A 72089-nucleotide genomic window follows, 5' to 3' on the forward strand; every position below is an offset into this window, starting at 1 on the left:
CCATAACATTAATGATAAATAATTCCATCGCTGCTCTTTCAGTGAAAATAGCGCAAAGGGACGTTTACGTTGTTTATCGTCGTGCGTGCGATATGGCCAATTCAACTTACCACCAGAAGCACCGCATTTAATATAAGTCTTCTGACTTCCATATTATTATATGGTGTGTTCCAAGTAAATGCAATCAGTATCTAAATCCATACAATACATCACCACCATCACAATAAACAATTGCATAAGGTCATGGTCCAATAAAATGCCATGAAAAAAAAAAAAAAAAACCCAAAAAACAATCCACAATTATATACAGTAATTCATAATTGAAATATTATCATCTTTGTATTTATTATCAACCTTATCAAATATTATTAACTGGACACTCTTTCAATTCTATCTTTAATAACAGCATATGTCAACATTTAATGCCAAATGCTAATAAGCGTCAACCTCATCTTCAGGTATTCATAAAACTAAGTCAAATCATAGCTTTATTTTAAATAATAAAACCAGCACTTAAAAAATGTAAATTTCCTGTTATAATAATTCACTATTTCAGCGAATAGAGTCCAATGAAATCCAAAAGATAAATGCAGGAAATGCGATATTGTGTTGCGATAATTTCTCTGAAAGAATTTGGCGCGGCAGTAATGCACACTGCTTTCTTTAAAGGTCAAAAGTTTAAGTCGGATGCTGGTCACTCCTTCGTGTCTTTGGTGCTCTTTATCCACAATAGGGACACTACGCCACAGGACGGGCAGGCTGTGGACCACGGTATAGAAGAAACTTTTGCTGTTATTATATAAATTGTAATTTGTTAAACGTACAGGAATTGCAAAACTTTTGAAGAGAAGAAACAACCAAGCCGGTATAAAGAACATATATTTGTATTATTACTTCATTAAACACAGTCATTGATTGTAGTAACATTTCCCACTAGCAGGCACTAGTACACCCTGAAATTTACCCTATGGTCCGCCACTGCCTACAGTCAGACAATCAGCGCAGCGTCATCTGGGAATGAACGACCGTTGTACAACGCAATGAGTTTTCAGCTCAATGTAACATTTCAGTTTCAAATCTTTATATGAACAATGTTATTATTATATAATATTTTGAGTCTTTCATGCTCCGGTATTTAAGTTCCGTTCCCTTTTTTCTCGTTCATGTTGTTCTACCTCTCGTTCAATCTGGTTCCTATAATCTTCCGGAAGTTCCCATAATTGTAGCAGGTCATATCGAGTGTGATCCGGCATATGCCATTTTTCCCCTTCCTCCATTCTCTCCTGCGGCACATCGCTGTAATCAATTCCTTGCATCTCCATTCGTTCCCATCGTTTCGTCCAGGGTCTTGGCTTTAATTTCACCTGGAAAACAATAATAATAATTTCATTTCATTTATTTTGTCCTGATAATACACACACACACACACACACACACACACAGACAATATAGGTTTCTTAAAGCGGCCAGACATGATTACCAGAAATATAGACCATTTTCCCAAAATTTGAAATGAAATTTCCGATAACCTGGCAACTACAACTGGGGGGACTTTCAGAGGCCTAGTATATCACTCTACGTATTTACCATTGAATTAAATCAACGATAAAACTAAATTACTAACGAGCACAAATATTTTAAAACGGCAAAAACATGAAATGTTTGTATTAACAACAAGTCTTAAAAAGCTATTTCAATGGTTATATATACAGTAATTGCATTAATTAGCAAGACCGTATCTGCTGCTGCTATAGCAAAAGTCTAGCGGCGCTATATGCTGCGCGGTGCTCTACTTGTACCAGCCAGCTGCTCAGGCTAGGCTGCTGAAGTCCCCCAGTGAGTTGCGAGACGTTGGCGGCGCTGTATCAAAATAAATCCAATAAAATGGTCTATACTGAAATACTTTCCTGTGGCTCTCCAAACATAAAGCAAAAAAAAAATCAAAAAACAAAAATCAAAAAGCATAAAGATAAAACATAAAAAAAAATGGATATAGTTACTCTTACAATTACTATTTAATACATACATTAATTTATATCAAAAGTGTATTAACAGACCAATAAAAAGAAAACATAATCAATACAAATTCACAGATAAGACATTGTCTGTCATTCATTTGTCTGAAGTGTTTCGTTAAGTGGGAAAGAAAAAAATTCACGGTTGTTGAGAAACATTTGTTAATCCTGAAAGGTTAAGAATCCCAAAGTCCAGGAAATAAATTAAAAAACTGTATATTTAACACAGTTAGCTCTTGCAAATTAGTGTTTCAACTTGTCAGTATGGCAAGTATCAATTTTAATAAGAGAGTTAGGGTCAATGTGATTCCAGCCATAAAGACAAAAGAAATAACCAGAAATCTTTTTTTCAAGAGAAACCAATTTTAGTATATCGTATGCTACGCCTCTGGTTATCTCTCTATATCAGAATACCTATCTAAACCTTGATTTCTAGCTACACATACTGTAGTGATTAGCTACATGTCTGTCTCAATATCTACCTACTTTAGAGGGTAACTATTAAACAAGGGTTTTTGGCTACACCTGGATGCCTATCTATACTTGTGTGTCAGGCTATAAAAATCTGAGTCTGCCTAAATCAGGATAACTATCTAAACCTAGATGTCTGGGCTGGGTCACTAGAAGCAGAACTGGGCCCAGTGATGGCTGCTCAGCCAGGGCTTGTTTGAATTGAACTGAATTTACTTACCCTGGGCGTCAGCCAATACCTCAGCTGAAATATCTGCCTACAATTGAACACTTTTCATGTCTGGGTGTTGTCATTACCAAGGTGCCTGTCGAATAATGGACCTCTGTCTACAGCTATGTAACTGCCTACATATTCTCCTAGTTTACAAAACCTTTTACCTTAGTTACTACCTAAAAATAAATGTTACTCCACACCTTGGTGTCTACCTACACCTCTGTGAGGGTTGTTACATTCAATCTTTATCTCATTTACCTTTATATCATTGACTGGAATTGGATGGCCTGGTACGTGCTTTATAGATATCATGTCAGGGTCTACAGTGCTGTATTCGGGTAGTGAATCTCGTAAATATCGCAGGTTAACGTCAGGACGTTTCTCTAGCTTGAGAACTTCAATCCTTCGTATGAGTGGACTGTACAAATCATACATGATTTCAACTCCTAAAAAAAAAATAAATAAACAAAAACAAACAAACAAAAAAAACATTGCAAACAGGAGATTAAAAAAAGAAATGTTTTATTACCATAAAAGTAAAAGGTGTTTTGTTTTGTAAATTGTGCATTCTATTCCTGTAGTTTCTCAGGCAAACAGCCCACAATATTGGTTAATATTATGGTTGACGTGGGCTTATACATGGGAAATCCCTCTACATCAAAAATTGTCCAACTTTATAGAATCAAAAGACAAATTTTCAATGTTATGTCTAATTCAAAGCTAATCTTTGTTACTTCTGAAAATACAGGTTTCCCTCCAATTAAAGACCACCTTTTGGAACGGTGTTTCAGTGGTCTTTAGCTTTGGTCCCTAACTAGAATAATGAAGTAAAAAAAATGTTAACATGGAGTCCCACAGAAAAGCGGTCTTTAATTAGAGGGAGAGCTGCTCCTGTAAAAGTCAGATGAGCTAATTATTCAAATTATTGCCTGGGGGGGGGGGGGGTATGTAAAATCAGATTAAAAGTAGGGATGGATGTGTTTATACCAATGATGGGCTAATAAGCAGGTGGGCAGAGTGTGGCCTGCAGGCCGCATGTGGCTCGACAAGTGATTATTTTGTGGCCCGTGAAAACAAATAAAAAAACCTTTTTGTGGCCCGCCAACTATCTTTGGCTAGAGACGATGTTGCTGACACCGATCATATGTAAAAATTAATATAAAAACTGAGCATAAAGAGGTATAAAAGCAGTGCATAAGGTTGTTGGATGCACACTGGAAATATAAAAGTTTGGGTGTGGCTCTCTGTGTTAAATAAAAAATTCATTTTGGCCCTCCAAACAATTTTTATGCCCACCCATGGGCTCCCGATGAACTCAGGTATTAGTTTATGTATAAATTTGAAAACCTGTTCAGCCTACTGTACAGTATGTGCTTTAATGTTCTTACCTAAACCATCAACCACGTTCCTTAGCATAAATGTATGTCCTAGCCCAAAGCCTTTCCTCTCTAGGCAGATGCCAACAAACCTCTTTTCTTTCCCCTGTGCATATGGATCAGCTGTGGTGACTGCTAAAATACTTCCTGAAAAAAAACCCAATTATTTATTTTCTTTGAATATTTACTTCCTATTTTCATGGTCCTATCCGCAATATTTGGTGTCTCACAAAAAAAAAAGAAAAAAAAGATTAATATCGATAAGGCTGTTGTTAAAAGAACTTTAATGATTTGAAAATTTTAATATAATGATAGCATAATATTTCTTATATGATTGGTTTTCAAATTAAGGCACAAAGATTATTTTGTCACCTTCAAGGGTTAGGTTGCAATGTACAGTTGGAATAGATTAAGAGATACCGGTACAATACAAAAAAAGAAAAAAACATCACTTAGTAAAAATAATTTATAGTATTATAATAATTATTTGCACCATTACCACCAACTTGGAATGTGCTACTTGTTTTGTGGAATTTTAATAACCTTTTTATGTGACTTTATTAACACATGACATATTTTGAAATTGTAATTTAAAAATCTGAGCAGCAATATTAACAAATTAATGATTACTATTATATTACAAAGTTCTAAATCAAGTACCAGTGTTATTAAATTATGATTATGTGCTATTAAGTACATGGGTGCCTTAGCAACAGCATTTCCCCGACAGGTGGTCCATATTTCGCCGATAGATGGGCCAGAGTCCACACCCACCTCAGCCCCACCATGTTTTATTTTTTGCCAACAAAATTTACTGTGGGTCCTTGACAGCTTCGCAGGCCTCCACATGTACTGGGCAGAGGCCCAGACGGCCCACCTGTGGTGCCACCTCTGATTAAGTGATAAAATAACAATCAAACAGGATGGAACTAAAAATATATCGAAGATCTTACCCACGTAGAATTCTGGAATATCAAGGACTAATCGCCTCCTGAAACAATCTTTTCTTTCTAAGAAATCCTGAAGCTTGGATCGTTTTCCAATTGGCGGTAAAAACTCGGGACTGATAAACGTCTCCCTCGCTCCGTACTCGTCCGATTTACGGAGTTTTGAAGCCTCTTCGTCTCCCACGACTTCAACAATTTTACTTTCAAGTGAACTCATGCATCTTACTAGAGAAACACCTAAAACGAAAAGAAAAAAAAAAGTACTGTAATAAAACGTTTATCTTTATTCAGTTTTAAGCCCCAGTAATACACTCCTGAGACGAATGACGGCCCACGACCTACAGCCATAATATCGGAGCTGGTTCCAACAGCACGCTCGTCCTATGGCTCTGGAGGTGAAGCAAGTCTTCTCGGATAAGGACTATTTACTGTAGGCCCAGTGTACATAATAGGCTTATGTGCACTATAAAGAACCCAGTACATCTTTCGAGACGCGTAGGGGGTTACCCTGGTGCGGTGGCGGCTCTAGGATATATTTTCTGGTGGGGGAAGCTAAGATGTCCGACAGGGGGGACTTGAGCTTGTAGGCTCGAGCTGGGAGAAGGGGTTGAGAGGGGGTCCCCCTCCCAAATGAGATTTTTTTTTAAAGAATATCAACCTCTAGATGGCCGAAAATGGCACTCTCAGACTGTGACAGACATGTGTTGGCTTGGTGTGGGCCTATTTTTATATGTTTTATGGTCTGACTGCATGACGAGCTATGTTCACCCCCTGCCACCCCGCTGGCGCTGCCACTGCCCTGGTGTACTGGTCCATCTCACAGCCACTGTGCTCATCCACAACAGTACGAAAATACACCCGGCTGGGCAAACAGGTGGTCTGTACAAGAATGGAAGAAGAACTACTGAGTAATACACCACAAATACCATATCCTTCACAGCAAAACATAATATTAACAGTTATGTCAATGTTAAGTACCACTGTGTAAGGCATATGCAAAAGAACCTGTATTATTCATACATTTCTTAATTTGCAAGGATTTGTTCTTCCTCATTCTGATTTTTAATTGAAATATCTGCGGTACATAAATACAGACAGTGGCATGATCTAGTGGTGCATGGTGGCCTCCCCAAAAAAAGTTGCCCCTCCCCCTACTGGAAATCTTTGAGGCAAACAAATTATTCTCACATACTTAAAGATGACCTTATATACCACTATTATTTTGTTTGGCTGATAGCACCCCACCCCCTATTTAATAATCAAGCCCTCCCACTTCACCTTGGCCACCCCCACCCACCATACTAATTCTATCTCCCATCTCAAGACTTCTCCTAGATGCATCAAATACATCAAATAAGCAGTACTAAATTCTACTACTAGGCCTATATAGCCTAAGTAAGTAACATTTGTTCAAGTTTATACTCATTCAAAGAAAGATACATTCATTCAATAAATTATAGAAAATTATAATTGATATTTTAAAAACCCAAGTAGGCCTATAGACTGTAGGACTAGGCCTAGGCCTATAGGCCTATATACTATAGTCTAGGCCTAAGTATAGTAATAAGGAGTGCAAAAGTCCATCTCAATGTGTTTGGCAAGATGAAATATAGGGGGGGGGGGGGCTGGTTGTTAATCTGTGGTCATACTTGTCGTTCAGGCACTTCTCTGTTGTTCTCAATTAATGGGTCCGGTTCTCCGTCCTCACGAGTACGATCATCTATCTACCACGATGTGTACCTCGCATCGTGAAAGCACTGAGTCTGATGACAGAGCCAGCCTGGGCTTAGCTGCTGCTACAACTGCTATTGTTAAGGAACTTAAGAACAATTGCCTTGGAAAAAAGAAAAAGAAGAAAGGCGTTTTCTTTACAATTAAATGTGTGTGTGTCATATAAGGCATACCTGCTTTATGTCGCCTTAAAGATGGATATAAAGCACGTACAATGCGCTGCATGGGCATCGCCATTTTTTTTTCTTCTTACAATCATGAACCCGTTTGACCTGCTTTTGGACGATTTCATTTTATAAAAGGGGAAATGTCATAATATTTTAATTTTGTGGTTTTTTTTTTAAAACAAATTTATACATATCTAGATTAATAAAACATTCTAATTGATATTTAAAATTTCTATTCGCATTTTGTAAGCTTTATGTACCAGCTATCTTAACCTAATTATAATTCTTAAATGAACAATTTCCTATCACAACTGTGAGATAGCGAAGGGTTGGGGTTGAATCAGGAAAAACATATTAAATAAAACGCTCTTGCCGTGTAATGACATTTCGTTAATTTACATTATTCTTTCAGTTCATCACCACTTATTCAGTAGTTAGTTGTGTTGTCGTTGTTGACAGAGATGTGTATAAGAGACAGTCTCACAGCCACTGTGCTCATCCACAACAGTACGAAAATACACCCGGCTGGGCAAACAGGTGGTCTGTACAAGAATGGAAGAAGAACTACTGAGTAATACACCACAAATACCATATCCTTCACAGCAAAACATAATTTATTAACCGTTATGTCAATGTAAAGTACCACTGTGTAAGGCATATGCAAAAGAACCTGTATTATTCATACGTTTCTTAACTTGCAAGGATTTGTTCTTCCTCATTCTGATTTTTAATTGAAATATCTTGCGGTACATAAATACAGTGCCATGATCTAGTGGTGCATGGTGGCCTCCCCAAAAAAAGTTGCCCCTCCCCCTACTGGAAATCTTTGAGGCAAACAAATTATTCTCACATACTTAAAAATGACCTTATATACCACTATTTGTTTGGCAGATAGCACCCCACCCCGTATTTAATAATCAAGCCCTCCAACTTCACCTTGGCCACCCCCACCCACCATACTAATTCTATCCCCCATTTCAAGACTCCTCCTAGATGCCACTAAATACAGCAAGTAAGCAGTACTAAATAGTACTACTAGGCCTATAGCCTACTACGTAACATTTGTTCAAGTTTATACTCATTCAAAGAAAGATACATTCATTCAATAAATTCTAGAAAATTATAATTGATATTTTAAAAACTCAAGTAGGCCTATAGTAATAAGGAGTGCAATAGTCCATCTCAATGTGTTTAGCAAGATGAAATATAGGGGGGGGGGGTTGTTAATCTGTGGTCATACTTGTCGTTCAGGCACTTCTCTGTTGTTCTCAATTAATGGGTCCGGTTCTCCGTCCTCACGAGTACGATCATCTATCTACCACGATGTGTACCTCGCATCGTGAAAGCACTGAGTCTGATGACAGAGCCAGCCTGGGCTTAGCTGCTGCTACAACTGCTATTGTTAAGGAACTTAAGAACAATTGCCTTGGAAAAAAGAAAAAGAAGAAAGGCGTTTTCTTTACAATTAAATGTGTGTGTGTCATATAAGGCATACCTGCTTTATGTCGCCTTAAAGATGGATATAAAGCACGTACAATGCGCTGCATGGGCATCGCCATTTTTTTTTCTTCTTACAATCATGAACCCGTTTGACCTGCTTTTGGACGATTTCATTTTATAAAAGGGGAAATGTCATAATATTTTAATTTTGTGGTTTTTTTTTTAAAACAAATTTATACATATCTAGATTAATAAAACATTCTAATTGATATTTAAAATTTCTATTCGCATTTTGTAAGCTTTATGTACCAGCTATCTTAACCTAATTATAATTCTTAAATGAACAATTTCCTATCACAACTGTGAGATAGCGAAGGGTTGGGGTTGAATCAGGAAAAACATATTAAATAAAACGCTCTTGCCGTGTAATGACATTTCGTTAATTTACATTATTCTTTCAGTTCATCACCACTTATTCAGTAGTTAGTTGTGTTGTCGTTGTTGACAGCATTAGTGTTTACTTCGATGATGTTCATTTGAAATGTAAGTTGATATTTCATTTATTTTATTTTTTGAAAAACGTTCAAAATCCGTATTGATCGTAAAGCAAAATCAGAAAGGTACCACAACAATTGTTCACACCACGACCGTTGGCATGGTGTTTGGTGGGAGAAGGGAGTGTAACTAACTTGTAACTGAGGCAAGCCGCCTAGGCATTTCGGCGTAATACCTAATGCCCAACAGCCTAGGCCCATATATTTGTATACCATATTAATAATCTACATGTACATAGGCCTAGTAAATGCTGTAACATTTAATTCTTTCTAAAATTTTTATTAAAGTATGATGCTAAGGTGACCTGTCCTTATCTACTTTGCAACATCCCAGAAACATGAAGAGATCAGCCGGAGGGAGTCATCAAGAACCGCTCTCTCGCAGGCGGCGTTCTCAACAATCTGTGACTAACAACAGCGCAGTATCCTACCATCATGATCACGACCATTTACCGCCATTCAGACCAGCGTTGATTCGTGCCTTGTCAAACCCTACAGATTCTTCAGAGACCAACTCACCGATGATCGCACCATCCAATCACCTGCACCAGCATTTTCTGATGAGCCCATGTCATTCCCCATCATCGCCACTACACACACACTTTTTCCCAGGTGGTATACACTACAACCAGACAACAGGACACCATCACAATTCGACTAGCTTTATTCCAGTTCAGAGACAACCACCTCTATCCGTGCCTAATTTAAACCCTTCACCAACCGCAGGAACCATGCTAATCCCAGTGTCGGGCCCAGCTGGAGGGTCACATTCATCCGCTGCATGCAGGAGTAATTCTCACTTAGCTAATTTGCATATACCTCGTCGACTGTCTCACTCGGGTAGACCGCAATCACCTTTATATTCCCCTATTCCTGCCCCGAGTCCTACAATGAGCCCAGCGATTCCTCAGAACGGTATCTTCTTCGGAAGTACAAACCCTGCGATTGCAGTAAACAAGACCATTCCTGTAAGAAGTATGACACCAACGCGTAGAGCATCTTTCTCTGACCTCTCTAGCAAGCCAAGTGCAATGACTGATGAAAACCCTTTCTACCATATTGCAAGAGGTTTACCGGTGGTACATAGATCCACACTTCCAGTGCACTGTCAGAACAAATTCCGATCTATGAACGATGCATCGTTGAACCACAATGAAGTACCATCAACCAGTAGGTCCAGATTACCTCACCAGTTGAGGGAGCAAAGTTCCAGTAGCCACGAAGCTCATTCAGCTGCAAGACCCACTGGTGCAACAGTTCCTGATGTCAATCATCTACATCATCCATCAAGTTCCAGGGCAACACGCAGAACCAGGTCGCATTCCCTTTCGTTAGCTATGCTCTACAATCAAACCAACCTATCTGAGGAAGATACACATAATTTAACCATGTCACAAGGAGCTTCGGCGTTACAAGTATCATTTAGCAAAACGCCAAAGTCTTCCTCAAGTGTTTGTCCACCTTCTGAAAGTGCCTCAACAACACAATGCCCTCTAGAACAATTAGAGGATGACACATCGAATCCTTTCAAAACTGTTCGCAAAGCTGGGCCCTATTTGTTAGGCCCGAGATTGGGGTCATCACCAGTTAAAAGTATTGTTCAGTGCCTGGCCCGAAAGCAAGGATCCAGGGATTTTTATTGCATTAAGGTAAGAAGAATTCTGAATACTTTTCATACGTCCAGTTTTTTTTTTCACCATTCTATAGATAAGATTATAAAGTTTATAACATTTATAAAATTATTATTGTACAGTACTGTATGTACACTCATTCATGTTTGTTATGTTATTAGATACCATCGTAAATAATTTTGTACATAATGCAATGCAGTGGACTTGTGATTTATAAATGTTATTATTATTATTATTATTATTATTATTATTATCATTATTTTCATTATTATTATTATTATTATTATTATTATTACTATTATTATTATACTCATTGTATCATTAATGTTATGTTATTAGATACCATAAATAATTCTGTACATAATGCAGTGCAGTGGACTTGTGATTTATAATTATTATTATTATTAATATTATTATTTAATAATTGTTATTAATATTATTATTATATTAAAGCTAAATCTGATTGAAGATTTTAATGTAAAATGATGTTGATTAAAGTACAGTAAATGTGAACATTTAATGTAATTACATGATGTTATTATTTTAATTTATATTTTTACAGTGTACTTACTGTCCCATATTGCTACAATAATTTATTAATTTACCATTCTAAAGAATAATTGCAGATTTTAATTGTTCAATTCAATTTATTGACACTTCAAAAGACTACAATAATATGCATAAAACGGATACTGCACTCTTACATATATACTGTACAGTACACGCACCAAAAAAAAATAAAAATGATTTGAGATGGCAATTTGAATAAATAAATACAAAATATTCAGGATGGTAAGAATAATTTATGTCATTGATAATGATTCACAGATTTTGACAATATCTAACACCAAAGAAACAAGTGACGATGAGAGACAAGGCAAGATGCTACTCCATACGGAATATTCCCTATTGTCTCTGTTGCACAATCAGGAAGGAGTAGTGCATCACCACGGCCTTTTCCAAGTGAGTATCCGTCTATTTCCAGGCTGATTCATCTTCCCTGTGGGCTCGGAACCAGAGGTGACCTTTCTCTTGACCCCTTTGTGTCTATTTTATGTATACAATATTACAATAGGTACTGTATTTCCTTTCTATACTGTGAAACAAAAATTTGTACTGTACTCACTTGCATATGTATATAAGTATATATAGGTATATTTATATATTATATATCAAGTGATTAATATGGGGTTTTTTTTTTCAATTCTTTATCTAACAGCAATCATATACTGTATAAAGTGATACTTAACATAGTAAAATTTAATAACAATTTTGTTGAAGAAAACCAAACCAACATCAGTATGTTATTCTCCACATTGCAAGCTTTAAAATGATGGGTCACTTACTGAAATCTACTTACTATTGCTAAAGTTGTGTTAATAATAATAATATTTATTTGGCATCAAAAAGACATGTTACAGTATTGCCAGGAAAGAGAATGGGCATAAACCCGAACAAGAAAAACTTGCACTCTTATCCAGCATCTTAACTACAAATTAACAGCTCAAATTAAAAACATCAAATTAACAAAAAAAAAAAAAATTAAAAAATTAAAAAAATTAAAAAAAAATTTAAAAAATTACCTTCAACCAATCAACTGCAAAAACAGTAACAAACAACAGAAATTAACAAAGAAAATGTAAAGAGGGGAAAAACAAAAAGCAACAAAAAAAAGGATATTATTGATCCATAAACAATCAACTAATACATTGAAAGGAAGTGTTTTGTAAGGGCTGATCTGAAACTTCCAATTGATGTTGATTGTTGAATATCCACAGGAATTTCTTCCCATATTCTTGGAAATGCAACAAATGCAGAATTTATGAGTAAAAATAGTGCTACGGCTTATTTGTACTGAAGTATACAATACTGTCACATTTTTATGCTAATTACTCTAATTACTCAGTTTAGTAATTAGCGACGGTACGTTGGTGATGGAATGTCAAGCCTCATATACTGTAGTATATTTTTAATGTGAGCCGCACTTATCTAAATTTTTTTTTTTTTTTTTTTAGGACAAAGCCTTTGTACCAAAGCATGCGGATTCAACTAGGAGTAAGAAGTTAGTAGGAAGTTACAAACAACGCTTATGTCTCGTTCTCGATTGCTTAGTAGCTCACGATTTTAGCACAACAACTTCTCAGTACATCAACCTTCAGCACTATGTTATACGGGAAAAGAAACTCTGCGAGAGAGAAACAATTGCCATATTTTATGATATTGTGCGTATCGTTGAAAGTCTTCATAAGGTATGGGAAAAAACAGTTTTTGTTAATTTTACAATTATATGATAAAAAATGTTAATCCAATCTGGAGTGATACATCGTTGTGAGAGAGCATGAAGGAGGGCGATTTCTTTAAAAACAACTCTAGAATATCTTTTTGCACAAAGTACTGTGATATCATACTTATAGCTTCATGTTTTTTGTCCAGAGTCCAGAGGTTAAAAACAAATGATTAGTACTGAATTGAACTAATAAAAAATAAAATAAAATAATACTAAATGTAAAATACAGTACAACTTTTTTTTATCTATAAACATGGCAATTGGTAATGTAATCTCAAATTAATGCCTATGTAATTTTAATATGAGAAGTCGTTTTAAAACGAAAAAGAAACCTGTATAGAAGTTTGCAGCCGCAGCGGCAGGAACCTACAGTAGCTCATTCATCTTTACGATTAAACGCAGAGTCGGAACCCAATATTACATAACAACATGACTCAGGCGCGTTTGGCAAGCGTTAATTTACTTTTTAGTACAGCAACTTTCCTTTTTGTTCCAGCCTGTTTATCACGGAGACACACCTTGCGCATATCTTAACGGCTTTGTCTAAATTAATGAACGTGTACAGAATGATGAATTTGCATATCTAAACACTTCATTCACGTTTCAGGAAATGCACGCCATCAAACAATATTCCAAAAGTACACCTATAATATGATGTTTGTTTCCTTGTTGCATTTCTGCGTGATATATTTTCAGAGTTATAATCCAATCTGGTCGCACACATGTAAACTTTGTTCTTAATTTGTATGTTTCAAGTAGAAATTCTTTGTACACTGTTTAGCCGAGATATTTTCAGAATTATTGAGTTCAAAAAATAACTTTAATAAACTCACAACATTACAGCAACCACTTTTATCAAATAATAATAATAATAATAATAATAATAATAATATAATAATAATAATAATAGTGACAATAAAAATAATTATTATTTAATATAAAAATGACGCTAAAAAGAAAAGATCGACGTTTTGACTCCTTCATGGTGTCATTTTCAAGATCAAATAATGAAACTTGAATATACAGCAACTATAATCAATAGAAAAAAGCTAATCTACAATGTCAAAGTTTATAACAGTGGGATATTAATAATAATAATAATTAAAATAATACTCTGATGGTCATCCTTTGCTTTGAAATATACTTACCATTCCTTTCCATTTCCTTCCAGTTAGGTTGAGTTTTTTACCTTTCTTGTAACTATTATCCATATATTATCCCTTGAATGTCTATTTTCATTTTTAATATTTGTTTCATTCTGATGGTCATCCTTTCCTTGAAATATACTTACCATTATTCCTTTACTTTTCCTTTCCAGATAAGTTGACTTTTTTACCTTTCTTGTACTTTCTATCTCTTTATTATCCCTTGAATATCTATTTTCTTTTTAATATCTGTTTCATTTCATTTCCTCCTTGTTTCATAATGCCTTTTAGTTTCTTTTCATTTTCCTTTCTACCTTTTCCTTTGTTTTCTTTCTTCTTTTCTGATTTCTCTTCATTTCTTCTTTCTTACATTATAATCCATGGCATGGACATGTTGGCCAATGTTGGGATGCGGAGGAAATGCAAATAAAGTATGGCAGCATGTTTATCTTTAGGGATGCGAGAAAGATTGGGAAATATGTGCAACATTATAATCCATGGGATGGACATTTGGCCATACTACCAAATACTTTGTAGGAAGTGCCATAAAATTGTGGCGGTGTTACTGAACTACCAAGCAAAAAAGTTAATTTCCTGATTTATTTAACAAACCACAGTCCACATTTTATGCAGATATGTTTATTTAATTTTTCATACATTTATTTAAGCACATATAATCCCTTTCTTAGTATAAATTATATATGAATGCTTATTAGACTATGGGAATGTAGAGCTGTGCTTGTTTTTTTATGAGATGAATATTTTATAATGAATACAAATTTATATTTTGTATTTTGTTCACATCATACATCATATTTGATGCTGAATTGCTATCTTATGTCTTAAAATACAATCCAAATGAAATGAAAGTTAAGCTGGAAAGTTTGTATATAATTTCAATCCAGTAAAGTGGTATGCGAGAATATTTCCATGCCCGACATACACACTTCCTTTCGCATAAACATTTGAAGGTGTTTACAACATAAACCAAACATGTTCTGATGTGAGTTCATCGTATGTCACTCAATTTAACAGCCCATGTAGAGATGTCTAAATGAGAAAAGATTGAAGTTCCTTGAATTGAGAATTCGCAGCTTCCTCATGGTCCCTTAGTCATGACTTTTACACATGTGAATACAATTTGTATGTGTACACTGGAAGTGCATATTTATTTTAAGCATGATTTTTCCCGTTTTTTTTTTTTTTTTTTTTTTTTTTTTTTTTATCTACAGTAATAAGAGATATATTACTATTATAATACTCACTCTACATAGAATAATTTGTTTGCTTTCTAGAGCAGACTTTAGATTTTAATTCCAACTTTTTGATGAATTGTTCATTAATGTATAAAAAAAAATAACCCAAAAGATTTGTAGATTGTAATAATTTAGAAGAAATAAATGGTGATGACTGGGATCATAATTATGGTCAGGGGCAACCTATGAGCCTACACCTATGAACTCTCACTAGGCAGTAGCCCGGGGATTTTACAGTAATCCGCATATGTTTGGCTCGACTACAGGCACTCATAACACTTTGAAACCATAGGTTCCAAAATTGAATGAGCTGGCACAATGTATAAAATAAAATACAAGAAAATAAGCCCTTAAAACTTAAAAAACATTAGAACGAATAGCAGTGTTGCTCTTGTAACCCACTAGGGGCCTACGTGTCTCCTAGTCTAGTAGAGCTACAGGAGTACAGTACATCGCAGGGCTCCTGTACCCGTTGTTATGCAATGCATATGGTTTTATGGTGGTTTTATCGTGGATGCTTGTGCTGTAGTGTTGATGCGTCGGTAAAAATATAACAATAATATTAAAATGCTGAAGATGGAGATTGGTGTAATGGGTTAATATGGTAGTAATGGAAAGTGGTAATTAAAGTTGTTGAAGTTAGTAAATTGGTGAATCAATTATTGAATATTTTTTTTTCATATCATATGCAGAAGAACATTGTGCATCGTGACCTCAATACATTTGGAATTTATTGTAGAAGTTTGTGCTGTAGTGTTGATGATACTTCAGTAAAAAATAACAGTAATGTTAAAATGCTGAAGATGGAGATTGGTGTAATGGGTTAATATGGTAGTAACGAAAAGTGGTGGTTGAAGTTAGTAAATTGGTGAATCAATTATTGAATATTTTTTTCCCGCATCATATGCAGAAGAACATTGTGCATCGTGACCTCAAGCTTGGCAATATGGTTCTAAACAAGAAAACCCACCGAATTACGTTAACAAACTTTTGTCTCGGAAAACACCTTGTATCTGAGAAAGACCTGTTAAAGGATCAGCGTGGAAGTCCAGCTTACATCAGCCCAGATGTCCTTAGTGGTGAGTCCCTATAAATAATGATAATTAATAATATTCCAGTATGTATTTTTCATTCACATGTGTTTATGGTGTAAAGCTACTGTATATCCGCACTATCAAGGCTATGTTCACACTTGGAGATAGGCGCGGACTTGAGTTAAGCCTGGCTCAACGTAAAGCCCGGCTTAACTTTGCCGGGCGTTCAGACTAGCGGGATTAGCCAGGCGCGAGAATTTGCATATTAATGAACCGTAACTAGGAAACGTGATTGCATGCTGATTGGTCAGTTTGTTACCCAAGGTCAACGCAAGACCCCACGGAGATTAAAGCCCGGTGGCTCGACAGGCCTAGTTACTATAGGAACACAGCCCGGCTTGAGGTTAAGCCACCTAGTTCAGACTAGTAGGTGGATAAATCCGGTGAGTTAAGCCGGTTTTATCCACCTAGTTTGAACTAGGCCCAAATGTGACAAATAAATGTGATATGCAATGGTATGCATATCATCATGGCCATATGGGGACATCACACACATTTGTCACATAGAATGTTATAGTGTGGATAGGGCATATTGCACAGCTTTGTATTAGCTATTTTACATATTGTTGGGTTTTTGAATAAATTTTAAAAAAATTGATTTAGAGTATAACAGGATACAATATCTGTATTAACACAACAATTGTAAAATGATGCACCCATCAAAACCTTTTCCAGTTGTTGCATACAGATCTGTATACATTTAGAACTTCAAATGCACTACAGATGCTTGTAAAAAACACAAATTAATTCAAAAGTAATATTATAAATATAAAATGTGGTTAAATAATTTTAAAAATAATGGTTTCAGTTTATATTATTAAAGTCTAAACTAACAACCAACAATTCAATGAACAACCAACATGGGCAAAATACCTACAAACAAAGAAAAAACAAAAAACATTCATATGGTGCAAATTCACATTTTTGATTGGTGCCATATATTTCTGCAATTGGGAATTGGCAAATATATTTACTATGTAATTGTTATTAAAAAGATAATAATAAAGTTATAAATAATAGAAATGTTAATTTTATCGAATGCACTAAAAAACTATTATAGTTAATAATTATGTTATGAGAATAAACTTCTTTGAGGTTATAATAATATCATAAGAGAATTATGTTATTTCAATGATGAATGTTATAGGCGTAATAATATTTATGTAATTAACAAAAACGAACAATAACAATATGTGAGATAATGAATCATAAATTAAACTTTTGTGTTATCTTATTGTCCGTACCACTCATAGAAGAAGTCACAAATGATGCAACGTTGTTGAAAGCTGCACTTTTTAATCAATTGTTCATTAATAGAACATTGATCAGAAGCATGAAGCAATGGTTTTGTTTTTGCATGGAAAACAAAAAAAATCTCTCAGTAATTGACGCAATTCTGTAGTAGTTACAAATCTGGATGGTTTCTATTGCATATAAATGCCTTGTAGCCTACTGAACCTAAGTTTTTATTATCTAATTTTCGATCTGAGTTTACTTTCAACAGGCAACCATCTTAATGACAATACACACATTAAAACACAGTTGCTGTGGAGTGCGAGTTTCTCAAAGGCCATGTTCTCACACAGCAGCTAACAGTTAGCAGGATCCAGATCCTGCTAACCGTTAGCTGCCGTGCGTCCATACGAGAAGATTCCGATCCAGATACCAGGAATATGATGATCAAATCACTGGCCAATAAGAAACTAGAAATTGTAAACCCGTACGTGTGATTGGTTGATGATAGAAACACGCTCAACTTGCTAACCGATAGTGCTTGCTAACTGTTAGCGGTAACTGATCAGGCGTACTCACACGGGTGCTAACGGTTAGCGCTAACAGTTAGCTCCAGGCTATACACTTTAATGAGATCCTCAACCAATGTTCGTACTAGGATTAGTGTGGATAAACTGGATATAAGTTACTGTGGAAAAGAGTATAGAAAGAGAAGGGCATAAAATAATCCATTTTGTAAATGCATCACTCCCTTGTTACATCGTTGGCATACAAGTGCGCCCGATGTGCTCTAGTTTACAGGAAGTGCATCCGCTTCAACGACAGTATATAAAAAAAAGTATTATGGAAAACGGATAAACTTAAACTGTGAGTGGCAGGTGTACAGGTAGTACTGGGTACCATACTTGTGCGAATAAGCGCCCCGTTTGAATAAACGCCCCTCTCGAATAAGCATAATATAAACATGTATTACGAAAATAACGTGAAAATTTCCTTAAGCGCCCGGTTTGAATAAGCGCCCCATCTAATTTGAATAAACGCCCCCTCAATAATTCAATCAATTCTGGACTGTGGATGTTGGCATGATTTGAGGTGTGGAGTGGAATCACATTCTCCTTTAGTCAATATCAAAATGAGAATATTTATCTTGGACAGATGAGAGCTCTCATCTCAGCAGTGGGCGTAACATTCATTACACTAACAACGAGCGTACTGTGCTCTCTTCTCTTACTACACTCTACCTGTTTTAAACTGTATAAATGATTTAAATTTTTTTTTTTTGTGTACAGGTAAACCATACCTGGGTAAGCCAAGTGACATGTGGGCCCTGGGTGTCGTTCTATTCACGATGCTATTTGGTCAGTTTCCATTCTACGATATTGTTCCAGATGAGTTATTCCGCAAAATCAAGGCAGCCGAGTTCACAATCCCAAAGTAAGACCAATAATTTTTTGTACGATTAAAGATAACTTATGAGAGTCTAAAGACTATTTGCAATAGGTTGGAAAAGTTTATCTGGTTTGAATATATTGTAAATCAAAATTAGTTTTTTACTAAACCATAACAATATTATACATACTTGCGATGTTTCGAGTGCTTTCAGTTACACTTCATCAGGCAATGAACTGTTGATAGTATCAGTTCCGACCTCTACAATTTCCAATATGGTATTTTTGGTGACTTGGGCAGTTCTGTACCAGAGTGTAAATTTTACTTAACTGACATGTCAGACCAGGGCCAGGAATATGCACATCTGTAACATACAGACACACATGTTGTCCCACTAATGCATGTGATTGAGTATGTTTTAACAATGTCATTTCCACATAGGACCCTGGAGGTATATTTTATACCTCCATGATAGGACCAGCAGCTTAAAAATTTGCACTTCATCCCTACACCTGAAACACAGGGAGACACCTAAATCGCCCTCAATATGTGTGTATACTGTAGTACTACATTCGCTTCAGGATATGTGAATAGGCTTATCTTCTATCTCTCTTTCTCTTTTCAAATTTAAAAGTATCTTAATTTGTGTCTTCCCTTTCTAAATGCTTTCAAGTTGAGAATTCATAGTCTATATTATTTCCCATGAAAATAAAGCTCAAAGTTAAGTAAAACAGGAGGTCTTAAGTACTCTATTAACATTTTAAAGAATTTAGCCATTACCATAAGGAAAGCCTTAATGACCTTCAACTATTTCTTTGCAACTAGTGTATAAGTACAGTATATTATAATAATTAATAATTAATTTTCTTGACTCGCTACTTGAGATATCTCTTATTGGGAAATGTGAAGGACGCAATAGAAAGTACATTTAATCAGAGATTTGAAATTTAGTTTCCTCTAAAAAAAACTGGAAAAGCTGTTTTATGCTGCGCAGTAAAAGTGTAACCTTCCCGCAGTTTGGTTTTTCTCAGAGAATTGATAAATAGTAGCCTAAATTACCTGATTAGTTAAATATTAATTATGCAAATGAGCAATTAGCATATTCACACAAGTACCAAAAACAATAGTCTTCTTATTACCATCTTGCATCTTGTATTCAAGAGCAGCACTTAAATGAAATGGTGCCAGTTAAATACATACCATCAAAGGAAGTTGGGTATGTATTTCAGGGGTCCCAAGTGTCCTGGAAGTCGCGGGAATCTCCTGGAAATTGGGACGGCCTCCTCCCGCACTCCTGCAAGCAAGCAAAACTTCATAATATTTGCATGTTTTTAATACTTTATTATCTATTGTCTCACAAATTCTCATTTAACCAGATCTCCCAGAAAAGACTTCTTTCAACTTGGGACCCTGGTACTCTTACAGTATTATTAGCTGTGCCAATTTTATTCAAAATACTGTACGATAGAATATATCTATAGTACATTTTAAAGTGCTTTAAATTCAAGAGAAGTACCCAAGAGAAAAAAAAAATGTTCGATGTGGCACTTAATTGCTAAATTAGATCAATTAGGATATAATTAAATTTATTATTAAAAGTGAAATTAAATTAAAGCTAATTTTAGCTGAAATTAAGTCATGTATTATAGGACCTGATGATCTGTATGCCTACATTAATTCTCCCCAGGTTATTACCGTTTCTAGTCACTGTCTGTTGATCTTAAAATATGATAGTTCCGGCTAAGTAACCAAATTTATTGAATCACGTAACCATAAGCTGTAATTCATCAATAGGGAATTGATGACCAACCATCCTTTGTTATTATCAGAAAACAAATAGAAAATTTCATCTGATTAGATGACTCACATACAGCCATCCTCAAGCACTCATTATTCCATCAAATGTTGTTACTCCACCTGTTGGTTTCAAATTGCGAAAAATCTGTCTGCATATGTACATGTCCACTTAACACATAATTTATACAATTAAGAAAGACAGTCATTAATAATTTAATCTTTACAACAAAGACGATAGGTGTCTGGCTCAGGTAGAGGATGGTCTAGTGACCCATATTTGACCTAATTAATTATGCATCTATTGTCACCATATTTTTGGTTAACTTTCCGGATGCTTTGAATGCATTGAAGTGAAAAATCATCATTATGTTTTTGTTAACACATGAGCACAGTATCATAACGAATAATTTATACTTACAGTGACGGGCGTGTGTCTGAGAGTAATTGTGCGTTGATCCGTGGTCTGTTGGTTCTTGATCCAGCGAGGAGGCTCACCGCATCACAGGTTCTTGACGCTTTGTCAAACACGCTATCAGTATGGTAAGATAATGCAATCACAGATATTCTTATTTTATTTACAGTAATTATATTTTTTACCATGTGATATATAAAAAATATATCACACCATGTGATATATAAAAAATATATCACACGGTAGTATTTACTGTATATTTAATATTTGTCACATATTAAAATATTTTTTTTTGTATGTCTAAAATGTAATAAACCTCAAATTATACCATTACCAATTATACTATACATGCAGAGTATTATTTTGGACACTTTATGCTTTAACACTAAGTCTTAAGGGGAAATGCACAGACATGCTTCATTTATCTCATGTCCTTTCAATCAAAAGGCAATTTCTCACCACTGCATGCCTAAGCAAATTTTCGAGATCTTCCCGAAAGCATTTGTAAATGACTAGCTCGCCCAGTAATTGTATTCTCCCCTTAAGGGGCTCTTTGTGTCTGAGCTAACTGGTAAACCGGTACCAGCTATCTCTTGTCTGTCCACAGCATGGGCTATATGAACCAGTACACTGGGGTAACCCCCTGCTTATCTCTAAAGATGTACTGGGTTCTTTAGAGTGCACACGAGCCATTGTGTACACTAGGCCTTATCTGAGAAGACCTTTTTTCACCACCAGAATCATAGGCAAGCTTACCGTTCGAACAGCGATGGTATTATCGCTGTAGGTTGTGGCGTCCGTGCCTTAAACGCTCGGCCATCCAACTCGCCAAATCAGACTCTGGTATGTAAAAATGGACATAAAATGTGTGTGGAGAGGGGGTGGGTGGGCTTATATTCAAGGATTTATAGCCCTGGGGAATTTGTGAGAAAATTTTTTAAGGTTTGGACACCAAAGATTTATTTTATTTTGTTTTAGGAACAGCATGAGATCACAGGGAGATGCACTCCAAGTAGTTCCTGATATTGATGACATTGAAGAGTTAGACAAGGAAGAGACGCAAGCCTCCATTAGCGAACTTGAAACCAAACTCAAAGAGTCCGAAAGAACGATGAAAACAGAACAGAAAACCGCCGTTGCTGTGCGGAAGATTGCCTCGCACATCACTATGCCACAGATCAGACGAGTTGAAGAAGATGCTCGACCTCTGACCCAAGCAGAAATGCTTAATCACCGACACATCATTTCTCAGTAAATAAATGGCTCTGAAATAGTTTTACGAAGTATATGTATAAAAAATATAGTATATGAAGGATAATATAATTATGACAACTTCCCATTCACTTCAAAAGCAACATGAACTTCTCTATGAATTATTTAATGTAAGGGATGGTGACTCATTCCTGGCTTTAGTAGGAAGAATTATATGGTAACTTATAAAATAATAATAAACATAATTTAATATAACAATATGATAAATTATCATCAATTTATAAAAAGGCTATTGAAACACCAGAATGACCCATTAACATTTAAATTAAATTTTTTTTTTTATTTTATTACCTAAAGGAAAACTAATTTTAAAATAAAATTTAATAAGGCTTGTGTAAGGCTCTCAAAAAAAGGTAAGAAAGTAAATACGGTAGTTAATAAAAACAATTGCATTTATATATTCCATATATAATAATAATTTTAAAGAATAAAAGTGTTTGATAAATTTCTTTATCAAATGGCATGGATATTATATTAATTTGGCACGTGCATGCACCTCTAATCATGATTTATGCACAGAGAGCTTTACACCTGTGCCAAGCAACTGACATACACCCATCAAAATATTTGAATTTTCTTAGTATTTGTACCAATTTCATTTAAAACCATCATGTGTATGTTGTGGCTGTTCATAAGCACTTCACGTTTATGAAAGTATATTTTTGAAATTATGATCATGTATTTGTTTATTTCTAATTCTTATTCAGTGCTATCCATCATGGTTACTAATATCATCTTTACTTTATTATATATTGTATTCTTTTAAAAATTGTTTCCGAAATAATATCTGAAATATGTTTAATCATAGAATAAAACAATGAAACAATTCTTATATAAACATATCAGCTGATCTGAAAGCATTTAAACTTTTCAACAATTAAAAATAACATTAACTAATATTTTATATTTGTAATTTCATAGATTGGTAGTCGTAGCACATATCGTTGCATGAGACATATCTTCACATATCAGTTAAAAATGTACACAATTTTTTTGATAAGTTTGTCGACTAACATTGAAGTTAGTCGTATTTTTATACATTTTTATACTATTGGCTAGGTAGGTGCACAGATATCTGGCTAGGTATGTAGACAACTTTCTGGCTAGACAAATTAAGGTTAATCTGGCTAGTTATACACTTGTTATGTGAAGAAACTATTAGCTATTTATCTGAACAAACTTCAGTAAGGTATGTGCACAAAATTTGGTTAGGTGTGTGCACAAACTTCTGTCTAGGCATGGGCACAAATTTCTGGACTTCCGGCGAGTTACCAGCACACACGTTCAGCTCGGAGTGTGCGTATACAGATAACGTTATACATGCTTTTAAAAGAAATAGGATGGTGGTTTTGCTCATTGGTTTCAATTGGTAGATATTAAAAGGAAGTTTAGACTTCAAAGCCGGAGGTTTGCGACAACGCTTATCTAGCTCTCGCAGCATCCTTTAGCGATTCTCAAGCGCTGACCACTTCCTACTATCACATCATGATAAGAAGTATTGTGCCTCACTACATAGACAGACCTGGAAATCTGGTCAGGAATTTTTAATTATTCTTCAGTTTAAGATGTTTGGTTGACTGAGTAGCACAGCATATTGTCATTATTGGGACTCAGAGAATCCCAATTAGCCAGATTCTTGGTGGCGGAGAATATGTGACTGGCTCTGGCAAAACTAGCCATTTGTCGGAAAAATCAAAAATTGCTTTTTGGCATTTTCAGATTCTGCAAACAGTGTTTATTTGATGGAAATTGAGTAGTAGTGACGTTATTAAATTTTTGGTTCATTGGATATCAGCCATGTAGGTTTTGAGAAAACTGCTTCCGAAGATTCCAAAATCAATAGTTTATTATTAAGATTTTTTATTTTTAAAATAATTTTAATAGACTATTCATTTAGATTTAGTGATTGATATTTTGCAGAAAATCCTTCAATATATCTTCATATTATATAAAATGCAAAAAATATAAAAATGATCAAAATTCTGATTCTCAAATGTTTTTGGTGCTTGTGGAAAATTCGAAATTATGACAAAAAGCAGGTTTGGCAGAGCCAGTCACATAATACAGTATGTATATTTCTCTACTGTACTTAACTTTTATTTATGAATATAGATTGCTAGTAGTGAGTCTATTACTTTACTACTCATAGGTACAATAACAATCACTTTCATAATACAGAATAGCAACAACGCTTTACATAAAATAAGTCTCATGAAACTTAGGGAGTGGAGCTATATTGGTCGGGTAACTCTGGTGAATTCAACCCAGGGCCCGGGGTTGGGAAGGCAAGCGGCACTAAGGTTTGGTAGCCACCATAACCTTTTGGTACGCCATGCCAAATCCTTAAACTGCTGTTTTTGCCATCCACTCACTGCGAAGGACGGTCGTCCGGCGACGCGATTCTATGAAGAACACAGCCCGACGACGCGCACGCATTAACAGATCGTTTTTAATGACGATCTGTTCAGACTGCTACCGACGTTGCATCGTCTATCATTCGCGAGCAGCGGAGTTGAATTTGTCGTGCGACGGTCGAGCGAAGCAGTGAGTGCCTGGCATCAGGGTGGCGTACCAAAGCACATTAGCGCCAGGCAAGCTTCTTAACCACCGAGCTACAAAGCTCCACTCCAAAATAAAATGTTCAATATGACTTACTGCATTTGACTTTATGGCGGGAGTAGTTTAACTGATGTCTCTATCCTGGCTTCTTTGCTTGGACTATGAATAAGACCTACCCTCTGAACCCTTCTCATGTCAGTCTTGTAATTTGTTGAGCTACAAAGCTCAAGCTGTTGATTTCTTTTTATTCAGATCAATTTCTGATTGATGTTTACTGATTGGATCTGATGAATCCAAAACGAAAAATAATTCATAAATGTTAAACAACTGAAATCCAGATAACAAAAGGAACCAAAGAGGGTGTTTCATTTTATTGATTGTTCAATATAATGAATAACCCCCCTCCCCCTCAACATTTTTACTGTCTGCAGTAGTATTAATTATTATCTTCTCCCTTGCCATAACTTCATTCCATTTAAACCCTCCAATCTACATAATGCTGCCAATTTTGTTTAGTCCACAATTATTTGAATAATGAATCATCTAACATCCACCAGTTATCTCAAGCCACAGGTATTTGATGTTAAAATTGCTAGTAAATCCTTCATGGCAATACAATGTAAACAAATGTGATTGAATGATTGATTGATTGATTGATGTATCTGGATATGGGAATTCAATATTTATTGAATTATCATTATTGACTGATTAAGTAATTGACTGGTTTATACAATTTTTAAATTGATACTTATTTATTGGAGTTATTTTTTGGTTGAATATTAATTAGACACAAATAATTGATAAATGTAATAATTCATTCATTAATGTAAATTGTGGAATAAACTTCCACATTTTATGTGATTAAAATATCTATATGATCCAAGTAAACCACCTTGCACCCTTATTTAATATTATACTAATTGTTTTTATGTTATAACTGAATACGAGTTACTTTTTTACAGGTTAAGTTTTGTTATAGTAAATTTACATTATTATCTAGATAATTTAATATTGTTATTTGTAATCTTCATTAGGCCTATCATTAACCATTAACGTATTACTTTAAAATAATGTTGCTATGTTGATGTGTTTTTAAAAAAAATTATTTTGCCAACATTGTTAATGTTGCAAAAATGGACTACAAATATGTTAGTAGATTATCTATCTACAGTAAATAACAAGCCACTAACTAAAGAGAGCTGGTCTTGGTTTTTAGCTTTGATAAGGAAGGATCCCTAGAGAAACACTTGGCTGATTGATTAATATATCTTTTTTTGTATGGGCGGCCGTTAGGGCCATTATAGTCTACTGCCTTTATTATACTGTCCTCATTAGAGCTTTTCAGATTACGAGAACTTGTTTAAGAAGTAATGCTCGTCTTGAAGGCAATACGATTGTGTTGATAAACTATTCATGATGTATGTACCACAAAATACGGTTATGAAAATGGTACTTAATTATGTGTTCGTTTGTATGCCTTGTAAAATTGTACTTAATCTTAGGGCCTAATTCTAATTACGAGATCGGAATTATAGTAGTTATATATCTGAAATTGACTGAGCCAAATATGAAAGTTTGTTATCAATTAGTAGTTCATGTTTATTAGAAATGTTGTAATTTGCATATCAGGCTGTTGATTGGTTAGCGCCGTCAAGCTACGTTTGTTGGAAGTACGTGCGACACGCATTGTTGATCACGGGTAGTATCTTCACCTAGAAACGTGTGTTACATGCACTATGCTTCCAAACTACGTGTGACCTCGGTAATCAATTCTCTGTTGGATTTTTTTTTTTCCAATTTTTGTCATTTATTTTTTTACTGATGTCATTCCTATTGAATCATGCTTGATGCTAAAAACCATTTAAACAATATAATGGATTTGTGTGTGTGTGTGTATTCGGATTCTGGGTTATTTCCATACTTTGAAAAATCGATAATTATTTCAGGTAATTTAATTATGATGTTTATTAGACGTCTACTTGCATTGCCTCATTCCGAATTGATATACAAGAATAAATAAATAAAAACAAAATATAAATAAGAAAATAAATAAGCGTTCGTTTGGGAGTTAAAGTGACATTAAAATATATTAATGAATTAAAATGTTGTTAGTTTTTATTTGTTTTGAATTGTCCACATTACAAATTGGACAGAACATTACTGATTTATGTAACTATTCCTTAAATAAAAATTGCGAACCTACACACGATTGTGATATGTTGCGTATGACAAGAAAACTAAATAATTCGCATATTAAATACTAAAGCCATGTTTATTACACTTGGGACAAAATTCTGGGATCGAGTCTCACTGTATCTATACCGCCAATAAAGAGGGCGGCAGACAGATTTGTAATATATCAGCTAACCTCATCAGTGAGAGCAGGGAACACGTGAAATTCAACGAGTATTGGCGATGGCACTGGCTAAAAGTGTCTGGTATAAGCCTAGGCAATTTAATTTATATATACAAAATTGAAAAACAAAATATATAATCATCAACGACGCGATAAGTTCAATAATAAAATGCAACATAGGCGTAGATCCTGGGGGATGGAGATATACCCCCCACCCAATATTTGACAAGGGGATGGTCCATTGTATCATCCCCCCAATACTTTGACTATGTATGTGATAAAATGGAGCTTTACACACTTTAAAAGACTGTCACAGAAATAATTTGCAATGTCTTATGCGCTTACAAAGATGAAAATTAGCATAATGTATTAATGTTGATAACAAAATTATTTTATCTGGTACCAATCTAAGCTCTTCTTTCCTTAGATGTTAGATGTACTTGCAAAGCAAGCCACATTTTCACACTGAAGGGTGTGTACGACATCAGTAATTTTATGTCAATTCCAAGAATTTTCAATCATCCCCGCAATGAAAAATACTTTTCTACGCCACTGAAATGCAACAAAAATAAAGTACTGTAGACTAGTCGTCTTCTGGTATCATGTCTGGTTACAGACGTTGATGACTGTATTCTCCCGTTTAGGCTATATGCTGCTTGAATGAAATTGCTGTTAGCTGTGTGTTATAGCAGACTAGAGACTTCATCTTCCTTCTATTTTTCCACATAGTGTCAGCTTGTGTTTCGCTCTAATTGTGTGACCAAGATATTTCTTTTGTCGTCTCCTTTAATATCTCAGTCTTTTAACAGACTCCGTTGATATTTTACATCTGTTGAAAATTTCCACGTTCGACTACCTGTCCCTCCATGTTAACCTTAACTATAATAATAGTAGTAAATAATTAAGAAATGACATTTACTAATTAAAATTTAAAGGTATAATGCTTTTTATTGCTATAATGCAATTTTGAATTCTTTTGAGCAAGGATATGTTAAGACTTTTCGATCGATTTAAATGTCTGCGTTGGTCCAATTAAATCGACTTTCGAAGGAGCTTCACCTGCCCCCTTGGTTTCAAATAAACTAGGGAAGTGCTATGTACTGTATACAAAACACATGATATGAATTTACGCGTGAAGTGGGTCCACCCTGATATTGTCCCGCACTGTTTGAAAATCTTGGCTAGCATTGTTCACGATCGACATTTTAAAATAGCAAATTTGTTTTTACATAGACCTACTGTAATTTTTTATAAGGAGTTGGCCCGGCCCAAATAGAAAGGAAAAGTATTTACTTTCAAACGGCCCAGGAGATAGCCTCTAGCAATAATTAGAGATGGTGAATTAAAAATGTGTAACCATTTATCGTTTAATGCGTCATTTGCGTATTACAAACCGTAGGCCTGTGCAATTTATTTTTTGTTTTTTTAAGAAAAGAAAATCCCTTAATGGAACATTCTTTTTATGTTATTTTTTGTCTGTGGGAAGAGAGAGAGAGAGAGAGTGTTTGCTACACTGCTACCAGACGACAACGGATTAGAAAATGCTAATAACTAGGGAGATGTAACAATATTTTATTTAAATGTTTTTACATCTTTCTGTAATAACGGAGAACTTATTCAATCTCCAGGCATGAAATGAAATGCACACGATCGCTCGTCAAACATGGCTTCAAAATAAAACAAAACAAAATAAAAATTTTAAAAAAAGTGCTCCATAAAAAAGGAGGTCCGGTTACTTCACAATTCATTCGTATGCCCTTTTAAAGAACCATTTTATTTTCGAAAGAGTAGGGGGTAAATTTATTCCTTCAACCCCCTGCCGTTTGTGTATGAGCAGGAGTACGGTAGGCCTACATAAAGCGCCTCTGCATGGCTACATACGTAGTCACCGTACGGCGCCCATACGCAATTCAGCATAACTCAATTCAAAACTTCGTTCCAAATCGAAATGAAATACTGTACTACTAACTGTAAGTCACGTGTAGTACTGTACAATGGACCTTTCCAAAGTGGTACGGTAATATTTCCAGTCAGACTCAGGAGGGAAAACAATTTTGATACGTTATACAACTGATTTTTCTAAGACAAAAGAAACATATTTGACGAAAACATTTTGAATATTAAAAAAAACTGGGGTGCGCGTAACCACCATTTTCCCATATTTTTAAATATTCAAAAATCTGCATATCATTAACCATTGCAAGTTTTTCATCTGACCAATCAGAACAGTATTCAGTACCGTACTTCATATTTCAGTATAAAAAGTACCGTAAATGCTCGAATAAGCGCCGCGGCGCTTATACAATTTTTGGGGGCTTGAGTGCCGTGTGCTTATTTGATGAGAGCGGCGCTTTATTCGAGAGCGGCGCTTATAAAAACAAACTGGCGAGGCGCTTTTTCCATGCCCGTTCCCATGTTATATATTTCACTTATTCCCGGGGTCTCATCATCATAAATACACGTTTATAAAGAAATGCTTGTCTTCATTGTATTATTTGTTCATTTTAACACTGTCATTGTATAAAACCCTGTTTCTCAAAGTATTTCTACACACACAGCGTAATGTAATTATACTCTCGATTAAGCGCCGCGGCGCTTATTCGAGAGCGGCGCTTAACGAAAAAAAAAATTCACGATTGGTGCGGGGATAGGAACTCGACTAGCGGCGCTTATTCGAGAGCGCCGTTTATTCGAGCATTTACGGTATTGTCGAATGTAAAACAATCAGAACAGCGACAGCGGGAATACGTGCGTGTCCAACAAACACACGTGTTGTCCCATACAGTCTACATACATTTACGTTATCATTTTGGTGATGGGACCTTATACAACAGTAAGGGTTGGGCTAAATCGGAGAGATCCATTAATGATACAATACTTTGTTCCAGGGCTGCCATCTTTGGTTTATTTTACTATTTATCAATTAATTATATTCCAAAAATCAATCAGCCAATCAATCAATCTGTCCATCACTCAGTTTCCATAGGTTGACAGGGTCGGATAAGAAATGTCACATACAGAGAGTAAAAGATAGGCCTCCATGTGTGGTTTCATTGATTAGTACGGTACGGTGTACAGTACAGTACAAATTTTAAACAATGTGTCTACAATTCAAAGTTCGTCAAAAAAAATTTCACGGATTCACCCATCCGCGAACATCACAATCTGTTGTATAAACACGGCGGATGAACAGGACACGGGATGTTTTCGAGAGAGCTACCGAAAATGAACAATACAAATATACATAGGGTCAGACACAGACAATAGCGCTGAGCAGCGAAGTGATAAAATCATTCGTAATTGGCTGGCCTACTCAATCGACCACAAATCGATCTGTGTACATAACACCTAAACATAATATACATTGAAGAGATCAACTTTAAAAAGATTCCGAAGCAGACTATCATATGAGTCATCTACTGTGTACTTAATCCGAGAGGACTCGCGGAATTTAGCTCGAAATTAAAAACAACATTGATTAATTTCTTACAGCCGGTTTTGCCACGCGTTATTAGTTAGGAGTGAGGACAAGTTTTTATTTTGTTATACTGTTGTTCACTTTTGGTTTTTAGCCGCTCGCTGGGTGATTTATTGTTCCGATCACGAAAAGTTATCGACCCAAGGCCTTTTGCGCGGGGTAAAGTCAGTTTGTAGGAAGTTTTCCTAGGCCTCTCGAGGCCGTTGGTATTTCCACCATGGCGGCTGACATACAGACGGCAGAGGCTTCGATGATGATGTGTACGTTGACAAATACACAGGAATCAAATAGTGAAATACAAGCTATGATTAACGAGGTATGTGAATATTCAGGTATATAGGCCTACAGAGCATGGGAACGTATATTCTAACAGTAGTAGTAGTACAATACCTTTTATTAATTGATTCGAACAATAATGGATTCGGATTGTGAATCACCAAGGTTTCTGGCGGATCTGCCTTTTGTTGTACCCGACTATTCAGTGTCCTTATTAAAAAAGAAAAAACGTTTTCGTGGCAATACAAAAATATTAATACTGTAATCAAATTTATGACAGGCCTCAACTCAAACAAACATGAACTAGGGCATGAACTGCATCTTTATCTAATAAATCTGCTAAAGAATAGCCATGTAGCACCTCTCTGGTAGGCAGGCCCAAACCAATGAAATCGGTTACTCATATACTGGAATGCACATAGTTTTGAATTATAAAATCAAACTTGATACACGCGGTAGTGCTTTGTTATTGGTCGGATATCTAAACACGTCAGTAGGCCTATAACAGTTCTCTGTACATATTTTGTGAATTATTCCACCTATTGTCTTTTGTCAGTGCGGTTTGAACACGTTTACTGTATTTTCCTTGCTTGAGAAGGTGAGCTCCCTTGTCCAACCTCCATGGTCCAACTATAAATCGCGGCAATGAGAATTCCGGTATTTCTCCTATCAGTGGAATGCTGTTATGTATGAGAGTAGGCCTATCTGTCTCTACGGTGACCGTTTCGGCCGCAGCGATGTGTATGGAACACACTTTGTATCATTGCATGCCCGGGATTGCATGTTTTTAGTCAATTCGAATTGAATTTACTAAACTATAAATACTGATACAGCAATTATAAATAATAAATACGCGTTGACTTTAAAGTACATAAGAATGTGAAAGGCAAGAAACATGTTTTAAGTCGATTCGACCAGGGAAGCCTAGGCCTGATAGAAGAAATCAGCGTAAATTCTGGGTTTAACAAACTTTACATTCTCACTGGTAACTGATTTGATAAGTCTATTTATTTGTGAAGTAGAAACAGTGTATATTTGATTAAAAACACACTTAGATCTCCTGACTTTCTGGATGTGATTAGCTGCAGTTTAGTATTTTTTTATTGGTCCAACCTTTTGCCTGTCTCTTATACACATCTAGATGTGTATAAGAGACAGCCTATATATTGCATCATTATTAATAATATATGACAATTATTTACTTTTGTTAAAAGGTTCGTTCTAAGGCTGAACTCGCTGTAGGAAGAAACTATAGTCACTATGAAGCGACTCAATTCGCAACTCAACTGGTAAACGGTGTCAACTATTTCGTAAAGGTAATTCATCACCGTAATGTAGACCATAACAATCTCTATTAAAACTTCACTCAAACGCGTCACATTTTCTCTATCTTTATCTGAGATCAGAGCATGGATGGAAGTAATTTATGAGTCATTATCACTCAAACTGCACCTGCGCACAGGTGCGTTTTCGAGGTGGCCATGAATATAATTTGCATTTACGCAACGGGAGACTAATATCATGATATGTACGTGTATATTTCCAGCTTTTACTAATTGTCACGTTTTCAGCTCTCTAAACATTAACTTAATTTTTTTTTTATTGAGTTTTCAACTTTATAGCCCCCTGTTTTAAAATTTTGTAAATGTTTTATTGTTCTTGATCGAACTTTTAAAGCTTTTTAGAATTGTAATTATGTGCAATTCAATATCTGTATTTTTGATGTCGGCTTTATTTATATATCATATTTTTTATATCTATTTTTAAATTTTAAATATTAATTATTTTTAATGTAATTTTTTAGTGTGCAATCTTGTACTGTACCCATTTGGAAATGGGATGGACTCCGGCCTAAACTGGGCATTCCTGATGCTCATCAATTTTTACTTTTGACTTTTTCATGGAGGTATAACATGTTATACACCTCCATGCCTCGTTGGTCTGAATAAAACTAATGCAGTGGGCGAATGATTGCAATTGATGGGGTGTACTTTTGTATACAATGCGCCTGTATACCTTGCAGCATTTTAATTTTTAATATTATTACCATTTGTAGGTAAAAACGGAAGAAAATAACTACATCCACATAAAGCTACACAAGGTTTTCGGCGGTGACGTCACGTTTACGTGCCTGGTTGACAACAAAGCGAAAGATGACGAGATACTTTACTTTTGAATAATTTAATTGATGACGTAGACAAACGAAAACAAAACCGTAACCTACCGAACCACCAGTCTCACGTCGGTTGGAGAACTGATTTTTATCGGCCATATATTTGAGAAATTAGGATAATGCTATTAGATGCAGGCTACGCCTACTTGTTCAGCCATCAAGTTACGAAGTTTTAATTTTAGGAGCCGAGGTACGTCAGCCGTTCGAAGGCCTAATAAAATTGCTAAATATTGATGATTTTTATTATTAATAACTCTTGACGGCCTGGGAGTGACACGGATACTAGGATTGGTCAGACTTGTTAAGCTCTGCTACGGTAGGCCTAAACTTGAGGCACGCTTTTTCGAAATGATCCACGAATAATTAAAACTGAAGCTTAATTAGGCGTGATTACGAAATTAATAGTTTACATAAGTATAATTATAATAAGTAATACAAGATTTATTATATTATAGTATAATAATTTAAATATTGTGTGCATTAAGGAAATTTTACGGTACTATAGTATCGTTGCCAATGACGTGGATATAGTTTAAAAGCAGGATTAACGATGCTATGCCTCAATAGTATATTTGACAGGGCCATTGTTCTGTTCAAAGATATTGAGGCTACAAATGCATTGTTAAGCGCTTATTTAAAAGCCATTAAAATTGGCATATTTAATAATTGTATCCATAAAGTACCGTAATTAGTGTACATCTGAAATTAAGTAGATTAACGAATGTGACAGGTCTACGTTAAAGTTTTAGGCCCAGATTTGTATCAAATGATGAAATCCTTTTGCGTGCCAAATCGGAAGAATTTTATGCAATATTATAAAGTGTTGCAACCATACAACCTTTTGCTGCTCATTTTGTAAAGTATTCCAAACAGCAATTACACGAAGTTGTGTTGCGTTTGCCTAATTGGTTAAAACCGCATGAATCTCTCATAAATCACTTAATATATTTAGACATATGGATTTACATAATTACATAATTCAAAATGAGAAAAGATTGTTGGTTTTCACACGGTTTTATCTACACGGATGTTGAGGTTTCACGAAATATGTTGGTAGGATTAGAATCTATATGACAGCTAAATGGTAGTGGTTTGTCTCCAATAATGACAGGCTGTAAGCCAAAGCTTGAAAAAATATAAAATCCTTATGCTGTTCCTTTATTAAAGAATTTATATTTTACCGCAATCTTCTTTCGAGCGTGTCTTTTTTTGAAATGAAAAACGATCACACTTGGTTTTAAAGCCTTTTTATATCTTTACAATGAATGGACTAAAAGGAGAAGTTGAAGAATTTAAACTTTAAAACTAAATATATTTATTGAGTTATAATATCCCATTTCTGAAGTACGAGTCTCGTGCACGCTAGTGACGTAGACGCTCTCAACTAGTCTGTGATGATCGCTTCATCTAAATTTAGGAATTACGGCAATTCCCAGATGAGGTCTTCCTATCATTAGGGCCTACTATCCATATATTCGTATAAAATAATATTGAATACGGTAGCTCAGATAGACATAGCAGGGACGTAGTCAGGATTTTGAAAGGGGGGGAGCCGTTATGCAAATTACGTAGGACCCCGGCGGGGTCAAGGAGGCGAATCCCTCTGTGAATTAGCGCACTCTGAACGTTCTTAGGACTGTTTGAGAAGATAAATTGAAAATTGCAATAGACGCATTATAAATAAACGCAACAATAATTATATAATAAATCAACAGTGGCAGATCCAGGAATTCGAAAGATAGGTGAACCAGGGAGGGACTTTCACAGACCGAGGAACCACCCACTTCAGCCCCACCATGGTTGGGGCTGAGGTAAGAGAATTTATGACTAGGGCATCTCTATATGGCGCGAAATAACACTCTCGCACTTCAATTTGAATATAATTTTCTTCTTTTTTTTCCCTTAAAAATATGAAAGGGGGGAGGGGCGGGCCTTAAATCCACCTCTGCTCAAAACATTCGTTATCCACTGCCAGAATGGTCATAATCACGAAAAATGGACATGAAAAACCACATCACATCCTAAAAACAAACAGCAGTCACTAAGACATACCGGTACATCAGGAGCCGATTCGATGGAGTTTAATGTCATACCCAAGGCACAGACCTGTTTTGAAAGGTGGAGGGGGACCCACCTCAGCCCCACAATGTTTGAAGCTGAGGTGAGAAAATAGTACCTCTAGATGGCCAGAAATGACACTTTTAGTAAAATTCATCATCACATCACCATTAGTCAAAATGAAGTGCCAAAAAAAATTCTCATGATCTTTTATCAGGGATTTTTGACAACCATAGAGATCTTATTAATGTATGTGTGTATACCATAGAAATCAAAGCTTAAAAACATTGTCTTTGAGTATGTACCGTACTTTACATAGGCCAACTTCAAAAATGTGATTTCACAACCACCTCAGCCCCACCATGGCTGGGGCTGAGGTGAGAAAATTTGAGGAAATGGTACCTCTCGAGATGGCCGGAAATGACACTTTTATATAGTAAAATTCATCATCATCACATTACCATTATAGTATAAGAGACAGGTTAACACGAGTCTGGTTTTCCTGAGTTTAGTTGAGCTCACTGTTAGTGGCGTATGAGTATTGACATGAGGAGGGGACTAACGAGGAATAAAGGATTAAGTCAGGAAAGAATTTGTATTGGCTCAAGAATAAGCTTTAAAATTTTAACACTGTGTACAAAGGAGGGAGCCACGGCTTCCACGGCTCCCCCCACCCCCACGGATACGTCCCTGAGACATAGAAGTATTTGTAGACCTAGATGAAGAAGACATTGAATGTCGAATACATTTAATGTCGGAAATAAGAATGAACGGGAAACAGACGTTTACTGCATAAATAATAGATTACTCTCACTGTTGATACCGTACCTCTCACGTGACGAATATTAAATGAGCCAACTATTACAAAAAATCAAATATTGTTTATAAAATTTCGTTTAATCCAAATAAGATGTACTCACTGTTTTTCTATGATCTAAAATGTTAGTGTTAACACACACGTTGACCAACAAACTTACGTGCCTGCGTATGTTTTTACACACTCGTTTTGTAAGACTTTAACATCATTTAAGGGCGGTGCTTAGTAGGAAAGCCCATTCATGCTACGGTTGATGCATGCAAGAACCAGATTATAATTCTCCTGATGCAAAACACCATCAAATATCATTGTAGTACCCACTACTACTTGGAGATGCAACACTAGCCATTAAGCACAAGGTCAGTGGTCTAGTAGTTATGGCGCCAAGCCAGTTTTCTGGAGGTCATTGGTTCAATTCCCACCTGAATCGCTTGTGAGATTTTTTCGCAAGTATTCGGGAACGTACGGAGCATTTAGTATAACACATCAGGCAGGTAAAATATAATAGTTATTCTTTTTTATTAACTAAGCTTTGACAGCATTATCAGTAATTATGTGACAAACATGTTGAATTTACCTATATGGGTGTGATATAACATTATCATGCCCATATATGGCCCATATATGTGTAAATCACAGATTTTGTTTATAAATATAAAACAACTATAGAACGCCGATCTTTTTTTTTCATTCTTTTTTTTGTATTTTTAAAATTTTATTTAACGATTCCAATTCAACATTACGATATAACCAGTACACCTAGTTTTCAACAGAACTAGTGTCTGATCACTCAACACTATCGGAAGTATCTGGATTTAAGTCGTCTTCAGCCACAATGACAGGTTCATCGATAGAGTGGGTCTTCTTCTTTATTCGCTGGTAAAGGTCGAAACCTGAACCTCTGGGCTCACAGGCTGCAGTCCCAGTCTCTCTTTCCTTGGGGTTTGAGCCAGATTGTGCAAGGCTGTGGGGTTTTCTCCACTGCACTGCACTACAGTCTGTTTTACCTTCCCAGCATATATGCTGGCACCCATTTATACTCCTCCTGGGTAGAAAGAAACAAACGTAGATATGGTGTCTTGCCTAAAGGACACTAGCGAATCGCAGAGCAAGTGTTTCAAGCCCCCGACCTCAAGGTTGCAATTCTGAGCCACAACCGTTGAGCCAACCTCTTCTACAAAGCATGTACCCAATGAGGTGACGTCATTTCTACCTGTCCATCGGGATATACCGTCAATTCAATGGCCTTGTTATACGGGTCATCGCTATATTCTCAGTCATTGCAGAGGCAAAGAATTATTAGTCATCATCGCACTGTCCTTGCTGTACCACTCGACTCGCTCAAGTCTACCGGTATGTTGTTTGAGAACAACAACCAACAATACACTGTAAGCATCACATCTTTTGGGATTAAATATTGCATAATTTATGAGTGCATATTGATCTAGAAGAATGTGCAGTGAAAGGAATTTCTTAAGACTTACTTGTTAGCCTAACCTGTTCTACTTTCTCTATTCCTCACTTAGTGTTCTTGTTGTATTTGTAAAACCTGTACTTTCTTTTCTTTGTGGTTTGCTGAGAAATGTTGTGATACCAACCACTTATAAATCAACAGTCTCTATATTTTTATTATGTAATAAAATAGCCAAACAGTGTATTCAAATCTTCAGTATGTTTGTCATAGTTGAAGCCGATCAATAGCTGAAAGTACTGCTTTTTTAAGGAACGTTTTATTTAAGTCCAGAGATTTTTTCAGGGTTGTCACATGATTGGCATTCAACTGCAAATGAAGAAAATTATGAAAACAAAGTATCAATATGAGAAATAAAAATGTATCTATTATTTATAATACTGCATTTATAATGTTAAAAATTTACAAAGCATTTTTCAAAATCAGAAAAAAAAGTACTAGAAGATGTGTTTACAAAATGATTGAATCCATTAATGTAATTTGTCACATTGTTTTATAGATCTTAAATCTTGAATCAACCTCTTTTGACAATACCCCTGGAAAACAACTAATATAAGAAAAAAGATATATCATATCTTACCTGGTTGCCATATTTTTTTACTAAAGCTAAAAGGAGTTTGGCAAACTTTGGACACGAGCTCTGATCATTTCCTTGATGCCCTAACCCTGATGTAATCAAGTTAAAATCGCCCTCATGAAGCGAAAGCTAGGAGTCAATAAATATTTAAAATGTTAATAATAATAAATGTAATATTATTTTAAGTCAATGGAAATTTCAGCTAAGCCCCGCCCCTTGGATACTGTTGTTAAGGTTCCACAAAACCACAGTGTTAAAACATACACAAACACGTGCATATTTGTGGGGACAACACAAGTGCTTGTTAAACATGCGTGCATTCCTGGCAGTGGCACATCCAGGGGATCCATGTGAAAAATGTAACAAAACACTACTGGGTCCTGGCTTACAAAAGTCATGCTGACCTACCAAGGCATAGGTTGGTAGATCAGACAAACTAGGCTTAGCCCAACTAGCCTTCAATTAAATACAATTTACACACTGTATTTACACACAACATTTTTTTAAATATCAATACTTCGTTCTCTTTCCATTTTTCAAATTTGTGCTCCTTATAGTAATTTAGTTAATTATCATTAATTAATCCATAATGGTAACTACATGGAGCGAAATGCTAGGCCTCTGGAATTCCCCCATTGGTAGTTGCCAGGTTCTCGGATATTTCATTTCATATTTGGCAAAAACGGTATACAAAATGAAGCTTTGAATTGCAAATAAAATAATGGCTCTTAAGCATCCTATTTATTTTGAGACACTCAATTACTGGATAAGCAATGATTTTAAACATATATCTACATAACAGTACATACATTTTCCATAACTTACTTTGGAATCGATCAGCAACTGGATGAGGGTAGTCAGATGCACATTCCACAACGTCTTGTTTTGAAATATTTTCCTAAGTAGAGAAAAAAACAAACGTAAATGATTTTACTTCACACACAAAACATACCACTAGTCAAAGGTTATCATATCACTTCCATACTTTTATTGGTTGCACTTTGTAATGGTGTGACAGATATTATTCTTATTTCATTATCAGGTGTGGCACAAAGAGATGTTTCAGTTCTCGGGGAGCGACGTTAAAATTTGTCAAGGGAAAACAAATTAGAATCATTTTCTAAGCCAGAGACATCTGGCTTGAGAGTGTCATTTGTGTGCATTTAGAGGTAATATAACCTAAAATGTTTTCCCCTCAACCCCAACTGAGGGTTGAGGTTGGCTCATCTGTTGGGGAAACGATGAACCACCTGTCTCGAAAATGCTGAAAATATCCTCATCTCTCTATATCCCAATATCCTTCCTATTACTTTATACATATGGTTCTACAAGAAGGAAAACGACAAGATGGAGACTAAAATATGTCTGCCATGCTGTATGTATAACACTATTATTGCTTACTGCGCAATATGTTTAAGCATTGATCTAAAGTGACTGGATCGAGAGATCATGTTGCAGAAAACCTCTCGGTGTGTTGTTGTTCAAGGTGCTGAATAAAGTTAGTTCATGGTTGAGTTGATTCTGGCGTAGTTTTCCCTTTATTTATGTGAACCTACAAACCTAACAGTACTCAAAGTTCTGAATCTGTCCATTGGTATTTTACAAGCTTGTGCTGAAAATATCATATAAATGGAACCAGCTGATAACGTTAGTGTTTTTTTTTTACTCACCTAAGAAGTCCATGTTTGTGTTCAACTTTTAAAGCATCTTTCACTACACTTGTAACAAGGCTGCACTGGGCACTGGCAAATGTGTTACTTTGGATGACTGGTACTAGTACGCTAAGCACTGTAGGCCGTGGGAAAGCCTCAGCAAACACCACTATAGCATTAATCAAATGTCTTGATGGAGGATGAATTAAATCCAAAATCTGAAAATAATATCATTTTAACTTTTGTAAATGTACAGACATTATAAATTTAATTAATCATTAAATTTAATACATTTATACGATTTAAAACACATTAATAAAATAAAAAACATAAACAGTAAATAAATAATAATTACTATATATTTAGTTTTACAATGTCATTAGTATTTTTGTTAAATCCCTTCCAAGAATAAACTATGAGATGTTATATTATAAACAACATATTTTAGGAGTCACTCATCATTCCTATATGATATTTTCCTGATGTAAACCACATCAAAATAGCATTGCAGTACCCGCTGCTGCTTGGGAATCAGATTCAACACAAATCACCAAGCGCAAGCTTGGTGGTCTAGTTGTTATGACACCAGGCTGGTTATCTTGACGTCGTGGGTCCAATTCCCACCAGAATCAGTTGTATTTGGGAACATATCAAGTATTAGGTACCATAACTCGTCAGGTAGGACAAACATCACTCCTATGATATTTTCCTGATGCAAAAACATCGAACACATGTATTTAACTTGGTAATCAAATTCCATTGGTGAAAAGGTGTTCCATCACCTACACAATCTCATCATTATGATGCCCAACAAGTGGCAATTGTTCGTTAAGAAATTTTATAACACACCTAAATAGATCCTTGTCATTTAACTGGTGGATTTCGTATAATGTTACATTGGTTATTAACCCCATCATCATAGAGATTTAGTTCCACCGTGCATTTTTACTTCCATCCATTTTTGTCCATTGTACGGTGTCTTGGAAATGAAAACTTTTTACGGAAGGTTATATACATAAAATGATATCCATTGCATGGCGTCTAGGATACGACATGACTTCAACTTAATACAATCTTTTGATTGGTTAAAAAGATGCCGAGCTGTTCCATTTAGAAAAATGGTAGATTACTTTAAATACCGTAAATGCTTTCCATGTCTGTTCCCATGTAACCTATTTCACACATTCCTGTAGTTCAGTAGCCTATCATCGTAACAAACGTTTATAATGGAATGATTGCGTCTTCACTGTTTTAGTTATTCAATTTAACACTGTAGACATTGCATTTAAAACCCTGTTTCATTACACACAGTGTAATATTATATACTCTCGATTAAGAACCGCTGCGCTTATTCGAGAGCGGTGCTTAATTTAAAAAAAATCACATTCGGTGCGGCGCTTATTCAAGAGCAGCACTTATTCGAGCATTTACGGAAATATCAAATGACAAAAATCTCCATTCAGAAAAAAGGTAGATTTTTTTTTCATAAAATATCAAATGACAAGAATCTATTTTAGGTGTGTTATAAAACACATAATGTTTTTTATGTTGAATAGAACAGTCAATCTTTCAACTAATGAAAATATCCTTCCCATTGCACTCATAAACATTCATTATTTGTATACTAACGTTTACGCCACGATTTGAACCTAGGACACTGGTATTAGTAGGTGAACACATAGAGTCACAAGAGAAGAACAAAACATAGTCTACAATAAATAACTTTTACATTGTTTCCTCTGGGGTTCAATAACTTATGCTGCTGATGTGATAGCTATATTTACATTAAAAATCAAATGTTATTATCAATAACATCATGATATAAAACATTCTATGCATACTTTGTATTTTCCCTTTTGTTGTATGTAAGATTAAACTACTACAAATATCACAAAAGCAAATATAATTGTTTAACTGGACCAATAAATGATAGCTTTATCATATACTCCTTATCTTAAAAAGTTGGTTGGAATTTGTCCATTAATGTGATACTGATTATATGACATTCTTGTATGTAAAGCTATATAATTATATCACAGAGGTCAAAAACCTCCCTAGAAATTTTTAGCATGGTAGGCCCTATATGTGATTGGTCACATTTCTGAATTCTAGGTCAACCTAGGGTCAACCTGGATACCTTGCCTGGGCTGAGCTGTCTGGGTTGAGAGGAATTTCATTCCAGGCACAAGTCATCCCAGGTTGGTTCAGACTACACATTTCTCAATTGTACTGATTGAAGCCAGTCTTGAGGCTGTAGTGTGATCGTCGCCTATGAGTGCACTGGAGTTCAGCCTTGACTGTGGCCTCTACTGCATCTTCACTGGGTACCAAATTTACAAACTTATAACAGTGTTTTAATTCCATTGTACGAAGACGACAGTGAAAAGATTATCTTGGTCTGAGTAACATTTAACACGCCCCTCCCCCTCACCCAGAATATTTTGATTTGTCTGCATTGGTTAAAATTCACTGAGGCTTAGAAAATCATTAGCTTACCCTAGAAAAAAAAAATCATGGGATGGAAGTGGTGTTTGGACTCAGGACCTGGATTCATAAAGAAACCTTTCTGATCACTAAGCTACTTCTCCACCATACTGACAAGCAACTGACTGACTAATTGATTGTTTGATTGATTAATTGACTGTATACCTTCTTCATGAAGCAATGCTTTCCTAGCAAGCTAACACCAGTGACTGGCAACTTGTCTGAGATCTACACAATCTGTTGGCACACTGTCACCAAGTGACTGACTGATCAATTGATTGATTGATTGATTGATTGATTGATTGATTGATTGATTGATTGATGGACTTATACCTTGTTCATGAAGCAATGCTTTCCTATCAAGCTAACACCAGTGACTGACAACTTGTCTGAGATCTACACAATCTGTTGGGACACTGTCACCAAGTGACTGACTGATCGATTGATTGATTGATTGATTGATTGATTGATTGATTGATTGACTGATTGATTGATTGACTTATACCTTGTTCATGAAGCAATGCTTTCCTAGCAGGCTAACACCGGTGACTGACAACTTGTCTGAGATCTTCACAATCTGTTGACACACTGTCACCAAATGCTTTGTATCAACCTCCTCCAACTTTAAAATTCTACATGCTACACTCATCTAAAATAAAATAAAACACATTAATCAGTCTACAGAATTGTAAAATAATTAATTTAAGATAACAACTCTACCAATTGTAATTTTTGCTAGAATATAATAATTAATATTATCATTAAATATACCATCTATAATGAAGTCTAAAAAAAACTCTTTCAAAAATTAAAAAAAAAAAGAGTTGTTCATTAAAAGGACCATCATTTTATTACCACTTATTCATAGATATTTTTAATACACAAAATTGATTACCAGAAGAATATGAGTCCAGTGGCGGATCCAATAATTCGAAATAGAGGGGGCCCCAGGAGGGGCTTTCACAGATAGAGGGTCTACTCACCTCACCCCCACCATGGTTGGTTAGAGGCAAGAACAATATGATTATAGCACCTCTAGAGGGCCAGAAATGGCACTCTCAGACTCAGAATTTGCTTATGATTTTATTTTGGAAACATTTAGGGTGGTGGTTATTATTCTACCTGTGTATCATTGAGGTCACCAAGAACACCAATGTTTTCAGATGATTTTCTAGAATTAAGCCAAGAAGCACAAATATTTTCCAGTTTCACCTAGCACAAAAAATAAAGAGCATTCATGATTATTATTATTATACAAACTATATACGCATTTAGAAATTATATTATCATAATATAATTCATTTAACCTTAATTATTATTCTTTAATAATCATAAATATCATCATCACAATTATCCTCATTGTATTTGTCAGCATTGCCATGATGATGAATATGACGATCATCATTATCATCTGTATCATAGACTGCACAGTATTGTTGGGTCTTGTCTAGCTGTAGTAAAATCCAAAGATAACCAGCGCAAAACAAATAAACACCAACAAATGTTAAACACAGATTACCTTTACATCAGCACCTAGTTGGACTTCCTCTTCTTGTGCCAATAAGGGTTGTCCTAAAATCTCTACTCGTTGCCTCTTAAATTCTATATCAGAATGTTCAGCAAATGATTCTACCACATCAACTGCACAATCATTTCCACTGTTTACCATCTGCCTTTTCATAGCATTACTACAACCTTTAGATAATCTCTTTTCTGAAAGACTCTCTGTAGTTGATGTGGTTACCGCATCATCTGACAACTGTAGATTAGTGTCAAAGACATCAGTGCATCTGTGACTGATTGTCTTAGCGCTAATGAGATTTGTGGTCTCAGGGATAGCAAGACTTGTATTTTCAGTCTTATTGTGTAATGTGTTTGCAGTGTTATTAGTCCTTGTGATCTCAGTAGTAGTGGGCTTTGTGATGTCAGTTCTCTTGTGTCCTGTGATGCCATCTTGTCCACCACAAGTGAATGGATCCACTGGATGGTCACCAGCTATTTTTCTTGTTGACTCAACTCTCTCCAGTTGAGTGGTTAGATTATTCTGACACGAAGAATGTAATGGTAATGGCAGAGTCTTTTCAAAGTCACCAGTTCCTGCTTCCTTAGTGTCATCTCCCAACAATCTCTGGCAAATCTTAGTAATTCTATGTTTAGTTTTTATTGTCACAAAATCATTAGCCTTATACTCAACAGTTTTATCCTTCCTCCAGCATAGTTTGTTTTGGAGATCTTTGAGGTGAAATGCACTCCACTGGTCAGTTAAACCCACACTGGGATTTCCATAGCAGTCCTTTAGCAACACCAAACTATCGGTTGATATTTCCATAGCGTGATGAACGATGAAAGCCAGAAGATTCCTTTGAAGTGACAAAGGAAGAAGCTGAATCCTTGGCACACTAAAAAAAAAACAAAAAAAAACAAATGAATCAATAATTAATTTATGTCAATTTTGAAACTTTCGTTTTCATTTATTCAATTACCTGAGGATTGCCAAAAGTGCAAGCACTATCAAGGCTCCATCTGGAATATTCACCTTTTAGACCAGTGGCAGATCCAGGAATTTGAAGATGAGGGGCCTGGAAGTGGACTTTCACCGATCGAAGATAGAGCAAAAAAAATTATGATTATGGCACCTCTAGATGGTCGGAAATGGTACTCCAAGACTTATTTAAATATAATTTTCTTTTTTCTTCCTCTCTTCTTAGGGAGGGGAGAGGGGACCTGGGCCGGCTGGGCACCACCTCCCCTTTAATCCGCCACTGTAGACACTAGATAGATTGCCTATATTTTTTTATTTATTTAAATTTCATAATTCATAATTAACAAACGTACAATTCTAAGCTGTTGCCGATACAGCATGGTTCTTTCTGACACAGTGCTTTCATGAGGTCAGGCCACAGCGGTTCCATCTTCCAGAATTTTACGTGCCATTTGCTTTCTGCAAACCAGGATTCTGCATGTTGAAGAGCATCTTCAGTGGAAGATAAAGCTTTATATAAGCCTATGAAAAATCGTAAAGCATAATAATATGTTAGATTAGGATGTATTAAATTGTACTGCCTGTATTGCAATTCTTAAACTAGCGGTGACGCTGGTTTCCTCTGTCGTTCCTGTTTTTGTTAGTGTTATCTTCAGGCTCAAAAGGTTGTATGGGTGATTTCCTTATTGTGCATGTTTAAAGTTGACATTGACATAAATCAAATTTATTATTTATTACAATAATTACGGTACGGGCCTAGTAGGAGGCCCTAGCCTATAGGCATGAACAGTAATTTTTTATTATAAAAAAATTTACGCTGTCTGTGGCTGGAGGCCCGGTACTGGATCCGTTATTTTCAAGTCTTAAAGATCCACTGGATTCGTTGTTGGCATTCCGGTACTGGACCCCCAGCCACAGCGAAAAACTTAATCCAATGTTTTTTAATTTCTTTTTATTTATCTATTTTGTACCTCAATAATTTTACATTTTGTCCAGGATCACTTTTAATAGCTTTAAAAATCATTAGTCTGGCTAGGCCTACTTTCATACATGCCAAGATTGAGAGAAGTGCTGGCTTGAGATTTTGCCACAGAAGGAACTCCAACTCCAACTCCAGGGCTCGCCTAGGGGCCAGAAATGTTTTGCCTAGATGGTATCTGGTGTACTCTAGGAGGACACTCTGTGCAGGTAATAGCTCAAATTAAACATCGCAACGATTTTTTCCGATGTTAATGTCAGGAATACTTCGCCTTGCCTACACAACTACTTATAGGAGGATGGTATAAGCCTAAGTGTAGGTGATATGGCTGGAACAAAACAGAGAGAGAGGGAGCCCTAGCAGCTTCATAATCATACATAGGGCCTAGCCCTAGGCCTAGACTAGACCTATAACATTTAAAAAGGCTTTGGATGGTATTTACCTCTCCATTGCTTAGGAAATGTATCATTTTCATCATTGGCTTTGGTCGTCTGTATATGTAATTCCATTACAGCAGTTTGGTTAAAAATTTAATAAGATTAATTAAGAAAGTCGCAATGCAGTCTGCATGCGCCAGGCCCATGTGTCTGATTACCTTAGGGCGACTGCAGGAAGACCAGTGTAAACACAGCTTCATCTCCGACGCGCGATTGGCTAATGCATATCTAATCCACTGCTCTGATCCAATGAAAAAGTCTCTATAATAGCGTTGAAGATTGCTGCACTTGTGTTTACGCGGGACCTTCCGAATTGTCAGTAATAGGACGTTGTTTTTCACGTTATTTTGGTTTTTTAAAGGTATATTTCTTAGTGTATGTTTTCCTTTTAAGTAGTTCCTATTTATTTCAACTATTTACTAGGGAAATGTAGGTTTACCGAAGCATATATAAGTTGATCATTGGCCTAGGCCCAGCAGCCAGGCTCGTTCTTCGTTCACACATCATCAAACATGCATTCTCAGATCACACACGCGACGATCCGATTGTCAATCCCTTCAATTATCTAGGTATATAGGGGCCTAAAGGCGAGACTTTTTTTATTCCTTGTTTCGCGCACTTATTTTTTTAAAGATTATCGGAGGCGGGCGGAATAAATATAGAATTTTGTTTTTTTATTTAGCAAATAGTTTTACCAAAATCATCCAGACGGAGGAGAAAATAAAAATAAAATTTTATTGGTGAATGTAAAATAGGATAAATGCTTCGAATTTATATAATTATGAAGAAATATACATATCTCGTCTTTGGCGATTCCAAGTCAGCAGAGGGCGCAATAAAAATAAAGAAAAAATGTTATTTTTTTCTGAAATTGTTGACTTTTTTGTGTCAGCGGGTGCGCTAATTGGCCAAAAATAAAATTTTATTTTTATTCCAAATCATCAATATTTGCAGTCAGCATAACATTCATTAACTAATAATATTTAATATTAGTTACTGTAACAAATGTTTGGTTAATTGACTACTTGATGGATTGAATTAATTTTTTCAGTAATTGATCGATTAACAGTTTGATTGCTTGGTTTTTATAATTGATTATTGGTTGTGATTCTTCTATGAAGATTGAGACAATTAAGATATCTTTTGATGGCGGTGCTACAACAATGAACTTTGCCGAAGCTGCACTGTTGATTCAAGGCTCTGCATGTATCTACAGTAAAAAAGTTGAATATCTTTACACCCTTGTCTACCAAACCCTTGACTTACTAGCCAACAGACGGTAGGTGATATTTTGGTTAATAAAATAATAAGTATTTTACTTCAATTTTTTATTACTAGTTCAATTCCATAATTTTTAAATTTTCATATCACAAGTAATGTGTATAGTTTTTTTTAAAGGTTTTTTTTTTTATTTATTTTTTTACAAATAATAGTTTTTTAAATAGGTTATGGTTAACTAAGTTCATAAGCTTGATTAATAAGTGTAGATAATAACAAACTAGGTTAATAAGCCTAAGTAAACAGACTTAAGTTAATAAGTTTAATGAAACAAAGTAGAATAAAGATTATTGTTAATTGGAGTAACTTGAAACAAATGAAGTTAAGTTATCAATTTATTGTGTGGTCTGTTTTTTCTCCTCAGAAAACAACAGCTTCCAAGTTCATTAGACAATGAAGGCAATGATGAAGATGTATCGGTTGCTAAGGGAAACATAGATCGAGAGGTAAATAGAAGTTAATTTAGGGCACAGGTGGGCAAATTGCGGCCTGACAGCGACATTTTTGCGGCTGTAAAAATGAATTAAATCCCTATGTGTTCTGCCCCACAAACATTTTCAGCTAGAAAACACTTATTTTTATGGCCAATCATCTGTAAAAGGTAATGTTAAAACTGAGAATAAAGGGGTACGAAAGCAGTGCATGAATATTTTTAGAAGCACACTGACAGCATCAAATTTTGGGTGCGGCCATCGGTGTGAAATCTAAAATTCACTTTGGCCCTCCGACCGATGATTATGCCTACCCCTGATTTAAGGGCATGTAACAGCATCTTCAAGTTATATTCACGATCTTACTCAACCAAAGTTTATTAACATGTTTTACTGTTTGTTTTGTTTATACTACAGTTTCTGTTGCTGGATGACGTTAAAGATTCTAACAATGTGGACATGAAAGATGGCGATCACAATGATAATGTAAGTTATATAAACTATGTTCTTATAATTATAAAAATAAGTCAGATTTATACAGCTTAAAATAATTAGTATAAAAAATTGTTTGTTGAGGGTGGACTTGTACCTGAGAACTAGGAAATGCATGTAATACTGGGTGAAATATACTAGCTAGGCCAAGGACCCAGACTTACCCCATATTTGGGAGGTGGGTTTACCTCTGAAGGTGTGCTTTTATCAACATTAGTATAATAAAGAAGAGAATGCTTACAGTTCGATGTAGCCCAAAAAATAACCAACTGTAATGAGTTTATTTTCATCACTTTTAGGTAATACAGCTGATGGTGCAGACACCTATGTCACTGCAGAAATTAGATGATGTTAATAAAGACACACCTCTACTCAGGTAAGTGTGAATATAACTCAACAGTTTGTATTCCTAGCTTTTTGTGTATACACCATTTTATCGTGTCTATTTTCGAACAGCGCCTCCAACGTCTGGCAACTTTTCACCGCAGGGACATCCAGCAGTTAAATTTCGTTTGTCCAGACACATATCTTCTTTTGATAACTTCGACAACCAAAAACATTGCTTTGGCATTGTTTTCAAAGAGTAGCCTAGGCCTCTACAACAACAAGGTCATGCACCAGTCACAGAGCTTGTGTATACTTGCTTAGATCCATGAAAAATATACCTTGGACGTTTCCTCCTAGAATGTTGAATGATTAGGTATGATATAAATATTCTGCGAAAATTAAAAGCAGTTATTATATAGTTTATATTGTTTTTGCCTAATTTACTTGTAATTGATAATTTCAATATCTATACTTTCTTACGTTTTCATTGACGTGGAGAAACTTGTTTTTGTTTTTTTGGCTTTTGTTTTTTCAATGAAAAATGACAAACATTTTTTTGTTTGAGTAGGAATGATAATACAATAGAAAAATTCTCGTTTATATTTCAGCTTATGTTATGTAAAATTGTAGCATCATTAATTTGGAATAAATTTATCTACTTCTTTGAATTTTTACAATAATTTTTCCACCACAGTCAGAAAGGAGAGATGCTTGGGAACCGAAGTGATTTCCGTTTTAACACGGGAAGTATTCTACCATCCGGTCTTCTGTTAATGGACACAGCTCAACTGTTAAATATAGAAGCCTCGCTTGGTGGCGTACCTCAATCAACACCAGTGGTCCTTGATAATGGTAAACCAAATTGTATATCTTTAAATCCTTGTGGATGGTTTTACTATTAATTTTGCTAGATGGGTTGTGATGATATACTGCCCTCTATAGATTTTACACCTACTGTACCCATAATTAGTTCATGTAGGCCTATTTATAGATTCTCTGCATTAAATATGTAAACAGTGTTTATATATTATTCTGAATCTCTGTCCAGATTATCAAATTTTCTTTGACAAAAATACTTCTGTATGCACATATGTAGTCATGATGTGCCTATATATGGTCATGGTGTGATGTCATGACCATATTTGCATATGTCACATGTTTTTGTCAAATAAAATTTGATAGTTTTGACACCTGGCTCAAAATAAAAAAAGGGTTCTGTAAGCTACATTTTGACATCTCTCTGTTGGGCAATTTTCATGGTATAGCGCCCTCTGTTATATTTTGACGAATTCACAAAGCAGATTTAGAATGTTTTGCAATCCCAGGGTTCTGAGTTTAATTTCTGTTAGGTAGAGCATCTTGTGTGTATGTGGAGGATATCTGGAGGCGGTTTGGTTCGCCAATCTCAAGGTCAGGGTTTCAACCCTTCACTTTGCATTCTGCTTGTGTCCTTGAGCAAGGCACGTTATCTACCTTTCTTCCATCTACCTGGCTGTATCAATGAGTACCAGCAAATTGCAGTGAGTAACATGCGGTTGACCAGCATCCCACCCAGGGGGAGCATAACTGGGGATAGTCCAGCCAGCATGAGCTCTGTGGCTTGGCAAGGATTTACTTGTGTGTATGTTTGTCTTGTGAAGGGATATGCCACTTATAAGAGGGATTAAGTTCGAAGTTTGGACAAATCCTTTGCCCTAGTGCCTAAAGCTGAATAATAAAAAAATGTAATAATGTATGTTAATAAAAATGGTAAATAATCAGAATAAATTATGTTTGTTAGATTTTACAGTCGAGCTGCCGATGCATGATGCTATGCCTAAAGTCCCTGACATTCCTGAAGCAGAAAATGGTATCCCCGAACCACATGATGTCAGTTGTAAGTAGCAATCAAATGTATATGGAAATGGAAATATGTCTCCCTCTGAATAAAGACCACTTTTGGGATGGGGGTTTCCATGTCTTTAGCAGCTTTGGTCTCTAATTAGAATAATAAAAGATAAAAGACATTTGCTAACCTGGGACTACAGAAAAGTGGTCTTTAATTGGAGGTGGTCTTTAATTAGAGGGAGAGCTGTATAATCTTGAACCCTTCTTAATTAAAAAAAAACATTATATTGACTGAATCGTTTTTGTTCTATTAATGCCAGTGGATGATGTAGAGATGGGAGATCCAATGGAGCATTCATTTGAGGAACAGGAACAGCAGGTAAATGATACAATTTAGCACATTGACTGCTAAGCTGTTTCATCCCACACGCCAAGCATAAAAGGCGCCACCGTAATGAAAATCGAAACGAAACACAAATAAATGAAAATTACCTATCTGCTGCAAAATCATAACTTTTTGCATGTTTTTACAACTATATTATCAATAATCTCACAGCAGCCAGTGCTGATAGATATCATCATACACAGCAAAATTAAATTTGATGTGTTAAAAAAACTCATTTAACCAGATCTCCCGGAAGGGACTACTTTCAACTCGGGACCCCTGCATAATTTTTACTTGATTTGAGATATAACAACATTTTTTCGATGCCTGAAAGGATATTTATATTGTGAATGGAATATCCCATTTCAGATATATATTGAACCCATAGTTTTTTTTCTATTTGAAGATTGCTCAATTTTTTCAGGCCTGAAACCATACCCTCATATTGTGAATGTAATGTTGCATTTGTGATATATATTTAACCAAGTGTTTTTTTTTTTCATTTTAAGGTTGCTCATCGAATGGAACTAAGGTCAAGGGAGCGAGAGCCAATCAAAATTACTCCTGCTAAAGTCGTTGACCCATGGCAAGCACAGGACCCTCATGAGGGCGATGCTATGTTACATAAACCTTTCAAAAAAGGTCAATACAAAAAAAATATATATGTGACCGGCTCTGGCAAAACCAGCAGTTTGTTGGAAAACTTCAAAATTGAGCTTCTGGTATTGTTAGATTCTGCATAAACTCTTCTTTAAAGCAGTGTTTATTTGAGAGAAATTGGTTGATTAATAGCAAAGTTATGATTGTTAAATAAATTGGATATCAGCCTTGTAGATTTTGAAAAAAACAGCTTCCAAAGAATCCAAAATCAATAGTTTATTATTAAGATTTGTATTTTTAAAATAATTTTAATATACTTTTCAGTTGGATTTAGCGATTGGTATTTTGCGGAAATGTTTTTCAACATCTTTTTTTAAAAAATGCGAAAACCAGAAAATTTTTTAAATTCTGATTCTTGAATGTTTTGGGTGCTTGTGCGAAATTAGAATTTGCAAAATACGGATGGTTTTGTCAGATCAGGTCACATATACATTCTTAAATTTTATAATCCTAATGATGCTAAAAATATTAATGATAATAATTAAAAATAATAATTACAATTATAAGGCTAATACAGTATGCAAATTAGGCCCTATCTACATTTATTTTTATTATTGTTTATTACAGTTAAATAATATTCTGTCTATTTTGAGCTAATAAACTTAGGCAGTGTCCAGACTCAAATTTTCTTTAACAAAAAAACTGTTCTATGCCCTTATATAGTCATGATGTGCCTATATATGGTCATAATGTGATGTCATCATGACCATATTAAGGCATGTTGCATGTTTTTGTCAAATAAATTTTGATAGTCTGTACAGGCCTTTAAATTTTTTAATCCTAATTCAGTAATGCTTGAAATAGTAATGATGATAATAAATAATAACAATTAAAAGACTAATACAGTAAACAGACAGACTGTACAGAGTACTACAGTGTTACGTCACGATACCGTGTGGTACTACTCCATTGCTGTCGTTGCAAAAAGAATTCAACCGGGTGCCATTTTCATCACTGACAAACCATTGATCCCAATTTCTAACGTAATTATTTAGATGTTGTATCTTACTTTTTCTTTGTAAATTTTAATTGATGATTAAATTTGTGTTCGATAATAATATAATGCAAGCTTTTGTGTTGTTAGTACATTTTGATGGTAAAATATTAGACTAAAATGCCTATTCCAGAATGCCTATGAAGTCATTCAGGTGTAATGATTGGTAACCAACGTCTGTTGACAACAAAGAGCGCCACCTGGCGTCGTGACGACACGACTAGTACTCTATACGTTTTAATATTATTGTTCATATAGTTAGTAACATACTGTCTGTATTGTGCTAATAAAGTATAAAAATGTAATTCAATTTTTGTTATTATATTAAAATTAAAATAATTTTTTTTCTCCTCATTGATCGTATCATTTATAATTACGTGTGTTTCACTTTTGTATGGGAGTTTCAACACTGACTGTTTATAAATCTTTATATCTAACAATCTATTATAGGTAACCCTGCCAAGTTGCCTCCTCCGTTGGAAACAAGTAAAAAACGGAAACGAAGGAACACACAAGATAAAGCGCCATTACAGACTTTGACAGATTTCATCAGTAAAGCTTGTAAGCCAATGAATTATTTGTTTCTTATGTTTGAGTTAACCACTTTTGGAACCAGAATATTTAGTGCTGGTCATACAGGGTGCGCTGGTGATGCCAGATACCAGTATATAGTGAAAAACAGGAGTAATATTCTAAAGTTTATTACTTCATTGTTATAGAACCACAGACTTAATGGCTGGTAGTTCGGGGAAAATAAACGTATGTATGTATGTTTGTTGTGTTACGTAGCCTGCAGTAAAAAGATTGCACATTGTGGAGCGCCCTCTGAACATATACCAACCCTTGCAAAAAGCTTGTACTCGGCAGAGGCTGTTTAAAGTACTGTCCTATTGCCACCGACGAGTTTACTCGTCTCTAATATTTTCACGCCAATTTATTAGACACACCATTTTGATGATATGTGACTTGATAAGATTTTTTAAAAAGTTCTAAAAAAGAGGTCATCGAGTAATGTCTTCTCAATAATAAACAATTTGTTTTATGGTACTGTAGTTTTAAAGGTTTCGTGATGACATGAATTTTTCTTCTTTTTATTCATTTAAGATAACACCTATAGCAACAAGCTGCCAACTAGCGCCCTCAAGAGGCCGGCATTCAGGGAGCTTGAATATTTGTACTGGCAAGAGTTTAGGAGGCAACAGCAAGTGTTCAGAAATGAGAAGAAATCATTGGTGCAGTATTCATTTTTTATAATCATCATCCTGTCTAGCCCTTATTTGACAAACACATGTGGCCTGAATATGGTCACAATGTCATCATATCATGACTATGTATAGGCACATCATGACTATATATGGGCATACAAACTGTATTTTGTCAAAGAAAATTTGATAGTGTGGAAAGAGCTTAGTTTAACTGTAATCACTTCAAATCAATAAGATATTCTTGATTTAATCAATAAAATCAATTCTAAATAGATATATCAATACAAATCAATAATTGAAAGATGTAAGTTCTATGTTATTTTTATTTTAAATCAGGCCAGACAAGGTAGATACCAAGAACTGGTAGAAAGGGAACGAGAAGATGAAGAAAACCAAGCTGAAGGGGAAAGAGAAGAAAATCCACTACCCTTGGCCGATGACAATGGGCCCGATGATTTTGGATTTGCAAACGATGACATTGATGACGACGATGATGATATTGATCAACAGGCTGGGGGTGACCATGTCAAACCTAGTGGTAAGATTACAGTAGCTTAGGATCTTAAAACCATGGAGCTTTATAGCTTTTTTGAATTATTTATTTGAAATCCGTTCTATAGTAATATGCACCAGGTACTCTTTCTGTTGCCAGTCTTCTTTTATTTTATTTGGGAGGGGGAGGGCGGCACCCAAAATACTTTCCCCACCCCCCAAAAAAAAATCATGCTCAAGTAGTTAAAACGACATCAAATCACCTTTTTTTGTGAGCTAGTGCCCTTCACCTAGTCATTGAACCACCACTTTACCTTTGCAGCCCCCCCCCCCTACATCAGCCCCCATGAGTAGATTTCCCGCACGATTAGAAAATCTAACAGTACTGGGTTTGGTCTAAAGGAGTTCAAACATGTCATTCCACTCTTAGAAGAAGCCTTTTAATGGAGAAAGTGTACCTTTTCAGCAAGGTTTGCCTAGGTTGACACTAACTCCGGCTATAATTATGAAATCGATTAGAAGATTGTTATTCTTCTTGTTATTCTTGTCAAAAATATTTGATGCTATTCCAATGCTGACAATATCAAGTGGTGGTTGTTGTAATTGGAATTAATTATTCCTATTTTTAATAATTCTTATTTTTAATATTTTTTCCACCTATAGAAACTGAAGAGCCGCATGTATCTAGTTATGAAGACTTAGTTCGACATCATGTGGTAAGGACATTATTTTTTATTTATTTTAATCACGTAATGATTTAATGAAGTTGACAAATCCAATCAGAAAAGGGGCACTCAATAGGCACTGCGATTTATAAGAAGACCTCCTTGGGGTCCCCTGCATGCTTGTCGTGTCCATGTACAAAGTATTTATATTAAATTATGATTGAAACAACATATTGTACGTACAGTATACTTAAAATTCCAATATTTACATTTGAAACAAGAATTCCCCACCAGAAGCCCCCAGCTATGGTGTCTGCTGAGGGAAATTAATCACTGTAAATGGATCGGTCTATATGGTCACTAGTGAATACTATTGTTGGTTGATATTGAAAATTAATGAGTTATTTTACTTTGTTAGGAATCGTATCTCGATAGTGCCCAAAGGTTTGCCCAGTTGACAGAGCTGTCTAAAAGAGTCTCTGAGTGGGAAGACAAGATGGCTCCTCTGCTAATAAGAGAGGTAAGTCTACTTTTTATAACACTTAATTTTCAGTAGTTGATTGGGGTGAGAGTATGTGGGTAATTATTAGTGGAGTTACATTCCTATCCAGGATGCATTATTATTGTAGTAACAATAAGCTTTTTTCATCCTTTTCCTTTTTGGTAAATTTTCTGACATTTTTACTACTAAGGTCCAAATGATCACCCACATAGAGAACCTCACCATAAAATATGTACCTGAATACAGTGGGTGATTCCATTATTTTCTTGAGGGTATATAAAGAAAAGCACTGGAATGAAAATGGTATGCCTGAATACAACCAGCGATTCCATTATTTCATTGAGGGTATGCTGCAGTTTTGCTCATTATGCATGGCCTGCGTATTGTTGGTACGGTTTTCAGGCACAGGACAGGTATGCACTCTGTGAACTGCTCTAGACAGAAACAGAAAATTTATTCACTATAAAATTTCAACTTAACCTTTAACCTTCAGCATTTTAATCCACCATTGATAAAAGAATTACATCATATGGACAGTGACCTTTCACAAATGATTGGGAGTTAGTGCTGGTCCCTATCCTTGTTTGAGGATGACACACCTTGGATTATGTTGATGTTATGTAAGGCACTCAAGTCAAACTATAATCCAGAAGATACAATAAAATAAAAATAAGAGTAGGGGGATTAGGTTGGATTATACTTTGCATAAGATGTTTAGTTCCTTAATACTGTTTGATTTTAGAAAATATCTGTGGTTATTTTTATACTTATTGAGTGAAGCACCTAATTATATATTACTCTGTGCATAACTTAATTTATATATCTGAAAAAGTCTTATTCTATGTACAGTTCTCTTTGCTTTTGTTACATTTCACCTACTTAATATTTTCCTTCCAGTTTGGACTGTTCCAATATTTTCAGGGATGTTCTTTATCTGTATACAAGTGTGTTTAAATATTATTCAAATTTGATTACATCACATTATGCTAATTCGTAACATCCTGAAAAGTTAGAGCAACCAAAAATATCTAATGCTGTGTCCACACTATCAAATTTTATGTAACAAATTTGCATGATGTGCCCATATATGGGCATGATGATTTCATCTTATACCCAAATATGGGCATATCTCATTTATTTGACTCATAAAATTTGATAGTGTGGGCAGAGCCTAACAAACTATCATTTAGATACATATCATAGATTATATTATATGTCTGATATCATATGATATATGTAGTTGAATGGTGAGTTGGATGGCCGAGTGGTTAAGGGAGGCGTGCTGCAGCGTACAGCCATAATGTCAGCGCTGGTTTGAATGGCACACTCGCCTATGGTTCTGCAGGTGGCACAAGTCTTCTCGGAAAAGGACTAAAAACCATAGGCCCAGTGTACAATTAGCTCATGTGCGCTATTAAAGAACCCAGTACATCTTTCGAGACGAGTAGGAGGACCGGTTACCGTTGTTGTGGACAGACGAGTAACTGGTACCAGTTTACCAGGTACTGTAGCCCAGAAACTAAGGGACACTTAGGGGAGGAGAAAGTTGCTGTACGAGCTTGTCCACGCTTCTACAAGTACGATGATCCTCACATCAGAGAGGCCTGTACTTATCGGTAGATAGATAGATAGCAGTCTGGGGTTGGGATCTAATCCCCCCATATTTTGATAAAGACAGATATATGACAGGCAAGATAGCACATTATATATTAACACTAATAGATTTTTTTTTTTTTTCTTTTTTTAGGAAAAATTTGGATTTTTTGATATACATGAATACGGAACAAAAGTGCTAAAGAAACTTGCTGAGGCAAAAGACACAAAAGAGGTCAAGTTCAAGGAGGTCGTTTCAGACACCAGGAGTTATGATGTGTGCCGGTTATTTTTATCATCATTACAGTTGGTAAGTGATTTACTGAGCATGTGCCAATCAAAATACTTTAACATTTTACAATTTTCTCTGCCGGACGTACCTGTAACCCTTTATTTCTATATTATCAGAGAGGCTTTAAAAAAAAAATAACCATTTGATTTGATATATTTTAACCTAGATAACTATTAAAATATTTAAATTGTTAAGCCCTACCTCATGATTATACAAAGTGGCAGATCCCAGACAGATATAACATTTAGCTTCAAGTTGAAAATGTGTCATTTTTCATAAATTATTCTGTAAAATGCATATTATTATTGCAGATTAGTTTTAATAATTTTATTTAATCTGAACTTCTTGATGATCATACCTTTTCAACCCTTCTATTACATTGTATTGTTCCAGTTTTAGTATCAAAATATAAAAAATATGTAGGAAATAATCAAATGGTATGTTATATTACATACCATTATTTTCTAAATTGCTTTCAACATGTTTTTGCTTGTTATTATATTTAAGATTTTATTATCCTTGAAAAATTGTGGTTGTAATGAAAAGCTCTTTGATACTTTTGTAAAGGTGAATAATAATGCATGTTAGATTAAATAATAATAATGTTGAAAGACTGATCAATGCGAAGGCCTTCACGTACGTACAGTATTTACCTGGTCTGCTGTGTAGGCAGTGATTGACTATAGTTAACTACAGTATTGATTATATGCCCCCTTTGTGCTTTATTGACTTTACTGTTTTCAACGGTGGATCCAGATGGGGAAAAGATGAACAATTTGGCTTTCCAGACTGACTAAACTTCCTGCATTCTCTGTGTGTTTTATTCATATGAAAGATGGTTGGCAGTCTAAAAAATCTCAAAAATTATTACTAAATAACTTTCCACCGGCATAATTATGCGGGTAAGGCAAAACAGACTTGTACGGAAGTAGTGGCAAACCCCTCCCCCCACTCCGCAGCTTTGCATAGTCTTGCCCAATTGCCAAAGGACGATGAGCACTTTGGCCTGTGAACCCAAAGCTTTAGGCTTTAGCTTTACCTTTTTACCTATCTGAAACAATCTAGCAATCTTCACAAAAAAATCACAGCCATAATTGAAGCCGATTCTAGATTAGCAAGTTACAAACCTGTTTCCTTTTTTTTCAGGCAAATTCTCGAAATATTGATATCACTTGTGATATGGTTGATGGTTTAGCTGTAGTCGACTCGATGCGATTGACACTCCTACAACAAGAGCGCCACCACGAGCAGCTCGCTAATTACCTAGCCCCATCCTTTGCTACATAATTAACTGGTGAAATATAATGACTTTTTTAAATAGTAAAACTCGCAGCAGCTCGCTAATTACCTAGCCCCATCCTTTGCTACATAATTAACTGGTGAAATGTAATGACTTTTTTAAATAGTAAAACTTGCAGCAACTCGCTATTTACCTAGCCCCATCCTTTGCTACATAATTAACTGGTGAAATATGATGACTTTTTTAAATAGTAAAACTATACAGGTTTTTTATTTTAACTTTAATTGTAGGAAATAATGTTTTTAAATTATTATTTTTTTTTTTTAAATAATAAAACTATATGTGACAAAGACAAGCCAAACCAGTCAAATCCTGTTACAGAGATAATGGCCAAAACATGCTGGAATGTCAACATTATTAAAATCTAGTTTATTTGCACTAAACTGTTACCTCTATATTTGTAGATCATGCTATGCTATTATTTTCCCTATTTTCAATTTTAAAACAGCAATTTTTAACAATTTGGTGGTGATTTTTCCATGAGAAATGCCTGAAACTTTGAAGGCTGATTTCTCAAATATTGTTCTTTAAACAGCTGTATATCTCCTGTAACTTCATAAAGAAATGTCGGATTTAAATTATTCTTTTACTATTTCATAGCTCTCATTTTACTGTTTAACCCTGTATTAATAACTAAAATCGATTTTGCAATGAGTGACTGGTTTGGCTTTTTGAGTTTTTCACCCAGCATTACTGAGCATCATGTTGACCCTCCATATAAGTGAAGCTTTTCATGTAGAAATAAGTGAAGAATAATAATGTATATAATAATATCAGTAATATTTATAGTGCTTTCCAAATAGTATAATATGCCCCACAGCTGTTAACATACAGTGCCTGCATATAGCAGAATTAAGACATAATTAATATTAATTATATATATGTACTGGTATCAAATTATTGCATATGTGATAAATTTATTATTTATTTATTCAGCAATATGTGGGTAGCCCATATCTGAGTGTTGTACACGGTGGCATATCTTGGAGTCTTGAAATAGGAGGGATGATGGGGTGGGGGCAGGAAGATTAAGTGAAGGGGGAGCTACCTCGCAAAATATGACATGAGGTGATTTTTAACTACTTGATCATGATTTTTTTTTTGCTTCGAACGTTTACGATAGGGGAGACAGGTGGCGCAAGCTTATGGTGTATTTGGAAGGGGGATGCGCCACTGGTTGTACATCATCATCAAGCCTTATTGCACAGGTGGGCAAAGTGCAGCCCGTGAATATGAAATAAAAACCCTATGTGTGTGGCCCGCCAAACAACATTGGCTAGAAAACACCTTGTTTTTTTACGGCCTGACACCGATCATATGTAAAATAAAGTGGTGTAAAAGCAGTGCTTGGAGGTTTTTAGGAGCACACTGGAAAGATCAAAGTTTGGGTGCGGCCTTCGGTGTTTTAATTAAAAAATTCTCTTTGGCCCTCCGATTTTTATGCCCACCCCTGCCTTATTGGCATGAAGTGCTATGTAATCCTAACATGTCATCATTACTATAATGGGAATATCCCAAATATGTCACAAACCTTGAGTACAAAACTTTCCGCTTACTATTATAATTGCATTAATGATTTTCTATAGTACGCAAGACTTTTCTTTTTTACCTCGCAAGAGGAAAGCGGAAAAAAAAATAATAGTAAAATTTTGTTTTCTTAATTAGCCAGATGGAGAAAAATATTAAATTTTATTGGTGAATGTAAAGAGTATAATGGGAATTTTAAATGCTTTAAATTTATATAATTTGGAAGAATTATTTAAATCTTATTTTTGGAGATTTCAAGGGAGCAGCGGGCGTAATAAAAAATAAAGAAAAACTTATTTTTTGTGGCGGTGGGTGTGCTAATTGGCCAAAAATATAATTTTATTTTTATTTGAAATCGTTATTGGCGGATGGTGGGTTCACTAAACAAGGTATAAAAAAGGTCTTGCCTTGTGTACAGTAATACTAAGTGTACTGTATAACTTAAAAATATAAACCAATTTTATTTGACACAGTTGTAAGAATGTATTGCATCCCCATAGAGATTTGAACCAGAAACATTGCGAGTGCTTTAGCAATGGACCTTTTCGCTAATCCCGGCTTCTTGGATATTATTGTTAAGGTTTCGCAAAACACGACAGTATTAAAAACATGCGCAAACGTGTGTTTGTAGGGCATGCCGTGTAATCTTTGTAATCTAAGTTGATATTTTTGACATACGATGTTTTATCTCAAGTGAATCTGTATTATTTTTTTCTAAGTTTACTGTTCATGTAGGGTCATTTAGGCCAGATTCTTTCATTAGTATGTTATGTAATTTTTTTTGTTACCCTCATAATATTTTGCCTCTTTACTACATCTACTGTAATAAATGCTGACAGTGCTCTCAAGAACAATAAATAAAAATGCCTAATGTCTTCTGGTTTTGTCTTTGCTTTGACTGTAAAAAAAAAATTCATGTGTAAATAGAAATGTGCTGTTCAATACACCAGTTGTTAACAGTCCAAGCAATCTACTGTATATACCAGGATGAGTACACATGTAATGGAATAAAATGACAGAATGTAAAATATTAGTTAGCTAATGAAAATATCGCTAATTGGCCTAAACTATGCAGTAATTTTATTTTTATTCAAAGTCGTTATTGGCAAGTGGTGGGTTCACTAAACAAAGTATTGCAGAACATAGAGGGCGCTAAGCGATGTAATTCCGTCTGCTGATTGTGGGTTGCAGTTTAAACGGATCTTCATTAAAAACGACCCGTTGTGTGTGCATGTGGCTCTGCGTTCTTATTAGAATCGCGTTGAGTGCAGCATGTCTGCTTAAGCTGTGTGCTGTGTGAAAATTTATGGATCATGTGCATGTTGAAGAAAGCTGTAGGTAATTCCCAATTCACGAGAATGATTGCACTGAAGTCTGGACTGCGTTATCCTTTTGTTTAACACCAAAAAATACTCATATCTACACATAATGTTTATGTATTGAAAGTATGTTGTATATAATGGAATATAAAAATGGGAACAAACATGCACAGCACATCATTATTTAGTCGTTATATTTTATTGATAAAATTCAACAAGAAAACAAAGGGCTTTTCCTGTAACATGTAAATTATGTACCATCAAGGTTATTTATAATAACCAAATGTACTAAATTGAAGAGTTTGTGGCTAAAACACAATGAGTACATCTAGTTTACGGTACACCCACCATTTCCAAAGAATGTTTCTTATTCTATTGAATTTAAAAAAAAGATCAAGCAAGCCATGCACTAATCAAAAATAAGTGCATGGTTGGGAATTAGAAGATAACAATGGGAGTTGCAGTGATGATATCACGATTGACTTAAAATTAGTATAATATGTATATAATGACAATGTCTTAAATGGGCAATAAAAGATGCATCAAAATGCAAATACAGTTCACTTTGTAATTGAGTTAGGGAACTTAAAACTACATTAGTAAACAGCCATATTAATTTCATAATAATGGACATAAATCGGAGTAAATTTAGGAAATAGTATAATTTAAAGTTAATCAGATCTTATAAATGACACACTGATTAATGAGTACTCAATAATTAAGAAGTGCAACCACACCATAATAGACTATTACTCTGTTTAACTACTATCAGCTGAGTTTTTATTATTAAATAAATCAACTACAGTATTTAATACATTCAGAGAATTTTTATCTACAATATTACATAGTACTATCAATTATCTGTCAATATGTTAATGATACATATCAGACTTGCAACAAACATGGTGACGCATGCAATTTCTGATGCAATACACTATGAGATTAAATCTGATTAAACAATGTCTTGTGTCTGAAGGGAAAATCTAATACTGTACTGTATACCATCTTTCTAATTATTTAATACATTTTTATATTTTAGAAACCATAAAATAAATTGTCAATTATAAATGATGAAAGACAACATTTTACAGACTAAAGAATCAAGATTTTATCCACATAGGATCTTTAAAAGTGCCTAACAAATAGGATTAAAGATGAGGTGAACAACACTTCCTAGGCTAACCATGGAGGAAATAAAGAACTTCTTTTTGAACATTTACCTGTGTGACATTCACACATAAGCTACCAATAATAGCAAAAGATTGAGGTTATTTAAAATAAACTGGCTAGGCAAACTATTTAATATACTGTAGGATGATATGCAATATAAATATACCTTAAAACACAATTTGGGGTTGTGGATCTCAAAACAGTTACACTGGGAAATGTAGAACAAAATGCGTAATGTTTATAGTATTAACCGTTAAACAAGTTCTTGTAATCTCAAAAGGCCTGATGATGGTAGTATAACAGAGGCAGTAGAGTATATTGGACCTAATGGCTGCCCATACAAAAAGATCTATTAATCAATCAGCCAAGTGTTTCTAGAGCTCCTCATCGGAGCTAAAAACTGCTGGTTAATGTTTAATGGTTGTGAAATTGTGTAGCAAGCATAAAATGGTCCCTATGTACTGTGATATATAGTAAAAACTGAGGTACTAAGATCTTCCATGCCAGACACAGCCCACTCAAGGTTAAGTAAAGCGAGGTATTGAGGAAATTAGAATAACAAAGATGAGATGTTTGGCTTTCTTAAATTATGTTTTGATTGGTACAGTATTTTTAAAGCATGTTTTTCTTGCACAGTGGGAATAGGACAAGCCCAATGTCTTCTCATTGGTTTGTAGACTAATCTGCACTACATTTCACTAAATTAACACAACAATATTATCACAATATTAGAACAAATTATTCAAACATGGTGTAGGTTAATAAACATCTTTGATTCTCCTAAATTCTGTATATAAAAAAAATCTATGGAATCTATTTACAATTAAAATCCCAACCACTTCTAAACTTTATACAGTACTACAGTATGTATAATATTAAAATGTAAGGCAACAGCATGTCTGTTTGTCTGCCAACCTTTAAACAGACAATATCTCTAATTATTTTGACTTTGTCAGAGAAAACATGTACGAGAATCATTCTCCGACTACCTAGAGTACAGAACACACACCAATCGTCCAAATTATCAGATTTTCTTTAACAAAGTAATGTTCTATGCCCATAGTTAGTGATGATGTGCCTATACCTGTATATGGTCATGATGTGATGTCATCATGACCATATTTAGGCATATCACATGTTTTTGTCAGACAAAATTTGATGGTTTGGGCAGGGCTTTATATCTCTCTGAAAGTCTATGTACTATTTCTAAATAGTTAAAAAGTGCTGTCTTCCAATATAATTTATATACTGTACACTATCATACAGTTACTGTTCACTAACCCAGCTTGTTTAATTAAACTATTATCTAATGCATTGTTACTATCTTGGATGATAACACTCCCCTTTCAAAGGTCCATATATTATCATCCACAGGTAGAATTAGGTAAATAACCACACCCATATAATAATTAAATTGTATCCCATACAGTGACTACTGGTTTCTGGCATCTAAATGAGACCTCTATAGTTAATGTACTGTATGTTGTGGTATGAAGTACTGTTTAACTGCACTTCTTGGTATCATACACCACCTCAGCCAGCAGGACTAATGCGAGACATGCCCACCACAACTAATATAAGAATTGTACCAGTACCACCAACTATTAAATAATTTTTTTAATAATTCATGTATGAAAAATTGTGTAAATATCAATGCAGCATATTTGCATAAAAGATTTCATTAAAATTATTCGTCTATTTTGAGCGTTTTCATTATCTTTCTTCGGTGGTTCGGTTCAAAACAGTAGCTAATAGCATCGCTGATTTCGTTCACTCTTCGGTGGAACCGAAATCGGTCACGGGCAAAGCTTTCCCAATATGGTTTGCGCACTTCACGGTAGTCGTCGTACCAAGCAGGGTTTTCGTAAGCAACGGAGCTAACATCCTTGTCACTGAAAGAGACCTGAAAAAAAATACAATGATCATGAAAATTTTAATAAGTCATGCATTATAATTATAGAAAATTACATCTGGCCGGGAAACACCAATATTTTTTTTTTATAAATTACATTTTAGAGAACTCTCACAGTGCCTTGTTCCTCCACCCCAAAGGACCTAGTCACAGAGGCGGTTCGGCGCAGCAGGAACGGTTTAGTTTCCCAACCTTTAAGGTCGGGCATTCAATCCCTTGCTGTGCATTTTGCTGTTCTTGAGCAAGGCACTTTATCTGCATTAAATGGGTACCTGGTGGGGTTGCCTGCTCCTGCGCTGATTGCCAGCAGTAACACTTAAAGCATGTTGACCCAATGACCAGGGAAAAGAACTGTGCATTATAACCTCAAAGAAAGAGGCGCATTACAACCTATACCAGTACCAGTAGCTGGCATAAACACTGCAATACAATAGGCTACTCCGTAACAACACTATGATAATGGCAAAAATCTTCCATATTATCCGTTCATCAGACAATACTCAAGTACAGTATACTGTATGTATGTCTAAAAATGTACATGACTCCATTCTGTTTATTATTCTCTTGATCCACCAGGGGCCACCTATTACCATTGTACAGAGCAATATAACACCGACATGGTACTTTCCCTAATACACAAATGAATAGGATACTACCGGCCGGTTCAATGACAACATTTGAATATGAATAGTAAAAGCATGTCAACCGTGCTTCAATATACAGAAACCTATTGTATGAGTGTTTACCGATAATGATTTTTGTTGTTGGCTTTTATCCAACAAACATTAAATAATATATTTCAGTTCTCAACATAACAAGCCAAGGTATTTCGTAATGACAAATATTATTGTATGAATAAATCATATAGATAACATGGCCATCATTTAAAACAATATGAATCATTCTTATTATTCTAAGGAAAGAAGGCCAATATCTATCAGGGTTTACTTATTAAATGTTTATGTTTAAACCTACTGTAGACTCTGAAAAACTGGGTTGGTTTTCTGTGGTGGGGGACAGTTTTCCACTATACAGTACAGTAGTTTAAGATTTATGTAAAGTGCCTAGAGGGATGTGTGATCCATTAGGCGCTATATTATACATTTTATTATTATTATTATTATTATAAATTATTATTAGTATTATTATTATTATTATGTGGCTGCCACATTTCTACAGTTTCTACTAACCAAAAAATTACCATTACTAAGGTCATTATTTGCCATTGTCTTTCAACAACAATCAATTTAATTGACTGTACAGTACATTACAATACTATTGATCGATATGACCTCTTAATAACGTACAGTACTTGTTAGGTCAATGCTATACATTATTTACTATAATCACAGCAACCTAGGTGAAATCAAAACAATTTTGACCACAAGTTTAGTCATATGAATAGATCAGGTAACAAACAGTATCACGCACGGAGTTCAAGGAACAGACTTGCTATAGCTATCATTCTATAAATAATTAAACTGTAAATTGAATTGGGGAAGTGTGGACACTATTCTAGGGATAACAGTGTAAAAACCAGATACAACACTGGCCTTATACAATTGTACTACTAAGAATGAGATTGAGATCAGAATTTGAGTAAACAGAATACTGTGATTTACAGTAACTAAGAATAAGAATGAGATCAGAATAAATACAGTAGTACAGTAGTAAATGGAATACAGTGTTTTATTTTGCCATGAAATTTGTCATAATTTGCTATATTAAAATGTACAAGTTTAAAGTATTTTTTTAATACAGGTAATATATTACGATAAATAACACTATAAAATATTGAAATTGCATTACTAGGAGACAGCAGTTGTCACATACTGTAAGTATAAGGCTTGACATCCCAATTACCAGCATACTCTAATGTTGTTAAATGCTCTGAACAATAGCAAAACAATGTGGCTGGGCAGTATAGTATACTTTAGTACAGAGAAGCATGGTACTGTAAATACCTTTGCTCAAAACTTTGGCAATAGTAACAGTAAAGTAGATTCCAGTATTACAGTATGACCCATTATTTCAAAGCAATAATGTGGAGAATAAGAATATATTAAAAAGTCAATTTTTAGTTTTCGCTGATGTTGGCTTTGGATAGGCAACCCTCATATTTCGAAATAATTTTCAGTTTCAGCAGACTGAATACAATATTTTTTAGGTACAGTATTTATAATGAAATCAGTTGGATTTAGTCATATCATGCATTAGGAAGTTTACTTTAGATAATTTATTTAATACTAGGAAAAACAACAATGCCAAAGATAAGTCCATTCTAATTCAAGCTTCTATTCACAATTGTATAATCAAATAGGTTATCAGTCAATTCGATTACATCTGAAATTGAACTACCAGCATATACTATAGAAGGGTATTGGGAAACAGCAGAGTGACAAAGAAGGAACAAAATTATTATTATTAATATACAGTATTATTATATAGTATATTAATTAATACACAGTATTATAGTATTTTAGAATCTGAGATAGGCCTACTTTATTCAGCCAGATGTAACCTAATCTATTTTCCATCATGACAATGATCAACTTTTTAAAACTGAATATGTGCAGTATTGTACATCATCATCAGTGGAAGATACAGGAATTCTAAATAGATGAGGGGCCTGAGAAAGGGACTCCTTCTACAGAAAAAATATAATTATTATGGCCTCTAAAGATGGCCGGAAATGGCACTCTTAGACTTAAAATATTCTTGAAAAATTTATGAGTTGGGGGCGGGGGAAGGGGAATGGCCCCTTGAATCTGGCACCGTACATGCTAAAAGGTAATTAATATACTGTATTCCAGTCAAGGGCTGTTAACAATGTTGTTTTATGGCACATGTCCACGAAATGCATCGTTTACGCTGCCAACTTCAAACAGTCTTAAGTGGCTGGTGCAATGCTACGATGTCATTGAGCAATGCACAGTTTAAACAGTGACTATACAGTCCAGTCAGATAGCAGACAACTTTGCAGTCTATAATAACTACCTGTAGTTAGCTACTCAATTATAACATTCTTAATGACCTGTCCAGACTATTAAATTGTATTTGACAAAGACATGTGACATGCCTTAATATGGTCATGATGACATCACATCATGACCATATATAGGCACATCATGTCTATATATGGGCATACAACAGTTTTTTGTTGTCCAAGGAAATTTGATAGTGCGGACAAAGCTTTACATTTAAATAAAAGATGAATTTTCATTAAATTGGATGTAGTCAACAATTTGTATATCATCATGAATATTCATTATTTTGCTATCAAGAGAGCCACTTTAATAGTCTTAAACATTTTAGCAACCCTTGGAAGCCAGCATCATGATGATTATATTTTGTTACATTTTCCTGACAGAATTTGAAATGAATTAAATCAGAATTACTTCTCCATTGAAACTATACATATTTTTCAAATTATAGACACGTTTTAGACCACTGATTTCCTTGTCTATATCATCTTTGATACTAATTAGTAAAATAATTATTATGAAAATAAAGGAAAAGTACTCATCCAGGGCTACAGAATTTGTGGTCTTAAATTGGAGGTGGACTATATTTAGAGGGGTCTTGAATTTAAGTGAGACAATGTATTATTATTATATTTGAAGACTAAATTACAGATTACACAGTATACAGTAGGCCTACTGTAGGGCATAAAGAACAATGCCAAATTATTGTGTAATTTTAACTTACTTTCTTAGTTTGTTTTTCTTGTTGTCCTGACAACTTGTTCTTGAAACAGCTTTTAACAATGTTCACTACAGTATTAACAGCAGCATCACAATTAATTTCATTAGACTTATTGTTCAGATTAGTTTTATTGGATGGCATAGCACAAGATAGAAGGCATTTAATAACTGGGCAAGACACTCCATCCACTTTACCATTTTGTGTCTGCTGGTCATCTTTAGTTTGACCAGATGAATCAGCATGTTTGACATCTGTTGAGATATCGTCATCAGATATCGAGTAATGTGGCTCTGCATTGTCTGACTTAAGGTTTGATGGGGATTGCACTTCTTGTGGACCAAGGCCACTTTGATTCACCGAGGCACTTCCTCGGAATGGACTATCTGAAGAACACTTCCATCCATTAATAGGGTTGTAAGGATCTCCAGATGCCATGAAAGAGCGCCATAGACGATCCTCATCAACCTGGTCTGTATTGTCAGCATCATTTTGTGTTTGTTCATCCCCTTCATCAAAGCCACTGTCCTTGCTGCCTGCAGCTTCGCTATCTTGGCCTAAGATGAAAGAGACGATGGAATTGGCGCATACAGGAACCTCATCATTTTTGACATCGCTTGACCAAGACTCAGAATCACTTTCAATATCAGAATCAGATTCATATTCACTGGATGCATCGTACGACTCAGTGTCGCTTTCAAAATCAGATAGAGATCCTGATGAATCACAATCGCTATCTTGATCACTATAATCTTCATCGTCTTCATCATTCTCATCTTCGGAAGCATTGCTTCTACGATTACCATCACTGTCATCATCTCCGTCATTACATTCGGAACTGAAATAACATGAGCTGTCTTCACTTAAATGTTCATTACTAGAATGATGATCTGTTGGAGATGCCTGAAGATTGACATCGCTTTGGTTATTGCATTCATTGCTTTTTATATCTTGTTCCACAGACAATGTGGAAAGAAGAGGGTCAACTTCCTCTAGGCCTACATCTTTTGGGTTCATTTTTTCACCCTTGATATCAATATCTGGAATACATTCATTTTTATTGTCTGTAACAGCAGGCCTTGCAACCTGGTTACTTTGAGGTAGATGTTGATTCATTGTCAATTTTTGCAATTCTCTAAGTTCGAATTTTGCTAAAGATAATGACTGATGGATGTCAAACACCTTGGACTCGGGTGGTTCTTCTGAGGCATGGGCTTGCATAAACATGTTAGTTCTAGCTCCTTGTTTAAATCTGCCAAACAGAATAGCAGCAGCACTCATTCCTACTACCGGAATCATTGGTCTAAAATACGGCAAACGTCGCGTTAACGGAACAGAGGGCGCAAAGATTTTCTCTTTTTGCATCTTATTTTCATTTGCTGGAAATGATGAAATCTGTGCAAGTTTTATAAATTCACTTGAATTTTTATCTGAATGCGTAATAGAACATCTTTGTAACATAACAGCATTTAGCTCATTAGTTCTTGTTTGCAAAATATTTTGTAGTCTTTGATTAACTGGCAGTGGTGAGTAATAAGAGTTTTTTGATTTAATCATTGTTGGTATTTCCTTGTAGTAATTAACTTCAGAGTGATGATAAATATTACTTTTAGAAGAAGGTAAAATAGGTGGACTCTTGCTAGGCCTATCCTCTCCTTGACTATCAAGCCTCAACAAATTGACTCTAGGCCTAGATGATACACTTTCCCTTGATGGGCGTTGGTGCTGCAGGTTGGAAAGCCCTTGTTTTCTCGCCAGGTTTCTGGTCACACGTAGGTGTTGCGCCCTGAATAGAGCTTGCCATACGGAAGTCTCGTGTTGATTTCGGATCGAGTTTGGATCCATTGTTCTAATTTACTTGGTTCACAGACACATAGTAAAATAAATTGCCTTTACTAAATAGTCCTGTGCTTTAACTTTAGCTTATTATACCATTGTGTACCTGTATAGTTAGCACGTTTTTAATAGATTTTAGCTTGCCAATACATACTGTCAAAATGGATGACCCGAACGTGCTTCGTTGCCGGTGGATCCGCGTCAAGGCAAAAGTCATTTGGTAAACTCAAAAAATTGTCTTGATTTCCTATATTACAAACTGAGTTCTCATCACAATATTGTTGAAATTCATAAACACATTCATCAGTAGACGATTTCCTTTCTGTAAACTCGAAATAATCCATTTTTACGATAGCAGATTTCTTCACGATGTATATTTTCTGTTTCTGTTGCTGGTAAATGAATCGCTTCGCTCTAATCCTAGTCTTTTGACCCATACGCTCGCTGGTTCAATCAATCTATTGCATCATCTTCTAAAAACAGGCTAGGCTCTGTGTAACTGCGGTTACTAGAGCAGACGGAAATTTCATTAATTCTTGCTGTAAATGTTTAAGTTTCAGTAAAGGTACGTATTTTTAAATGCATATCAACCTCTTTGGGGTTATATATTCTATTATATAATTTACTACAACGTATATTATGGGTTTTTTTTTTTAAAGGTTTGAGTAAATTTCTTCAATGGGAAGTTATGCCATATCAATCCGCATTCACGGAAATTTCTAGTTACGTCATGAATGCGGGCTATTTTTATCCCAAGAGTAATCCTACGAGTTAAGTTTTGGTTTCGGCGCAAACGCGGCAAACGACACGTAATGTGACAATGCGTCATAAAATTCAATTCCCAAAGCATTTTCTTCCATTACTTAAAAATCAACACACTATTTTATCTGTTTTTATCTTCATGCAGATTTACGAGAAACACCCCTTCAAATATTCAAATTTTATAACCTCAATGTACCTATTTTTTTAAAGTTAATTCATCTCTATCATCACTATGGAGGTATTTTAAATAAATGAATAATGAATAAATAAATAAAAATAAATAAATGAAAGGATGAATAAATAAATAAACAGTAAAAGTAGACTAGAATAAGTTAGCTTGGCATTAAGTTTACCAGCAAATGACAAGAGATGAAGTGTGTCTCTCATTTTCTTTTTTGTTGTTCTCATGTATGTGTATTTTGTATTTTGTAATGTAATTTTAGCGGATATTGGCCATTGATAGCACTCGTAGCACCTGTCTCTTATACACATCTAGATGTGTATAAGAGACAGCTCCTTGACTATCAAGCCTCAACAAATTGACTCTAGGCCTAGATGATACACTTTCCCTTGATGGGCGTTGGCTGTCTCTTATACACATCTACCTCAATGTACCTATTTTTTTAAAGTTAATTCATCTCTATCATCACTATGGAGGTATTTTAAATAAATGAATAATGAATAAATAAATAAAAATAAATAAATGAAAGGATGAATAAATAAATAAACAGTAAAAGTAGACTAGAATAAGTTAGCTTGGCATTAAGTTTACCAGCAAATGACAAGAGATGAAGTGTGTCTCTCATTTTCTTTTTTGTTGTTCTCATGTATGTGTATTTTGTATTTTGTAATGTAATTTTAGCGGATATTGGCCATTGATAGCACTCGTAGCACTGAATAAAATTGAACTGAATAGAAAAAACAGAACACACACCTTTCCTCTTATTCCAGTACTACTAGGCAAGGTACAGCCTGATATGTCTGTTGAACTAAAAAACTGTTTTGGCTGTTTATAACCAGCGGCGAATTTAGGGGGCGGGGGAAGGCGATCCAGCACTTTTGGAAAGTTAAAAAAAAAAAAGAGAAAAGAAGAAAGAAAGAAGAGGAAATTATGATTGCCCAAAATGCCTCAGATATTATTTACGGACGTCTCAGGTTGTGTTGTAGCCCGATTTGCCATCCTCCCCC

The 72089-nt window shown here is 35.1% G+C and overlaps 5 protein-coding genes and 1 long non-coding RNA gene across 8 annotated transcripts; 3 read left to right on the forward strand and 3 right to left on the reverse strand.

Annotated features, from left to right (window-relative positions):
* Positions 1-318: 318 nt before the first annotated feature.
* LOC117122937 (39S ribosomal protein L19, mitochondrial-like) lies at positions 319-8495 on the reverse strand. 3 transcript variants are annotated; one of them, XM_033268715.1, is made up of 5 exons: positions 8417-8495; positions 5030-5260; positions 4089-4223; positions 2959-3146; positions 319-1364 (listed from the first exon to the last, which is right to left on the reverse strand). In XM_033268715.1, the coding sequence occupies exons 1-5, from the start codon at positions 8478-8480 to the stop codon at positions 1122-1124; spliced, it is 861 nt and encodes a 286-aa protein (XP_033124606.1). In that variant the 5' UTR covers positions 8481-8495; the 3' UTR covers positions 319-1121. The 3 variants fall into 3 exon arrangements, with proteins under 3 accessions (XP_033124606.1, XP_033124605.1, XP_033124607.1); XM_033268714.1 differs by lacking the exon at positions 8417-8495 and adding an exon at positions 6928-7055; XM_033268716.1 differs by lacking the exon at positions 8417-8495 and adding an exon at positions 6673-6814.
* Positions 8496-8742: 247 nt separating this feature from the next.
* LOC117122936 (serine/threonine-protein kinase ppk1-like) lies at positions 8743-23328 on the forward strand. Its single transcript, XM_033268712.1, has 8 exons — positions 8743-8904; positions 9204-10564; positions 11375-11509; positions 12562-12795; positions 16145-16313; positions 18851-18995; positions 21168-21287; positions 22138-23328. Exons 2-8 carry the CDS (start codon positions 9254-9256, stop codon positions 22412-22414), a joined length of 2391 nt encoding a protein of 796 aa, XP_033124603.1. The 5' UTR covers positions 8743-8904; positions 9204-9253; the 3' UTR covers positions 22415-23328.
* Positions 23329-30594: 7266 nt separating this feature from the next.
* Positions 30595-34459, forward strand: LOC117122927 (cystatin-A2-like). Its single transcript, XM_033268706.1, has 3 exons — positions 30595-31140; positions 32315-32416; positions 33157-34459. The coding sequence occupies exons 1-3, from the start codon at positions 31042-31044 to the stop codon at positions 33274-33276; spliced, it is 321 nt and encodes a 106-aa protein (XP_033124597.1). The 5' UTR covers positions 30595-31041; the 3' UTR covers positions 33277-34459.
* Positions 34460-36207: 1748 nt separating this feature from the next.
* On the reverse strand, positions 36208-38325 carry LOC117122931. The gene is made up of 2 exons (XR_004447770.1): positions 38200-38325; positions 36208-37928 (listed from the first exon to the last, which is right to left on the reverse strand). It is a non-coding gene; the product is annotated as an uncharacterized LOC117122931 (long non-coding RNA).
* A 3911-nt stretch (positions 38326-42236) lies between these two features.
* LOC117122930 (condensin-2 complex subunit H2-like) lies at positions 42237-59182 on the forward strand. The gene is made up of 17 exons (XM_033268708.1): positions 42237-42244; positions 43231-43235; positions 47352-47509; positions 47873-47954; positions 48357-48425; positions 48731-48807; positions 49453-49610; positions 50539-50634; positions 50906-50964; positions 51480-51612; positions 53075-53185; positions 53729-53856; positions 54166-54367; positions 54985-55037; positions 55405-55506; positions 57236-57391; positions 58520-59182. Exons 3-17 carry the CDS (start codon positions 47394-47396, stop codon positions 58658-58660), a joined length of 1683 nt encoding a protein of 560 aa, XP_033124599.1. The 5' UTR covers positions 42237-42244; positions 43231-43235; positions 47352-47393; the 3' UTR covers positions 58661-59182.
* A 2516-nt stretch (positions 59183-61698) lies between these two features.
* On the reverse strand, positions 61699-70607 carry LOC117122928. Its single transcript, XM_033268707.1, has 2 exons — positions 68310-70607; positions 61699-64592 (listed from the first exon to the last, which is right to left on the reverse strand). Exons 1-2 carry the CDS (start codon positions 70146-70148, stop codon positions 64377-64379), a joined length of 2055 nt encoding a protein of 684 aa, XP_033124598.1. The 5' UTR covers positions 70149-70607; the 3' UTR covers positions 61699-64376.
* Between the last annotated feature and the right edge of the window lie 1482 nt (positions 70608-72089).

The sequence above is a fragment of the Anneissia japonica genome, unplaced genomic scaffold (assembly GCF_011630105.1).
Source record: "Anneissia japonica isolate Jap-2015-1 unplaced genomic scaffold, ASM1163010v1 scaffold288071_len251177_cov169, whole genome shotgun sequence".
NCBI lineage: Eukaryota > Metazoa > Echinodermata > Crinoidea > Comatulida > Comatulidae > Anneissia > Anneissia japonica.

Excerpts from the sequence above, each read along its gene's own strand:
- LOC117122937 (XM_033268715.1), bottom strand. The coding sequence starts at position 8,480 with ATGGCGATGCCCATGCAGCGCATTGTACGTGCTTTATATCCATCTTTA. Across the intron at positions 3,147-4,088 it reads GAACGTGGTTGATGGTTTAG|GAGTTGAAATCATGTATGAT; the intron begins GTAAGAACATTA and ends TTTTTTTTTTAG. Across the intron at positions 1,365-2,958 it reads TTCCAGTCAATGATATAAAG|GTGAAATTAAAGCCAAGACC; the intron begins GTAAATGAGATA and ends ATTGTTTTCCAG.
- LOC117122936 (XM_033268712.1), top strand. The coding sequence starts at position 9,254 with ATGAAGAGATCAGCCGGAGGGAGTCATCAAGAACCGCTCTCTCGCAGG. Across the intron at positions 10,565-11,374 it reads GGGATTTTTATTGCATTAAG|ATTTTGACAATATCTAACAC; the intron begins GTAAGAAGAATT and ends AATGATTCACAG. Across the intron at positions 18,996-21,167 it reads GCCGAGTTCACAATCCCAAA|TGACGGGCGTGTGTCTGAGA; the intron begins GTAAGACCAATA and ends TTATACTTACAG.
- LOC117122927 (XM_033268706.1), top strand. The coding sequence starts at position 31,042 with ATGGCGGCTGACATACAGACGGCAGAGGCTTCGATGATGATGTGTACG. Across the intron at positions 31,141-32,314 it reads TACAAGCTATGATTAACGAG|GTTCGTTCTAAGGCTGAACT; the intron begins GTATGTGAATAT and ends TTTTGTTAAAAG. Across the intron at positions 32,417-33,156 it reads GTGTCAACTATTTCGTAAAG|GTAAAAACGGAAGAAAATAA; the intron begins GTAATTCATCAC and ends TACCATTTGTAG.
- LOC117122930 (XM_033268708.1), top strand. The coding sequence starts at position 47,394 with ATGAACTTTGCCGAAGCTGCACTGTTGATTCAAGGCTCTGCATGTATC. Across the intron at positions 48,808-49,452 it reads AAAGACACACCTCTACTCAG|TCAGAAAGGAGAGATGCTTG; the intron begins GTAAGTGTGAAT and ends TTTCCACCACAG. Across the intron at positions 49,611-50,538 it reads ACCAGTGGTCCTTGATAATG|ATTTTACAGTCGAGCTGCCG; the intron begins GTAAACCAAATT and ends TATGTTTGTTAG.
- LOC117122928 (XM_033268707.1), bottom strand. The coding sequence starts at position 70,148 with ATGGATCCAAACTCGATCCGAAATCAACACGAGACTTCCGTATGGCAA. Across the intron at positions 64,593-68,309 it reads AAGAAAAACAAACTAAGAAA|GTCTCTTTCAGTGACAAGGA; the intron begins GTAAGTTAAAAT and ends ATTTTTTTTCAG.